This window comes from Leuresthes tenuis, unplaced genomic scaffold, assembly GCF_036924035.1.
Source record: "Leuresthes tenuis unplaced genomic scaffold, fLeuTen1.0.hap1 SCAF_18, whole genome shotgun sequence".
NCBI lineage: Eukaryota > Metazoa > Chordata > Actinopteri > Atheriniformes > Atherinopsidae > Leuresthes > Leuresthes tenuis.
In genome coordinates this window covers 26,060,562-26,122,053 of record NW_027325372.1, presented here as the reverse complement: position 1 = coordinate 26,122,053, position 61,492 = coordinate 26,060,562, and the positions used below count along the sequence as shown (strand labels likewise).

Below are 61,492 nucleotides of genomic sequence, written 5' to 3'. Positions count from 1 at the left end.
AAAGAGGGAAAAGAGGGGGGAAAAACACCATAACGCCATTCAAAGGATATCTGTTGGAACAGGGAAACATAGGTTAATAACCACAATAATGTCACATGTACATAAAATCAATTTTGAAATTAAACAGGGGGAAAAAGAGAGCAAAGTGAGGAAAGGTGTGACAGATGAGGTCCCCCAGCAGTCTAAGCCTATAGCAGCTTAACTATGGGATGTTTCAGGATTACCTGAGCCATCCCTAACTATAAGCTTTATCGAAAAGAAAAGTTTTAAGCCTAATCTTAAAAGTGGAAAGGGTGTCTGCTTCCCGGACATTTACTGGCAGCTTATTCCACAAGAGAGGGGCCTGATAACTGAAGGCTCTACCTCCCATTCTACTTTTAGAAACTCTGGGAACAACAAGTAAACCTGCAGTTTGGGAGCGAAGTGCTCTGTTAGGAAAATATTGTACAATGAGATCTTTAAGATATGATGGAGTTCGGTCAGTAAGAGCTTTATATGTGAGGAGAAGAATCTTAAATTCTATTCTGAATTTAACAGGGAGCCAATGAAGAGAAGCTAAAACTGGAGAAACATGATCTCTCCTGTTAGTTCTCATCAGAACTCTGGCTGCAGCATTTTGGATCAGCTGGAGGCTTTTCAGAGAATATGTGGGACAGCCCAATAATAAGGAATTACAGTAGTCCAATCTTGAAGTAACAAATGCATGAACTAGTTTCTCTGCATCACCTTGAGACAGGATGTTCCTGATTTTGGCAATATTACGAAGGTGAAAGAAGGCAGTCCTAGAAACCAGTTTTATATGTGCGTCAAATGATAAATTCTGGTCAAAAATAACTCCAAGGTTCCTCACTGTAGAACTAGAAGCCAAGGAAATACCATCTAGAGTAACTATATAACTAGACAATTTCTCCCTGAAGCGCTCAGGTCCAAAGAGAACAACTTCAGTTTTGTCTGAATTTAAAAGCAGACAGTTCTGAGTCATCCAGGTCTTTATGTCTTTAAGACAGGCTTGTAGCCTGACCAACCTGTAGGTTTCATCTGGTTTCATAGATAAGTACAGCTGAGTATCATCAGCATAACAATGGAAATTTATGCCATGCTGTCTGATAATGTTACCTAATGGAAGCATGTATAAAGTAAAAAGAATCGGTCCAAGCACAGAACCCTGAGGAACTCCATGACTTACTCCAACGTGTGAGGAAGATTCCTCATTTACAAGAACAAACTGGAATCTATCAGATAAATATGACTTAAACCAGCCTAATGCAGTTCCTTTAATCCCAATAACATGTTCAAGTCTCTGTAACAGAATGCTGTGATCGATCGTATCAAATGCAGCACTGAGATCCAACAGGACAAGCACAGAAACAAGTCCGCTATCAGAAGCTAACAGGAGATCATTGGTAACTTTCACCAGTGCCGTTTCTGTGCTATGATGCACTCTGAATCCTGACTGAAACTCTTCAAACAGATTATTTCTATGTAAATGATCACAAAGTTGAACTGCAACTATTTTTTCAAGAACTTTGGACAAAAAAGGGAGATTGGATATAGGTCGATAATTAGCCAACACTTCTGAATCAAGAGTAGGTTTTTTAAGTAAAGGTTTAATTACAGCAACCTTAAAAGTCTGAGGTACATATCCTATCAACAAAGACCGATTGATCAAATCCAATATGGAAGTGTCAATTAAGGGGAAAACCTCCTTGAACAGTCTGGTTGGGATTGGGTCTAACATACAAGTTGATGGTTTAGAAGAGACTATTGCTGTTGTTAGCTCAGAAAGATCAACTGGACAGAAGCTGTCTAAATACAATTCAGGTTCGAAAGATACTTCTAAAGCTGCTCTACTTGATGATACATCAGTGATAATAATGGGAAGGATTCCATTAATCTTCTCTCTGATAGAAACTATTTTATTGATGAAGAATCTCATGAAATCATCACTGCTGAGAGTTAAAGGAATACATGGCTCAACAGAGCTCGGAGTCTTTGTCAGTCTGGCAACAGTGCTGAAAAGAAACCTGGGATTATTCTTATTCTCTTCTATCAATAATGAATAATACGCAGTTCTAGCTTTACGAAGTGCTTTCTTATACGTTATTAAACTATCTTTCCAGACTAATTGAGACTCTTCTAAATTAGAGGAACGCCACTGTCTCTCCAGCTTTCTTGCAGTCTGCTTTAACGCACGCAGCTGTGAATTATACCAAGGAGCCAACCTCTTCTGACTGATTACCTTCCTTTTCAGAGGGGCAACATTGTCCAGTGTTGTACGCATTGAAGCTGTAGTGCTGTCAACAAGAGAGTCAAGTTCTACTGGAGTAAAATTTAGGTAGCCATCCTGTGTCATATCAGCACATGGCAGTGAAGAAAAGGATGATGAAATCAACTCTTTAAATCTGGTTACAGCATTCTCTGACAGACACCTTCTATATGTAGAATTCTTCTCAGAAACCGTGTAGTCAAGTAATGTAAATTCAAAAGTTATTAAAAAATGGTCAGACAAGACAGGGTTATGAGGGAACACTGTTAACTGTTCACTCTCAATGCCATAAGTCAGCACAAGGTCAAGGGTATGATTAAGGCAGTGAGTAGGTCTGTGAACACTTTGAGAAAATCCAATAGAGTCTAATATAGAATTAAAGTTAATATTTAGGCTGTCATTTTCAACATCTACATGAATATTAAAGTCACCCACTACAATGACTTTATCTGTACTCAGCACTAACTGGGATAAAAACTCTGAGAATTCAGACAGAAACTCAGAATAAGGGCCAGGTGGACGATACACAACAACAAACACAAGAGGTTTTTGTGATTTCCACTTTGGGTGGGAAAAACTGAGAATCAGAGATTCAAAAGAGCTAAAACTAATCTTGGGTCTAGGACTGATTAGTAACCCTGATCTGAAGATAGCTGCCACTCCTCCTCCTCTACCTGTGGTTCTAGGAACATGAACATTTAAATAGTCAGAGGGAGTTGATTCATTAATGCTAACATGATCCTCCTGCTGCAGCCAGGTTTCTGTAAGACAAAATATATCAATATGATGATCACAAATCAAATCATTCACTAACAGAGACTTCAAAGGGAGAGATCTAATATTCAGCAAACCACATTTAATAGTTTGATGTTTTTGTTCAGTTAAAGTTTTTGTTTTAAATTTTTTTTGCACAAGAGGATTTGCTCCTTTTGTGTTTTTTGATTGAGGGGGGGGCAGCATCAGGTGGGAAGCCGCAGAGAAGTGTGTAAGACTACAACTCTGCATCCTGGTCTCAACCCTGGGATGTCATGTTTTTGGATGACTAATAAATTCGTCCATATTTCTAGAAATGAGAGCCGCTCCTTCCAAAGTGGGATGGATGCCGTCTCTCCTCATCAGACCAGGTTTTCTCCAGAAAGATTGCCAATTATCTATGTAGCCCACGTTGTTTGCTGGACACCATCTAGACAACCAGCGATTGAATGAGGACATGCGGCTAAACATGTCATCACTGGTCAGATTTGGCAGGGGTCCAGAGAAAACTACGGAGTCCGACATTGTTTTGGCAAAATTACACACCGATGCAACATTAATTTTAGTGACCTCCGATTGGCGTAACCGGGTGTCATTACCGCCGACGTGAATAACTATTTTACCGTATTTACGTTTATCCTTAGCCAGCAGTTTTAAATAGGATTCTATGTCGCCCGCTCTGGCCCCTGGAATGCATTTGACTATGGTCGCTGGTGTCTCTAATGCCACGTTTCTGACTATAGAGCTGCCAATTACCAGGGTTTTCTCCTCAGCGGGTGTGTCGCTGAGTGGGGAAAATCTATTAGAAACGTGGACAGGTTGATGGTGAACCACGGGCTTGACTTTAGGACTATGACTCCTCTTCCTGACAGTCACCCAGCCACTCTTAAGTCCCGGCTGCTCGGGATCTGCTCGGGGACGACTAACAGAGCAAGCTACGCTAGGTGGCTCCGCACTGACTAAAGGGGCCTGGCTCGCTATCGGGTGGTTTTCAACAGTGCAGAGCCGAGTTTCCAATTCAGAAAGCCTTGCCTCCAAAACTACAAAAAGACTACATTTGTTACATGTACCATTACCACTAAAGGAGGCAGAGGAGTAACTAAACATCTGACACACGGAGCAGGTGAAAGCAGGAGATAGAGGAAGAGAACTGGTAGCCATGCTAAGCTAGAGAACCAGATACACCGCTAAAAAGTGAAAAATAAAGACTAAAGATCTGTAAGAGTGAGCGTTAGAATATAACAAGTATGGGATAGAGTTAACTATGCAAGATGTGTAAATTATAGGGAGAAATAAGGTGATTATTAGTAGTTCAAGGAGAGCGAGAACTGTCACAGTGCACACACACAAAGCAACAGGAAGTGATGCAATACGTCTTACCGCAAAGCAAAGCCGTCAGACCCAGTGCAGCTATCTCATAATAACAAGCCCACCATTGTAAAGAGGAATTTAAGAAAACAGGGCAGGGTGGTACCTTGCAGCTCAGTCATTTGCAGGTTATACACAGTAACACTCAATACAATGCATATAAGAATTATTTTCCATTACATTCCTCCCTTTTGATTATAATAATACCATTATATTAATCAACCCAAAAGAAACAAGGAAAATAATAACTTTATCTGTAAAACATCAGCCTGCATTTGCACACAACGTGAGTTTAAAATGCAGGCATCATAGTGATAAAGGGTCCAATGATAAACAATCAAAACATGAACAATTAAATATGATTATCTTCATGCCTCTCTAAGTCAGCGTCACTAGAGGAAAAATTTTGAAAGCAAAAAAGTTCTTTGAGTCATTTGAATCATTTGGTGAGATACATACAATGAGGCCTTTCACACAGGGAAAAATACAGCAGCCCTGTATTATTGCTTCCTGTGAAATCAAGATACAATGTGCACATGCTGGTTACAAATAAGAAAATACAAACAACAAACAGTTTCTTCCATGGTTCACAGCATGTGTATGATCATCTTCATCGCAGGTCTCAGTAAGGATGTTTCAATCTTCGGTGTCAGAGGTTACTAGCACTTAACACACCGGTGGAGTACAGCTTTTACTGCTGACTCTTATCTTTGTCCTTCCGGGCGTGTTGGTTAGGCTGATGTATGTCAGGGTGGAAGTCATCTACTGGTTCTGGTACCTTCTTACAGTGACTGGCATGAATCCACGTTGCCGAACACAACCTCTCTCGCTTTTGATGATGTATGGACCGGCATTCTTACCTTTTCTAACACATTTTTCAGCAATTATGGTCGGAGATTCACACCTACTCACAGCCGAACAACTCCGCTCCCGCATTTGATGGTGTATAGTCGGGCATTCTCACCCTTTCTCATCAGCTTTTTGCAAATTATGATCTGACATTCACACCTACTTGCAGTCGAACAGCTCTGCTCCCGCTTTTGATTATGTTTGGTTGGATATTCGAACCTTTTCTTAACTTCTTTTTACATATTTTGGTTGGACGTTCACACCTTCTTGTAGCCGAACACTTCCACTCCTGCTTTTGATGATGTATGGTTGGGCATTCACACCTTTTTTTTGCCCATTTTTCAGGAATTATGGGTGGACATTCACACCTTGCAGCTGAACACCTCCTATCCCACTTATGATCATGTGCGGTTTGATTTTCGAAAAGTTTCTTTCATGTTTTCTAGCAATTATTGATGGACATGTAGACCTTCTTGCAGCTGAACACCTCCGCTCCCGCTTTTGATCATACATTGTCAGGCATTCGCACCTTGTCTTACCCACTTTTTACAAACTTTAGTCGAACAGTCACACCTTTTTGCAGCCGAACACCACCTCTCCCGCTTTTGATGATGTATGGTCCAGCATTCTTACCTTTTCTAACACATTCTTCAGCAATTATGGTCGGACATTCACACCTACTCAGAGCCGAACACCTCCGCTCCCGCATTTGATGGTGTATAGTCGGGCATTCTCACCCTTTCTCATCAGCTTTTTACAAATTATGATCTGACATTCACACCTGCTTTTGATAATGTATTGTTAGGCATTCGCACCTTTTTTTACCCATTTTTCATGAATTATGGGTGGACATTCACACCTTCTTGCATCCGAAGACCTCCGCCCCAAATTTTGTTGATATTTAGTCGGACATTCGCACCTTATCCGCTTTTGGAAAACTATGGCCTTCTTGCAGCCAAACACCTCTGATCTCGCTTTTGATGATGTAAGGTTGGGCATTCAGACCTTGCTTCACCTGCTTTTCACCAAATATAGTCGGACATTCACACCTTCTTGCAGCCGAACACTTCCGCTTTTAGTGTTCTATGAGGCATTCACATATTTTTTTTCACCGTATTTTATAGATTATGGTTGGAAATTCTCACCCACTCTCATCCGAAGACCTCTCCTCCCGCTTTTGTTAATATATAGTTGGGCATTCGAACCTTTTCTTACCCGCTTTTTGCAAATTATAGTCGAACATTCACACCTACTTGCAGCTGAATACTTCCGCTCCACCTTTTAGGTATGTATGGTTGGCATTTGCACCTCTTTTTATACTGATTGCTGAAGATTAAGTTTTACTTTCTCAAACTACAACATTTTTTTATTTGTTGAAACTTGATTTGAAGTGGATAAATAAGGAGGACAAACAGTTTTAAGTCAGGCTGATAGAAGGTATTAATTTTATAGCAAAATCTGTACTTCGTCATATGTCGAGAGATGCTTATTGCTGAAGAAGTTCTTTCTCATTCTACAAAGTACAACGTTGTTTATCGTTGAAACTTGATTAGACATGAATAAATATGAAGGACAAAGCAGTCTTAACTTGGTTTGAGTTAAGGAATTCGTTTTATAGGAGAATCCGAATTCGTGCATAACTCATAAAATAGAGCTTATTTTCGGATTCCTGAAGAATGATTCGGGTTCTTTCTCATAATACAAAGTTTGTTGTTTATTGTTGAAACTTCATCAGAAGTGAAGAAATAAATGAATGCCTATCAACAAATTGACCTTCTGTTGACCTTCGGGGAGGTGAGTATCTTCACTAGACTCACCTGTCTGCTCTTCCTCCTCATTTAGCGTAGCTCCACCCTCTGCCTGTGAATTCTCACAGACTTCAACACTGAGTGGTGAGGCCTCTACAGGCCCCTCCCCTTTTTGCTCCTCACTTCCAATCCAAGCTTTTGGCGGGAAGTTTGAATTTATTGGGTCAACCTCTTCACTTTGTTCACCAACTGCCACCTTTGGTCCTTCTCTTTGTTGGCTTGACTGTGGCTTTACCGTCTTTAATTTGTTGGCAAAAGATTTAGGGCAATCTCTGAAGAGGTGATTTAATTCTCCACAGAGATTACATTTCCTGCCATTTGGACACTCTCCAAAAGTTTGCCCAATTTCTCTGCTCTTCCCACATAACACCTTGGTACAAGCCTCAACCAGGTGCCCATGCTCACCACACTTGCGGCAGAACTTGGGCTGCCCCTGGTAGTGGATGTAACCTCGGTTTTCAAGGTGGCCAGAGTGTCGCCCACCCGCTGCACTGAGCACTCTTCAGCCCTTTTAAATGGTATAACTTTGCACTCCCGCACGCTCCAGCAAGCACCATTCAAGCAACAACTTTGCACTCCAGCTTCGAACATCGGCACAGTCGCAACAAGTAAGGCGACTCTACTCAGAGAAGTCACTCTGCACAGTAAGAAGATTTCTTTTGCACAGACAGAAAGGGCTTCACCCGCAAAGGTAAAGCCTGCCAAAAATAGAAACAACTCATTAGTGCTGCTCTCCACAGAAATCTTTAGTAAAAGGCGAAAGACTTGTACGTTATGAAGAGAAACCAGAGTACGATTATCCGTCACTGCGGGAGCAGGGCATCAGGCTTGTTGGCATAGCCACCTTCCCCATGGTGAGCTTTGCTTGGTTGAGCCGCTTGCTCCCCCCCCCTTGCTCCTCGGCTGACCAAGTAGGAACAATCGGGCCCTATTCGATGGCTGCCTTGTCTTTTACTCTGTGCAAAAGACAAGGCAGCAACAAAAACACCACGAGAATCCCGTATTGAGGCTTTGTTCTGACCGCTCATTCGGTGTCGCGTTTCTTTCAAGCAATTCTCCCGGTTAGCCCACACTCGGCTCGCTCCCATAGCCGTGTTAAAGTCTACTTCGCATTCACTCTCTTTTCTCAGCAGACTCTTGGGATTTTATCTATAAAATGAATTCCTTCACTCAAACTATGTGAAAACTGCTTTGTCCTTAATATTTACCATGTCTAGAAAGATTTAAACAAAAAAAACAACGTTGTACTTTGCAGTAAAAGAAAGAGCAAATCTAAAGTTTCAGGAATCCGAGAATAAGCTTACTTTCATGAGTGCTTCACGATTTCGGATTTTGCTATAAAATGAATTCCTTCACTCAAACTAAATTAAAACTGCTAAACCGCTAATCTGTTATATGTAAGGCAGATGTCAAATTCACCGAAATAGGATCAAAGGGTATTCGGCCAATCGAGCTGTAGCAGCTTCGGTAAAAGAGTATAAGTTGAAGAGTTTGTGAATAAAGGTGTGCGCACACATAGTGTGCTGTACGAAAATAGGCAGGGAGCAATGCCGGCTGGGGTATATGTTCTTGTATGTTGTCTGACTGTTTGATTTGAATGTGTTGTGTAAGTGTCCTGTTGAATGTTACATGTTTGGGCTTTGACACGCTTCACTGTGGTTGTTAACTGTGTGGTGTGTCCTGAAATGTTATATGTTTGGGCTGTGTGACATGCTTAATGCTTGTCAGTAGCTACCCAATTATTCATATATAGCAACTGACAACATAAGAAGTCCGGACATACTTTGATAGTAGTTGTAGAAGTATCCTTATTGATAATAGATCACTAATTCATAGTGATAGAACAGTAGATGAACAGGTGCTTGCACATGTCTCACGAAAATAAAATGTGTGTATCATTGCTGACGGCAGAGCAATACTGCCAAACTTATGAGTTCTTGTGGCAAACTTGATTCAGTGTCTTGACGTGTATACGCTGTTTCGCTGACTTGATTGTCACAAGAAACAAAGTGTGTTTGATAAGATCCGACCATTTTATTACGGGAGGATCAGTATGTATGGATTCTGATGTGACTGATAAACCCAGTCGTATCTTAAGCATAATCTAATACGTGAGACAACGCCCTGGCACACGATAAAAAAAAAAAAAGAGAGAGAGCGGTTTTGTGTCCCCACAGTCCATAATGTAGAAAAGAGAGAAAAAAGCCTTTCTGATTTGGTGTGTGTGCTCATAGTGCAGAGTGTAGAGAAAAGAAAGCCGTTTTGGTGTCACGGGTGTTGTGACTTACACACACACATTTCTAAATTGAGAAAGGATATTATTTTAGAGGAAGCACTAGAGTTTAGATCCCACATTTGTTGATAGGCATTCATTTATTTCTTCACTTCTGATGAAGTTTCAACAATAAACAACAAACTTTGTATTATGAGAAAGAACCAGACTCATTCTTCAGGAATCCGAAAATAAGCTCTATTTTATGAGTTATGCACGAATTCGGATTCTCCTATAAAACGAATTCATTAACTCAAACCAAGTTAAGACTGCTTTGTCCTTCATATTTATTCATGTCTAATCAAGTTTCAACGATAAACAACGTTGTACTTTGTAGAATGAGAAAGAACTTCTTCAGCAATAAGCATCTCTCGACATATGACGAAATACAGATTTTGCTATAAAATTAATTCCTTCTATCAGCCTGACTTAAAACTGTTTGTCCTCCTTATTTATCCACTTCAAATCAAGTTTCAACAATTAAAAAAAATTTGTAGTTTGAGAAAGAACAACTTAATCTTCAGCAATCAGTATAAAAAGAGGTGCAAATGCCAACCAAACATACCTAAAAGGTGGAGCGGAAGTATTCAGCTGCAAGTAGGTGTGAATGTTCGACCATAATTTGTAAAAAGCGGGTAAGAAAAGGTTCGAATGCCCGACTATATATTAACAAAAGCGGGAGGAGAGGTCTTCGGATGAGAGTGGGTGAGAATTTCCAACCATAATCTATAAAATACGGTGAAAAAAAATATGTGAATGCCTCATAGAACACTAAAAGCGGAAGTGTTCGGCTGCAAGAAGGTGTGAATATCCGACTATATTTGGTGAAAAGCAGGTGAAGCAAGGTCTGAATGCCCAACCTTACATCATCAAAAGCGAGATCAGAGGTGTTTGGCTGGAAGTAGGTTTGAATGTCAGATCATAATTTGCAAAAAGCTGATGAGAAAGGGTGAGAATGCCCGACTATACACCATCAAATGCGGTAGCGGAGTTGTTCGGTTGTGAGTAGGTGTGAATCTCCAACCATAATTGCTGAAAAATGTGTTAGAAAAGGTAAAAATGCCGGTCCATACATAATCAAAATCGGGAGAGGTGGTGTTCAGCTGAAAGAAGGTCTAAATGTCCATCAATAATTGCTAGAAAACATGAAAGAAAATTTTCGAAAATCAAACCACACATGATCATAAGTGGGAGAGGAGGTGTTCAGCTGCAAGAAGGTGTGAATGTCCACCCATAATACCTGAAAAATGGGTAAAAAAAAGGTGCGAATGCCCAACCATACATCATCAAAAGCAGGAGTGCATGTGTTCGGCTACAAGAAGGTGTGAACGTCCAACCAAAGTTTGTAAAAAGCAGTTAAGAAAAGGTTCGAATATCCAACCATACATAATCAAAAGCGGGAGCAGAGCTGTTCGACTGCAAGTAGGTGTGAATGTCAGATCATAATTTGCAAAAAGCTGATGAGAAAGGGTGAGAATGCCCAACTATACACCATCAAATGCGGTAGCGGAGTTGTTCGGCTGTGAGTAGGTGTGAATCTCCAACCATAATTGCTGAAAAATGTGTTAGAAAAGGTAAAAATGCCGGTCCATACATAATCAAAATCGGGAGAGGTGGTGTTCAGTTGCAAGAAGGTCTAAATGTCCATCAATAATTGCTAGAAAACATGAAAGAAAATTTTCGAAAATCAAACCACACATGATCATAAGTGGGAGCGGAGTTGTTCGGCTGTGAGTAGGTGTGAATGTCCGACCATAATTGCTGAAAAATGTGTTAGAAAAGGTAAGAATGCCGGTCCATGCATCATCAAAAGCGAGAGAGGTTGTGTTCGGCTGCAAGTAGGTGTGAATGTCCAGCCATAATTACTCACAAACGGGTAAGAAAAGGTAGTATTGCCAGACCATATATGATCAAAACAGGGAGCGGAGGTGGTTCAGCTGCAAGAAGGTTTGAATGTCCGACTAAAGTTCAAATATATTAACAAAAGCGGGAGGAGAGGTCTTCGGATGAGAGTGGTTGAAAATTTCCAACCATAATGTATAAAATGCGGTGAAAAAAAGGTGTGATAGAACACTAAAAGGTGGAGCGGAAGTGTTCGGCTGCAAGAAGGTGTGAATGTCCGACTATATTTGGTGAAAAGCAGGTGAAGCAAGGTCTGAATGCCCAACCTTACATCATCAAAAGCGAGAAAAGAGGTGTTTGGCTGCAAGAAGGCCATAGTTTGCCAAAAGCGGGTAAGGTGCGAATGTCCGACTAAATATCAACAAAATTTGGGGCGGAGGTCTTCGGATGCAAGTGGGTGTGAATGTCCGACTATATTTGGTGAAAAGCAGGTGAAGCAAGGTCTGAATGCCCAACCTTACATCATCAAAAGCGAGATCAGAGGTTTTTGGCTGCAAGAAGGCCATAGTTTGCCAAAAGCGGGTAAGGTGCGAATGACCGACTAAATATCAACAAAAGTGGGGGCGGAGGTCTTCGGATGCAAGTGGGTGTGAATATCCCACCATACAAGTATGGTGGAGAGGAAGCTGTGAATGGCCGACCATAGTAAAAGGCGGGTGAGAGAAGGTGCGAATGTCAAACCATACATAATCAAAACAGGGAGCGGAGGTGTTCTGCTGTAAGAAGGTGTGAATGTCCAACCATAGTTGGTAAAAAGCGGGTAAGAAAAGGTTAAAATACCCGACTGTACACAATCAATAGCGGGAGCGGAGTTGTTCGGCTACTAAAAGGTGTGAAAGTCCGACCATGGTTTGTAAAAAGCGGGTAAGAAAAGGTGCGAATGCCCGACAATGTATGATCAAAAGAGGGAGTGGAGGTTTTCGGCTGCAAGAAGGTCTGAATATCCAACCATAATTTGTAAAAACCGGGGAAGAAAAGGCTCGAAAGCCCGACTATACACCATCAAAAGTGGGAGCGGAGGTGTTCAGCTGCAAGACGGTCTGAATGTCCATCAATAATTGCTAGAAAATGTGAAAGAAAATTTTCGAATATCAAACTGCACATGATCATAAGCGGGAGAGGAGGTGTTCAGCTGCAAGAAGGTGTGAATGTCCGACCATAGATGGTAAAAAGCGGGTAAGAAAAGGTTAAATTACCCGACTGTACACAATCAAAAGAGGGAGCGGAGTTGTTCAGCTAAGAGAAGGTGTGAAAGTCCGACCTTGGTTTGTAAAAAGCGGGTAAGAAAAGGTTCGTATGCCCGAATAAACACCATCAAAAGCGGAAGCGGAGATGTTCGGCTGCAAGATATTGTGAACGTCCGACCAAAGTTTGTAAAAAGCAGTTAAGAAAAGGTTCGAATATCTAACCATACATAATCAAAAGCGGGAGCAGAGCTGTTCGACTGCAAGTAGGTGTGAATGTCAGATCATAATTTGCAAAAAGCTGATGAGAAAGGGTGAGAATGCCCGACTATACACCATCAAATGCGATAGCGGAGTTGTTCGGCTGTGAGTAGGTGTGAATCTCCAACCATAATTGCTGAAAAATGTGTTAGAAAAGGTAAAAATGCCGGTCCATACATCATCAAAATCGGGAGAGGTTGTGTTCAGCTGCAAGAAGGTCTAAATGTCCATCAATAATTGCTAGAAAACATGAAAGAAAATTTTCGAAAATCAAACCACACATGATCATAAGTGGGAGAGGAGGTGTTCAGCTGCAAGACGGTGTGAATGTCCACCCATAATACCTGAAAAATGGGTAAAAAAAAGGTGCGAATGCCCAACCATACATCATAAAAAGCAGGAGTGCATGTGTTCGGCTACAAGAAGGTGTGAACGTCCAACCAAAGTTTGTAAAAAGCAGTTAAGAAAAGGTTCGAATATCATACCAAACATAATCAAAAGCAGGAGCAGAGCTGTTCAACTGCAAGTAGGTGTGAATGTCAGATCATAATTTGCAAAAAGCTGATGAGAAAGGGTGAGAATGCCCGACTATACACCATCAAATGCGGGAGCGGAGTTGTTCGGCTGTGAGTAGGTGTGAATCTCCGACCATAATTGCTGAAAAATGTGTTAGAAAAGGTAAGAATGCCGGTCCATACATCATCAAAAGCGAGAGAGGTTGTGTTCGGCTGCAAGTAGGTGTGACTGTTCGACTAAAGTTTGTAAAAAGTGGGTAAGACAAGGTGCGAATGCCTGACAATGTATGATCAAAAGCGGGAGCGGAGGTGTTCAGCTGCAAGAAGGTCTACATGTCCATCAATAATTGCTAGAAAACATGAAAGAAACTTTTCGAAAATCAAACCGCACATGATCATAAGTGGGATAGGAGGTGTTCAGCTGCAAGGTGTGAATGTCCACCCATAATTCCTGAAAAATGGGCAAAAAAAAGGTGTGAATGCCCAACCATACATCATCAAAAGCAGGAGTGGAAGTGTTTGGCTACAAGAAGGTGTGAACGTCCAACCAAAATATGTAAAAAGAAGTTAAGAAAAGGTTCGAATATCCAACCAAACATAATCAAAAGCGGGAGCAGAGCTGTTCGACTGCAAGTAGGTGTGAATGTCAGATCATAATTTGCAAAAAGCTGATGAGAAAGGGTGAGAATGCCCGACTATACACCATCAAATGCGGTAGCGGAGTTGTTCGGCTGTGAGTAGGTGTGAATCTCCAACCATAATTGCTGAAAAATGTGTTAGAAAAGGTAAAAATGCCGGTCCATACATCATCAAAAGCGAGAGAGGTTGTGTTCGGCTGCAAGTAGGTGTGCATGTCCAGCCATAATTACTCACAAACGGGTAAGAAAAGGTAGTATTGCCAGACCATATATGATCAAAACAGGGAGCGGAGGTGGTTCAGCTGCAAGAAGGTTTGAATGTCCGACTAAAGTTCAAATATATTAAAGAAAGCGGGAGGAGAGGTCTTCGGATGAGAGTGGTTGAAAATTTCCGACCATAATGTATAAAATGCGGTGAAAAAAAGGTGTGATAGAACACTAAAAGGTGGAGCGGAAGTGTTCGGCTGCAAGAAGGTGTGAATGTCCGACTATATTTGGTGAAAAGCAGGTGAAGCAAGGTCTGAATGCCAAACCTTACATCATCAAATGCGAGATCAGAGGTGTTTGGCTGCAAGAAGGCCATAGTTTGCCAAAAGCGGGTAAGGTGCGAAATTTGGGGCAGAGGTCTTCGGATGCAAGTGGGTGTGAATATCCAACCATACAAGTATGGTGGAGAGGAAGCTGTGAATAGCCGACCATAGTTGGTAAAAAGCGGGTAAGAAAAGGTTAAAATACCCGACTGTACACAATCAATAGCGGGAGCGGATGTGTTCGGCTACAAGAAGGTGTGAAAGTCCGACCATGGTTTGTAAAAAGCGGGTAAGAAAAGGTGCGAATGTCCGACAATGTATGATCAAAAGAGAGAGCGGAGGTTTTCGGATACAAGAAGGTTTGAATGTCCCAATATAGTTTGTAAAAAGCGGGTAAGAAATGGTTTGAATGCCCGACTATACACCATCAAAAGCGGGAGCAGAGGTGTTCCGCTGTAAGACGGTGTGAATGTCCGACCATAGTTGGCAAAAAGCGGGTAAGAAAAGGTTAAAATACCCGACTGTACACAATCAATAGCAGGAGCGGAGTTGTTCGGCTACAAGAAGGTGTGAAAGTCCGACCATGGTTTGTAAAAAGCGGGAAGAAAAGGCTCGAAAGCCCGACTATACACCATCAAAAAGAAGGTTTGAATGTCCATCAATAATTGCTTTAAAACAAGAAAGTAAATTTTCGAATATCAAACCGTACATGATCATAAGCGGGAGAGGAGGTGTTCCGCTGTAAGACGGTGTGAATGTCCGACCATAGTTGGTAAAAAGCGGGTAAGAAAAGGTTAAAATACCCGACTGTACACAATCAATAGCGGGAGCGGAGTTGTTCGGCTACTAAAAGGTGTGAAAGTCCGACCCTGGTTTGTAAAAAGCGGGTAAGAAAAGGTTCGAATGCCCGAACATACACCATCAAAAGAGGGAGCGGAGGTGTTCCGCTGTAAGACGGTGTGAATGTCCGTTCATAGTTGGTAAAAAGCGGGTAAGAAAAGGTTAAAATACCCGACTGTACACAATCAAAAGAGGGAGCGGAGTTGTTCAGCTAAGAGAAGGTGTGAACGTCCGACCAAAGTTTGTAAAAAAGCAGTTAAGAAAAGGTTCGAATATCTAACCAAACATAATCAAAAGCGGGAGCAGAGCTGTTCGACTGCAAGTAGGTGTGAATGTCAGAGAATAATTTGCAAAAAGCTGATGAGAAAGGGTGAGAAATCCCGACTATACACCATCAAATGCGGTAGCGGAGTTGTTCGGCTGTGAGTAGGTGTGATTCTCCAACCATAATTGCTGAAAAATGTGTTAGAAAAGGTAAGAATGCCGGTCCATACATCATCAAAAGCGGGAGAGGTGGTGTTCGGCTGCAAGTAGGTGTGAATGTCCATTAATAATTGCTTTAAAACATGAAAGAAATTTTCGAATATCAAACCTTACATGATCATTAGCGGGAGAGGAGGTGTTCAGCTGCAAGAAGATGTGAATATCCACCTATAATTACTGAAAAATGGGTAGGAAAAGATGCGAATGTCCAACCATAAATCATCAAAAGCAGGAGTGGAGTTGTTCAGCTACAAGAAGGTATGAAAGTCCAACCATGGTTTGTAAAAAGCGGGTAAGAGAAGGTTCGAATACCCGAATATATACCATCAAAAGCGGAAGCGGGGGTGTTCAGCTGCAAGAAGGTGTGAACGTCCGACCAAAGTTTGTAAAAAGCAGTTAAGAAAAGGTTTGAATATCCAACCGAACATAATCAAAAGCGGGAGCAGAGCTGTTCGACTGCAAGTAGGTGTAAATGTCAGATCATAATTGCTGAAAAATGTGATAGAAAAGACTAGAATAACGGACAATACATCATCAAAAGCGGGAGAGGTGGTTTTTCGCTTGCAAGTAGGTGTGAATGTCCAGCCATAATTACTCACAAACGGGGGAAGAAAAGGTAGTATTTCCAGACCACACATGATCAAAACAGGGAATGGAGGTGGTTCAGCTGCAAGGTGTGAATGTCTGACTAAAGTTTGTAAAAACCGTGTAAGACAAGGGGCGAATGCCCGACAATGTATGATCAAAAGAGGGAACGGAGGTTTTCGGCTGCAAGGTCTGAATGTCCAACCATAATTTGTAAAAATCGGGGAAGAAAAGGCTCGAAAGCCCGACTATACACCATCAAAAGCGGGAGCAGAGGTGTTCAGGTGCAAGAAGGTCTGAATGTCCGACCAATAATTACTGAAAAATGGGTAAGAAAAGGTGCGAATGCCAAATCATACATCATCAAAAGCAGGAGCGGATGTGTTCGGCTACAAGAAGGTTTGAATGTCCACCCATAGTAAGTAATAGGTGGGTAAGAAAAGGCTCGAATGCCCGACTATACACCATCAAAAGCGGAAGCGGAGGTGTTCTGCTGGAAGACGGTGTGAACGTCCGACCAAAGTTTATAAAAAGCATTAAGAAAATGTTCGAATATCCAACCAAACATAATCAAAAGCGGGAGCAGAGCTGCTCGACTTCAAGTAGGTGTGAATATCAGATCATAACTTGCAAAAAGCTGATGAGAAAGGGTGAGAATGCCCGACTATACACTATCAAATGTGGGAGCGGAGGTGTTCGTCTGTGAGTAGGTGTGAATGTCCGACCATAATTGCTGAAAAATGTGTTAGAAAAGGTAAGAAGGCCGGACCATATATCATCAAAAGCGGGAGAGGTTGTGTTCGGCTGCAAGAAGGTGTGAATGTCCAGCCAAATATTACTCACAAACGGGTAAGAAAAGGTACTATTGCCAGACCATATATGATCAAAACAGGGAGCGGAGGTGGTTCAGCTGCAAGAAGGTTTGAATGTCCGACTAAAGTTTGTAAAAAGCGGGTAAGACAAGGTGTGAATGCCCGACAATGTATGATCAAAAGAGGAGCGGAGGTTTTCGGCTGCAAGAAGGTCTGAATGTCCACCCATAATTACTGAAAAATGGGTAAGAAAAGGTGCGAAAGCCCAACCGCACATGATCATAAGTGGATGAGAAGGTGTTCGACTGCAAGTAGGTGTGAATGTAATCAATGTCTAGATAGATTTCAACAAAAAACAACGTTGTACTTTGCAGTAAAAGAAAGTGCAAATCAAAAGTTTTAGGAATCCGAGAATAAGCTTATTTTCATGAGTTCTGCACGATTTCGGATTTTATGTATAAAATAAATTCATTCACTCAAACCAAGTTAAAACTGCTTTTTCCTTCATATTTATCAATGTCTAGATCGACTTCAACAAAGAACAACATTGTATTTTGCAGTAGAAGAAAGAGCAAAACTGAAGGATCAGGAATCCGAGAATAAGCTTCTTTTCATACGTTCTGCATGATTTGGGATTTTATGTATAAAATGAATTCCTTCACTCAAACTAAGTTAACACTGCTTTGTCCTTCATATGTACCCATTTCTACATATATTTCAAGCATAAACTTCCTCATACTACCCTGAATGAGAAAGAACCACACTTGTGATTAAGCCATACGCCCCTTTTGAGGAGTTCTGCATGATTTGGGATTTTATCTATAAAATCAATTCCTTCACTCAAACTATGTTAAAATGGCTTTTACCTTCATATTTATCAATGTCTCGATAGATTTAAACAAAAAAAAACAACGTTGTACTTTGCAGTAAAAGAAAGAGCCAATCAAAAGTTTTAGGAATCCGAGAATAAGCTTATTTATATGAGTTCTGCACGATTTCGGATTTTATGTATAAAATGAATTAATTCACTCAAACCAAGTTAAAACTGCTTTTTCCTTCATATTTATCAATGTCTAGATCGACTTCAACAAAGAACAACATTGTATTTTGCAGTAGAAGAAAGAGCAACACTGAAAGATCAGGAATCCGAAAATAAGCTTATTTTCTTATGGGCAAGTGGGAACTGCTTTGTCCTTCATATTTATCAATGTGTAGATGGATTTCAACTTCTTCTACTGCAAAGTCCAATGTTTTTCTTTGTTGAAGTCGATCTAGACATTGATGAATATGGAAGGACAAAGCAGTTTTAACTTGGTTTGAGCAAAGCAATTCATTTTATAGCAAAATCCGAAATCGTGCAGAACTCATGAAAGCAGGCTTATACTCGGATTCCTGAAACTTTAGATTTGCTCTTTCTTTTACTGCAAAGTACAACGTTGTTTTTTTTGTTTAAATATTTCTAGACATGGAAAATATGAAGGACAAATCAGTTTTAACATAGTTTGAGTGAAGTAATGCATTTTATAAGCAAAATCCCAAATCATGCAGAACTCACGAAATGCTTTTTCTCGCTTTTCACTGCTTTTTACAAACTTTGGTCGGACGTTCACACCTTCTTGCATCCGAACACCTCCGCTTCCGCTTTTGATGATGTATATTCGGGCATTTGAACCTTTTTTTACCCGCTTTTTACAAACCATTGTCGGACTTTCACACCTTCTTGCAGCCGAACACCACCTCTCCCGCTTTTGATGATGTATGGTCCAGTATTCTTACCTTTTCTAACACATTTTTCAGCAATTATGGTCGGACATTCACATCTACTCACAGCTGGACACCTCCGCTCCCGCTTTTGATCATACAATGTCGGGACATCGCTCCTTGTCTTACCAGCTTTTTACAAACTTTAGTCGAACATTCACACCTTCTTGCAGCTGAACACCTCCGCTCCCGCTTTTGATGATGTATAGTCGGGCTTTCGAGCCTTTTCTTACCCGGTTTTTACAAATTATGGTTGGACATTCAGACCTTGCAGCCGAACACCTCCGCTCTCTCTTTTGATCATACATTGTTGGGCATTCGCACCTTGTCTTACCCGCTTTTTACAAACTATAGTCAGACATTAACACCTTGCAGCTGAACCTCCGCTCCCTGTTTTGATCATGTATGGTCTGGCAATACTACCTTTTCTTCCCCCGTTTGTGAGTAATTATGGCTGGACATTCACACCTACTTGCAGTCGAACAGCTCTGCTCCCGCTTTTGATCATGTTTGGTTGGATATTCGAACCTTTTCTTAACTGCTTTTTACAAACCATGGTCGGACTTTCACACCTTCTTGTAGCCGAACAACTCCGCTCCCGCTATTGATTGTGTACAGTCGGGTATTTTAACCTTTTCTTACCCGCTTTTTACCAACTATGGTCGGACATTCACACCGTCTTACAGCGGAACACCTCCGCTCCCGCTTTTTATGGTGTATAGTCGGGCATTCGAACCTTTTCTTACCCGCTATTTACAAACTATGGTAGGACATTCAAACCTTCGTGTATCCGAAAACCTCCGCTCTCTCTTTTGATCATACATTGTCGGACATTCGCACCTTTTCTTACCCGCTTTTTACAAAACATGGTCGGACTGTCACACCTTCTTGTAGCCGAACACATCCGCTCCCGCTATTGATTGTGTACAGTCGGGTATTTTAACCTTTTCTTACCCGCTTTTTACCAAGTATGGTCGGACATTCACACCTTCGTACAGCGGAACACCTCCGCTCCCTCTTTTGATGGTGTATGTTCGGGCATTCAAACCTTTTCTTACCCGCTTTTTCCAAACTATGGTCAGCTATTCACAGCTTCCTCTCCACCATACTTGTATGGTGGGATATTCACACCCACTTGCATCCGAAAACCTCCGCCCCAAATTTTGTTGATATTTAGTCGGACATTCGCACCTTACCCGCTTTTGGCAAACTATGGCCTTCTTGCAGCCTAACAACTCTGATCTTGCTTTTGATGATGTAAGGTTGGGCATTCAGACCTTGCTTCACCTGCTTTTCACCAAATATAGTCGGACATTCACACCTTCTTGCAGCCGAACACTTCCGCTCCACCTTTTAGTGTTCTATCACACCTTTTTTTTCACCGCATTTTATACATTATGGTTGGAAATTTTCAACCACTTTCATCCGAAGACCTCTCCTCCCGCTTTTGTTAATATATTTGAACTTTAGTTTGACATTCAAACCTTCTTGCAGCTGAACCACCTCCGCTCCCTGTTTTGATCATATATGGTCTGGCAATACTACCTTTTCTTACCCGTTTGTGAGTAATTATAGCTGGACATTCACACCTACTTGCAGCCGAACACAACCTCTCTCGCTTTTGATGATGTATGGACCGGCATTTTTACCTTTTCTAACACATTTTTCAGCAATTATGGTCGGAGATTCACACCTACTCACAGCCGAACAACTCCGCTCCCGCATTTGATGATGTATAGTCGGGCATTCTCACCCTTTCTCATCAGCTTTTTGCAAATTATGATCTGACATTCACACCTACTTGCAGTCGAACAGCTCTGCTCCCGCTTTTGATTATGTTTGGTTGGATATTCGAACCTTTTCTTAACTTCTTTTTACATATTTTGGTTGGACGTTCACACCTTCTTGTAGCCAAACACTTCCACTCCTGCTTTTGATGATGTATGGTTGGGCATTCACACCTTTTTTTTGCCCATTTTTCAGGAATTATGGGTGGACATTCACACCTTGCAGCTGAACACCTCCTATCCCACTTATGATCATGTGCGGTTTGATTTTCGAAAAGTTTCTTTCATGTTTTCTAGCAATTATTAATGGACATGTAGACCTTCTTGCAGCTGAACACCTCCGCTCCCGCTTTTGATCATACATTGTCAGGCATTCGCACCTTGTCTTACCCACTTTTTACAAACTTTAGTCGAACAGTCACACCTTTTTGCAGCCGAACACCACCTCTACCGCTTTTGATGATGTATGGTCCAGCATTCTTACTTTTTCTAACACATTCTTCAGCAATTATGGTCGGATATTCACACCTACTCAGAGCCGAACACCTCCGCTCCCGCATTTGATGGTCTATAGTCGGGCATTCTACAGCGGAAAAGACTCATTCTTATGTTTGGTTAGATATTCAAACCTTTTCTTAACTGCTTTTTACAAACTTTGGTCGGACGTTCACAGTATCTTGCAGCCGAACACCTCCGCTTCCGCTTTTGATGGTGTATATTCGGGCATACGAACCTTTTCTTACCCGCTTTTTACAAACCAAGGTCGGACTTTCACACCTTCTCTTAGCTGAACAACTCCGCTCCCTCTTTTGATTGTGTACAGTCGGGTAATTTAACCTTTTCTTACCCGCTTTTTACCATCTATGGTCGGACATTCACACCGTCTTACAGCGGAACAACTCCGCTCCCTCTTTTGATGATGTATGGTTAGGCATTCGCACCTTTTCTTACCCATTTTTCAGTAATTATGGGTAGACATTCACACCTTCTTGCAGCTGAAATCCTCCTCTCCTGCTTATGATCATGTGCAGTTTGATATTTGAAAATTTTCTTTCATGTTTTCTAGCAATTATTGATGGACATTCAGACCGTCTTGAAGCTGAACACCTCCGCTCCCACTTTTGATGGTGTATAGTCGGGCTTTCGAGCCTTTTCTTCCCCGGTTTTTACAAATTATGGTTGGACATTCAGACCTTCTTGCAGCCGAAAACCTCCACTCCCTCTTTTGATCATACATTGTCGGGCATTCGCACCTTTTCTTACCCGCTTTTTACAAACCGTGGTCGGACTTTCACACCTTCTTGTAGCCGAACAACTCCGCTCCCGCTATTGATTGTGTACAGTCGGGTATTTTAACCTTTTCTTACCCGCTTTTTACCAACTATTGTTGGACATTCACACCGTCTTACAGCGGAACACCTCCGCTCCCTCTTTTGATGGTGTATGTTCGGGCACTCAAACCTTTTCTTACCCGCTTTTTACAAACTATGGTCAGACATTCAAACCTTCTTGTAGCCGAACACATCCACTCCTGCTTTTGATGATGGGTATTCAAACCTACTTGTTGCCCGCTTTTCATTAATTATGGGTTGACATACACACCTTGTCGCAGCCAAACACCTCCGCTCCCTGTTTTGATCATGTATGATTGGACATTCGCACCTTTTCTCACCCGCTTTTTACTATGGTCGGCCATTCACAGCTTCCTCTCCACCATACTTGTATGGTGGGATATTCACACCCACTTGCATCCGAAGACATCCGCCCCCACTTTTGTTGATATTTAGTCGGTCATTCGCAGCTTACCCGCTTTTGGCAAACTATGGCCTTCTTGCAGCCAAACACCTCTGATCTCGTTTTTGATGATGTAAGGTTGGGCATTCAGACCTTGCTTCACCTGCTTTTCACCAAATATAGTCGAACAGTCACACCTTCTTGCAGCCGAACACTTCTGCTCCACCTTTTAGTGTTCTATGGGGTATTCACACCTTTTTTTTCACCGCATTTTATTGATTATGGTTGGAAATTCTCACCCACTCTTATCCGAAGACCTCTCCTCCTGCTTTTGTTAATATATAGTCGAGCATTCAAACCTTTTCTTACCCGCTTTTTACAAATTATGGTCGAACATTCACACCTACTTGCAGCCGAACACCTCCGCTCCCGCTTTTGATGGTGTATAGTCGGGCTTTCGAGCCTTTTCTTCCCCGGTTTTTACAAATTATGGTTGTACATTCAGACCTTGCAGCCGAAAACCTCCGCTCCCTCATTTGATCATACATTGTCAGGCATTCGCACCTTGTCTTACCCGCTTTTTATAAACTTTAGTCAGACATTCACACCTTGCAGCTGAACCACCTCCGCTCCCTGTTTTGATAATGTATGGTCTGGCAATACTACCTTTTCTTACCGGTTTGTGAGTAGTTATGGCTGGACATTCACACCTACTTGCAGCCGAACACCACTTTTCCCGCTTTTGATGATGTATGGTCCGGCATTCTTGTCTTTTCTAACACATTTTTCAGCAATTATGGTTTGACATTCACACCTACTCACAGCCGAACACTTCCGCTCCCGCATTTGATGGTGTATAGTCGGGCATTCTCACCCTTTCTCATCAGCTTTTTGCAAATTATGATCTGACATTCACACCTACTTGCAGTCGAACAGCTCTGCTCCCGCTTTTGATTATGTTTGGTTGGATATTCGAAACTTTTCTTCACTGCTTTTTACAAACTTTGGTCGGACGTTCACACCTTCTCTCAGCCGAACACCTCCGCTTCCGCTTTTGATGGTATATATTCGGGCATTCGAACCTTTTCTTACCCGCTTTTTACAAACCATGGTCGGACTTTCACACCTTCTTGTAGCCGAACAACTCCGCTCCCGCTATTGATTGTGTACAGTCGGGTATTTTAACCTTTTCTTACCCGCTTTTTACCAACTATTGTTGGACATTCACACCGTCTTACAGCGGAACACCTCCGCTCCCTCTTTTGATGGTGTATGTTCGGGCATTCGAACCTTTTCTTACCGGCATTTTACGAACTATGGTCGGACATTCAAACCTTCTTTTAGCCGAACACATCCACTCCTGCTTTTGATGATGTATGGTTGAGCATTCGCACCTTTTCTTACCCATTTTTTACAAACTATGGTCGGACATTCACACCTTCTTGCAGCTGAACACCTCCTCTCCCGCTTATGATGATGTGTGGTTTGATATTCGAAAATTTTCTTTCATGTTTTCTAGCAATTATTGATGGACATTCAGACCTTCTTGCAGCTGAACACCTCCGCTCCCGCTTTTGATGATGTATAGTCGGGCTTTCGAGCCTTTTCTTCCCCGGTTTTTACAAAATTATTGTTGGACATTCAGACCTTCTTGCAGCCGAAAACCTCCGCTCCCTCTTTTGATCATACATTGTCGGGCATTCGCACCTTCTCTTACCCGTTTTTTACAAACCAGGGTCGGACTTTCACACCTTTTAGTAGCCGAACAACTCCGCTCCCGCTATTTATTGTGTACAGTCGGGTATTTTCACCTTTTTTTACCCGCTTTTTACCAACTATGGTCAGACATTCACACCTTCTTACAGTGGAACACCTCCGCTCCCTCTTTTGATGGTGTATGTTCGGGCATTCGAACCTTTTCTTACCCGCTTTTTACAAACTATGGTCGGACATTAAAACCTTCTTGTAGCCGAACACATCCACTCCTGCTTTTGATGATGTATGGTTGGGCATTCGTACCTTTTCTTACCCATTTTGCAGTAATTATGGGTGGACATTCACACCTTTTTGCATTTTAACACCTCCTCTCCCGCTTATGATCATGTGCGGTTTGATATTCGAAAATTCTCTTCCATGTTTTCTAGCGATTATTGATGGACATTCAGACCTTCTTGCAGCTGAACACCTCCGCTCTAGCTGTTGATGGTGTATAGTCGGGCTTTCGAGCCTTTTCTTCCCCGATTTTTACAAATTATGGATGGACATTCAGACCTTCTTTCAGCCGAAAACCTCCACTCCCTCTTTTGATCATACATTGTCGGGCATTCGCACCTTTTCTTACCCGCTTTTTACAATTCATGGTCGGACTTTCACACCTTTTAGTAGCGGAACAACTCTGCTCCCGCTATTGATTGTGTACAATAGGGTATTTTAACCTTTTCTTACCTGCTTTTTGCCAATTATGGTTGGACATTCACACCTTCTTACAGCGGAACACCTCCGCTCCCTCCTTTGATGGTGTATGTTCGGGCATTCAAACCTTTTCTTACCCGCTTTTTACAAACTATGGTCAGACATTCAAACCTTCTTGTAGCCGAACACATCCACTCCTGCTTTTGATGATGGGTATTCAAACCTACTTGTTGCCCGCTTTTCATTAATTATGGGTGGACATACACACCTTGTCGCAGCCAAACACCTCCGCTCCCTGTTAGGATCATGTATGGTTGGGCATTCATACCTTTTCTTACCCATTTTGCAGTAATTATGGGTGGACATTCACACCTTCTTGCATTTGAACACCTCCTCTCCCGCTTATGATCATGTGCGGTTTGATATTCGAAAATTCTCTTCCATGTTTTCTAGCAATTATTGATGGACATTCAGACCTTCTTGCAGCTGAACACCTCCGCTCCAGCTGTTGATGGTGTATAGTCGGGCTTTCGAGCCTTTTCTTCCCAGATTTTTACAAAATATGGATGGACATTCAGACCTTGTTTCAGCCGAAAACCTCCGCTCCCTCTTTTGATCATACATTGTCGGGCATTCGCACCTTTTCTTACCCGCTTTTTACAAACCATGGTCGGACTTTCACACCTTTTAGTAGCGGAACAACTCTGCTCCCGCTATTGATTGTGTACAATCGGGTATTTTAACCTTTTCTTACCTGCTTTTTGCCAACTATGGTCGGACATTCACACCTTACAGCGGAACACCTCCGCTCCCTCCTTTGATGGTGTATGTTCGGGCATTCGAACCTTTTCTTACCCGCTTTTTATAAACTATGGTCAGACATTCAAACCTTCTTGTAGCCGAACACATCCACTCCTGCTTTTGATGATGGGTATTCAAACCTACTTGTTGCCCGCTTTTCATTAATTATGGGTGGACATACACACCTTGTCGCAGCCAAACACCTCCGCTCCCTGTTTTGATCATGTATGATTGGACATTCGCACCTTTTCTCACCCGCTTTTTACTATGGTCGGCCATTCACAGCTTCCTCTCCACCATACTTGTATGGTGGGATATTCACACCCACTTGCATCCGAAGACATCCGCCCCCACTTTTGTTGATATTTAGTCGGTCATTCGCAGCTTACCCGCTTTTGGCAAACTATGGCCTTCTTGCAGCCAAACACCTCTGATCTCGTTTTTGATGATGTAAGGTTGGGCATTCAGACCTTGCTTCACCTGCTTTTCACCAAATATAGTCGAACAGTCACACCTTCTTGCAGCCGAACACTTCTGCTCCACCTTTTAGTGTTCTATGGGGTATTCACACCTTTTTTTTCACCGCATTTTATTGATTATGGTTGGAAATTCTCACCCACTCTTATCCGAAGACCTCTCCTTCTGCTTTTGTTAATATATAGTCGAGCATTCAAACCTTTTCTTACCCGCTTTTTACAAATTATGGTCGAACATTCACACCTACTTGAAGCCGAACACCTCCGCTCCCGCTTTTGATGGTGTATAGTCGGGCTTTCGAGCCTTTTCTTCCCCGGTTTTTACAAATTATGGTTGTACATTCAGACCTTGCAGCCGAAAACCTCCGCTCCCTCATTTGATCATACATTGTCAGGCATTCGCACCTTGTCTTACCCGCTTTTTATAAACTTTAGTCAGACATTCACACCTTGCAGCTGAACCACCTCCGCTCCCTGTTTTGATAATGTATGGTCTGGCAATACTACCTTTTCTTACCGGTTTGTGAGTAGTTATGGCTGGACATTCACACCTACTTGCAGCCGAACACCACTTTTCCCGCTTTTGATGATGTATGGTTCGGCATTCTTGTCTTTTCTAACACATTTTTCAGCAATTATGGTTTGACATTCACACCTACTCACAGCCGAACACTTCCGCTCCCGCATTTGATGGTGTATAGTCGGGCATTCTCACCCTTTCTCATCAGCTTTTTGCAAATTATGATCTGACATTCACACCTACTTGCAGTCGAACAGCTCTGCTCCCGCTTTTGATTATGTTTGGTTGGATATTCGAAACTTTTCTTCACTGCTTTTTACAAACTTTGGTCGGACGTTCACACCTTCTCTCAGCCGAACACCTCCGCTTCCGCTTTTGATGGTATATATTCGGGCATTCGAACCTTTTCTTACCCGCTTTTTACAAACCATGGTCGGACTTTCACACCTTCTTGTAGCCGAACAACTCCGCTCCCGCTATTGATTGTGTACAGTCGGGTATTTTAACCTTTTCTTACCCGCTTTTTACCAACTATTGTTGGACATTCACACCGTCTTACAGCGGAACACCTCCGCTCCCTCTTTTGATGGTGTATGTTCGGGCATTCGAACCTTTTCTTACCGGCATTTTACGAACTATGGTCGGACATTCAAACCTTCTTTTAGCCGAACACATCCACTCCTGCTTTTGATGATGTATGGTTGAGCATTCGCACCTTTTCTTACCCATTTTTTACAAACTATGGTCGGACATTCACACCTTCTTGCAGCTGAACACCTCCTCTCCCGCTTATGATGATGTGTGGTATGATATTCGAAAATTTTCTTTCATGTTTTCTAGCAATTATTGATGGACATTCAGACCTTCTTGCAGCTGAACACCTCCGCTCCCGCTTTTGATGATGTATAGTCGGGCTTTCGAGCCTTTTCTTCCCCGGTTTTTACAAAATTATTGTTGGACATTCAGACCTTCTTGCAGCCGAAAACCTCCGCTCCCTCTTTTGATCATACATTGTCGGGCATTCGCACCTTCTCTTACCCGCTTTTTACAAACCAGGGTCGGACTTTCACACCTTTTAGTAGCCGAACAACTCCGCTCCCGCTATTTATTGTGTACAGTCGGGTATTTTCACCTTTTCTTACCCGCTTTTTACCAACTATGGTCAGACATTCACACCTTCTTACAGTGGAACACCTCCGCTCCCTCTTTTGATGGTGTATGTTCGGGCATTCGAACCTTTTCTTACCCGCTTTTTACAAACTATGGTCGGACATTAAAACCTTCTTGTAGCCGAACACATCCACTCCTGCTTTTGATGATGTATGGTTGGGCATTCGTACCTTTTCTTACACATTTTGCAGTAATTATGGGTGGACATTCACACCTTTTTGCATTTTAACACCTCCTCTCCCGCTTATGATCATGTGCGGTTTGATATTCGAAAATTCTCTTCCATGTTTTCTAGCGATTATTGATGGACATTCAGACCTTCTTGCAGCTGAACACCTCCGCTCTAGCTGTTGATGGTGTATAGTCGGGCTTTCGAGCCTTTTCTTCCCCGATTTTTACAAATTATGGATGGACATTCAGACCTTCTTTCAGCCGAAAACCTCCACTCCCTCTTTTGATCATACATTGTCGGGCATTCGCACCTTTTCTTACCCGCTTTTTACAATTCATGGTCGGACTTTCACACCTTTTAGTAGCGGAACAACTCTGCTCACCGCTATTGATTGTGTACAATAGGGTATTTTAACCTTTTCTTACCTGCTTTTTGCCAATTATGGTTGGACATTCACACCTTCTTACAGCGGAACACCTCCGCTCCCTCCTTTGATGGTGTATGTTCGGGCATTCAAACCTTTTCTTACCCGCTTTTTATAAACTATGGTCAGACATTCAAACCTTCTTGTAGCCGAACACATCCACTCCTGCTTTTGATGATGGGTATTCAAACCTACTTGTTGCCCGCTTTTCATTAATTATGGGTGGACATACACACCTTGTCGCAGCCAAACACCTCCGCTCCCTGTTAGGATCATGTATGGTTGGGCATTCGTACCTTTTCTTACCCATTTTGCAGTAATTATGGGTGGACATTCACACCTTCTTGCATTTGAACACCTCCTCTCCTGCTTATGATCATGTGCGGTTTGATATTCGAAAATTCTCTTCCATGTTTTCTAGCAATTATTGATGGACATTCAGACCTTCTTGCAGCTGAACACCTCCGCTCCAGCTGTTGATGGTGTATAGTCGGGCTTTCGAGCCTTTTCTTCCCAGATTTTTACAAAATATGGATGGACATTCAGACCTTGTTTCAGCCGAAAACCTCCACTCCCTCTTTTGATCATACATTGTCGGGCATTCGCACCTTTTCTTACCCGCTTTTTACAAACCATGGTCGGACTTTCACACCTTTTAGTAGCGGAACAACTCTGCTCCCGCTATTGATTGTGTACAATCGGGTATTTTAACCTTTTCTTACCTGCTTTTTGCCAACTATGGTCGGACATTCACACCTTCTTACAGCGGAACACCTCCGCTCCCTCCTTTGATGGTGTATGTTCGGGCATTCGAACCTTTTCTTACCCGCTTTTTACAAACTATGGTCAGACATTCACACCTTCTTGCAGCCGAACACTTCCGCTCTACCTTTTAGTGTTCTATGGGGTATTCACACCTTTTTTTTCACCGCATTTTATAGATTATGGTTGTAAATTCTCACCCACTCTTATCCGAAGACCTCTCCTCCTGCTTTGGTTAATATATAGTCGGGCATTCGAACCTTTTCTTACCCGATTTTTACAAATTATGGTCGAACATTCACACCTACTTGCAGCCGAAAACCTCCGCTCCCGCTTTTGATGGTGTATAGTCGGGCTTTCGAGCCTTTTCTTCCCCGGTTTTTACAAATTATGGTTGGACATTCAGACCTTGCAGTCGAAAACCTCCGCTCCCTCTTTTGATCATACATTGTCAGGCATTCGCACCTACTTGCAGCCGAATACTTCCGCTCCACCTTTTAGTGATGTATGGTTGGCATTTGCACCTTTTCTTACCCTTTCTTACCCTACTGATTGCTTAAGATTAAGTTGTTTTTTCTCAAACTACAACATTTTTTTAATTGTTGAAACTTGATTTGAAGTGGATAAATAAGGAGGACAAACAGTTTTAAGTCAGGCTGATAGAAGGAATTAATTTTATAGCAAAATCTGTATTTCGTCATATGTCGAGAGATGCTTATTGCTGAAGAAGTACAAAGTACAACGTTGTTTATCGTTGAAACTTGATTAGACATGAATAAATATGAAGGACAAAGCAGTCTTAACTTGGTTAGAGTTAAGGAATTCGTTTTATAGGAGAATCCGAATTCGTGCATAACTCGTAAAATAGAGCTTATTTTCGGATTCCTGAAGAATGAGTCTGGTTCTTTCTCATAATACAAAGTTTGTTGTTTATTGTTGAAACTTCATCAGAAGTGAAGAAATAAATGAATGCCTATCAACAAATGTGGGATCTAAACTCTAGTGCTTCCTCTAAAATAATTTCCTTTCTCAATTCAGAAATGTGTGTGTGTAAGTCACAACACCCGTGACACCAAAACGGCTTTCTTTTCTCTCTTTTCTCTACACTCTGCACTGTCAGAACAAAGCCTCAATACGGTGTTCCCGTGGTGTTTTTGTTGCTGCCTTGTCGATTGCACAGGGGCAAGCGTTTCAACCAAGCAACGCTCACCATGGGGAAGGTGGCTATGGCAACTAGCCTGATGCCCTGCTCCCGCAGTGACGGATAATCGTACTCTGGTTTCTCTTCATAACATACAAGTCTTTCGCCTTTTACTAAAGACTTTCGTGGAGAGCAGCACTAATGAGTTGTTTCTATTTTTGGCAGGCTTTACCTTTGCGGGTGAAGCCCTTTCTGTCTGTGCAAAAGAAATCTTGTTACTGTGCAGAGTGACTTCTCTGAGTAGAGTCGCCTTACTTGTTGCGATTGTGCCGATGTTCGAAGCTGGAGTGCAAAGTTGTTGCTTGAATGGTGCTTGCTGGAGCATGCGGGAGTGCAAAGTTATACCATTTAAAAGGGCTGAAGAGTGCTCAGTGCAGCGGGTGGGCGGAGGTGCAACGTGACACTCTGGCCACCTATGGCCATAAAAAGAACACTGCTACAAGTGCGCATTGTGCCAGCAAGGGCCCTCGGACCTGAAACAGTGGACAGTTATCGCTTCTCGGCCTTTTGGCTAAGATCAAGTGTAGTATCTGTTCTTATCAGTTTAATATGTCCTCTATACGAGGACTACATATTAAATGGATTTTTAAGAATAGGAGTTGAAAAAGAAGCTTGCTCCGTTCACTCCAAGCATCGACCCGGTACTGCAGTGCCGCTGGGAACGGTGCGCTCTTCTCTGCTCTTGTGAAAAAGCAAACAGCGGTGCAGGATGGAAGTTTCAGGGAGCCCAAGATGAAACTTTCTTTTAATCTGCTGAGAAAAGAGAGTGAATGCGAAGTAGACTTTAACACAGCTCTGGGAGCGAGCCGAGTGTGGGCTAACCGGGAGAATTGCTTGAAAGAAACGCGACACCGAATGAGTGGTCAGAACAAAGCCTCAATACGGTGTTCCCGTGGTGTTTGTGGCTGCCTTGTCTTTTGCACAGAGTAAAAGACAAGGCAGCCATCGAATAGGGCCCGATTGTTCCTACTTGGTCAGCCGAGGAGCAAGGGGGGGGAGCAAGCGTCTCAACCAAGCAAATCTCACCAAGTAGGAACAATCGGGCCCTATTCGATGGCTGCAACACCTGAAAGAGATATTGATGCGAGACCCGATCAAAAGCTTTTTCAAAGTCTAAATTTAAGATGACAAGCCGGGTGTTTCTGTCTCTAGCGTAATCAATGATGTCTCGAATCAGTACGAGGCTGTCGGTGAGTTGTCTCTCTGAGATGGCACAAGCCTGGTCTGGGTGAATTACCTCCTCTAAAACAGAGGACATCCGTGTCGTTAAAACCTTGCTAAAAAGTTTACAGTCAAAGTTTAAAAGTGTGATGGGCCTCCAATTCTTTAGGTCAGTCTTATCATTTTTATCAGAAGTGAAGAAATAAATGAATGCCTATCAACAAATGTGGGATCTAAACTCTAGTGCTTCCTCTAAAATAATTTCCTTTCACAATTTAGAAATGTGACAACACCCGTGACACCAAAACGGCTTTCTTTTCTCTACACTCTGCACTATGAGCACACACACCAAATCAGAAAGGCTTTTTTCTCTCTTTTCTACATTATGGACTGTGGGGACACAAAACCGCTCTCTCTTTTTTTTTTTGATTGTGTGCCAGGGCGTTGTCTCACGTATTAGATTATGCTTACGATACGAATGGGTTTATCAGTCACTTCAGAATCCATACATACTGATCCTCCCGTAATAAAATGGTCGGATCTTATCAAACACACTTTGTTTCTTGTGACAATCAAGTCAGCGAAACAGCGTATACACGTCAAGACACTGAATCAAGTTTGCCACAAAAACTCATAAGTTTGGCAGTATTGCTCTGCCGTCAGCAATCATACACCCATTTTATTTTCGTGAGACATGTGCAGGCACCTGTTCATCTACTGTTCTATCACTATGAATTAGTTTATCTATTATTAATAAGGATACTTCTACAACTACTATCAAAGTATGTCCAGACTTCTTATGTTGTCAGTTGCTATATATGAATAAGTGGGTAGCTACTGACAAGCATTAAGCATGTCACACAGCCCAAACATATAACATTTCAGGACACACCACACAGTTAACAACCACAGTGAAGTGTCAAAGCCCAAACATGTAACATTCAACAGGACACTTACACAACTCATTCAAATCAAACAGTCAGACAACATACAAGAACATATACCCCAGCCGGCATTGCTCCCTGCCTATTTTCCTACAGCTCACTATGTGTGCGCACACCTTTATTCACAAACTCTTCAACTTATACTCTTTTACCAAAGCTGCTACAGCTCGATTGGCCGAATACCCTTAGATCCTATTTCGGTGAATTTGACATCTGCCTTACATGTAACAGATTAGCGGTTTAGCAGTTTTAATTTAGTTTGAGTGAAGGAATTCATTTTATAGCAAAATCCGAAATCGTGAAGAACTCATGAAAGTAAGCTTATTCTCGGATTCCTGAAACTTTAGATTTGCTCTTTCTTTTACTGCAAAGTACAACGTTGTTTTTTTTTTGTTTAAATCTTTCTAGACATGGTAAATATGAAGGACAAAGCAGTTTTAACATAGTTTGAGTGAAGGAATTCATTTTATAGATAAAATCCCAAGAGTCTGCTGAGAAAAGAGAGTGAATGCGAAGTAGACTTTAACACGGCTCTGGGAGCGAGCCGAGTGTGGGCTAACCAGGAGAATTGCTTGAAAGAAACGCGACACCGAATGAGCGGTCAGAACAAAGCCTCAATACGGTGTTCCCGTGGTGTTTTTGTTGCTGCCTTGTCGATTGCACAGGGGCAAGCGTTTCAACCAAGCAACGCTCACCATGGGGAAGGTGGCTATGGCAACTAGCCTGATGCCCTGCTCCCGCAGTGACGGATAATCGTACTCTGGTTTCTCTTCATAACATACAAGTCTTTCGCCTTTTACTAAAGACTTTCGTGGAGAGCAGCACTAATGAGTTGTTTCTATTTTTGGCAGGCTTTACCTTTGCGGGTGAAGCCCTTTCTGTCTGTGCAAAAGAAATCTTGTTACTGTGCAGAGTGACTTCTCTGAGTAGAGTCGCCTTACTTGTTGCGATTGTGCCGATGTTCGAAGCTGGAGTGCAAAGTTGTTGCTTGAATGGTGCTTGCTGGAGCATGCGGGAGTGCAAAGTTATACCATTTAAAAGGGCTGAAGAGTGCTCAGTGCAGCGGGTGGGCGGAGGTGCAACGTGACACTCTGGCCACCTATGGCCATAAAAAGAACACTGCTACAAGTGCGCATTGTGCCAGCAAGGGCCCTCGGACCTGAAACAGTGGACAGTTATCGCTTCTCGGCCTTTTGGCTAAGATCAAGTGTAGTATCTGTTCTTATCAGTTTAATATGTCCTCTATACGAGGACTACATATTAAATGGATTTTTAAGAATAGGAGTTGAAAAAGAAGCTTGCTCCGTTCACTCCAAGCATCGACCCGGTACTGCAGTGCCGCTGGGAACGGTGCGCTCTTCTCTGCTCTTGTGAAAAAGCAAACAGCGGTGCAGGATGGAAGTTTCAGGGAGCCCAAGATGAAACTTTCTTTTAATCTGCTGAGAAAAGAGAGTGAATGCGAAGTAGACTTTAACACAGCTCTGGGAGCGAGCCGAGTGTGGGCTAACCGGGAGAATTGCTTGAAAGAAACGCGACACCGAATGAGTGGTCAGAACAAAGCCTCAATACGGTGTTCCCGTGGTGTTTGTGGCTGCCTTGTCTTTTGCACAGAGTAAAAGACAAGGCAGCCATCGAATAGGGCCCGATTGTTCCTACTTGGTCAGCCGAGGAGCAAGGGGGGGGAGCAAGCGTCTCAACCAAGCAAATCTCACCAAGTAGGAACAATCGGGCCCTATTCGATGGCTGCAACACCTGAAAGAGATATTGATGCGAGACCCGATCAAAAGCTTTTTCAAAGTCTAAATTTAAGATGACAAGCCGGGTGTTTCTGTCTCTAGCGTAATCAATGATGTCTCGAATCAGTACGAGGCTGTCGGTGAGTTGTCTCTCTGAGATGGCACAAGCCTGGTCTGGGTGAATTACCTCCTCTAAAACAGAGGACATCCGTGTCGTTAAAACCTTGCTAAAAAGTTTACAGTCAAAGTTTAAAAGTGTGATGGGCCTCCAATTCTTTAGGTCAGTCTTATCATTTTTATCAGAAGTGAAGAAATAAATGAATGCCTATCAACAAATGTGGGATCTAAACTCTAGTGCTTCCTCTAAAATAATTTCCTTTCACAATTTAGAAATGTGTGTGTGTAAGTCACAACACCTGTGACACCAAAACGGCTTTCTTTTCTCTACACTCTGCACTATGAGCACACACACCAAATCAGAAAGGCTTTTTTCTCTCTTTTCTACATTATGGACTGTGGGGACACAAAACCGCTCTCTCTTTTTTTTTTTATCGTGTGCCAGGGCGTTGTCTCACGTATTAGATTGTGCTTAAGATACGAATGGGTTTATCAGTCACATCAGAATCCATACATACTGATCCTCCCGTAATAAAATGGTCGGATCTTATCAAACACATTTTGTTTCTTGTGACAATCAAGTCAGCGAAACAGCGTATACACGTCAAGACACTGAATCAAGTTTGCCACAAGAACTCATAAGTTTGGCAGTATTGCTCTGCCATCAACAATGATACACCCATTTTATTTTCGTGAGACATGTGCAGGCACCTGTTCATCTACTGTTCTATCACTATGAATTAGTTTATCTATTATCAATAAGGATACTTCTACAACTACTCTATCAAAGTATGTCCGGACTTCTTACGTTGTCAGTTGCTATATATGAATAAGTGGGTAGCTACTGACAAGCATTAAGCATGTCACACAGCCCAAACATATAACATTTCAGGACACACCACACAGTTAACAACCACAGTGAAGCGTGTCAAAGCCCAAACATGTAACATTCAACAGGACACTTACACAACACATTCAAATCAAACAGTCAGACAACATACAAGAACATATACGCCAGCCGGCATTGCTCCCTGCCTATTTTCCTACAGCTCACTATGTGTGCGCACACCTTTATTCACAAACTCTTCAACTTATACTCTTTTACCGAAGCTGCTACAGCTCGATTGGCCGAATACCGAATAATCCTAATTCGGTGAATTTGACATCTGCCTTACATATAACAGATTAGCGGTTTAGCAGTTTTAATTTAGTTTGAGTGAAGGAATTCATTTTATAGCAAAATCCGAAATCGTGAAGAACTCATGAAAGTAAGCTTATTCTCGGATTCCTGAAACTTTAGATTTGCTATTTCTTTTACTGCAAAGTACAACGTTGGTTTTTTTGTTTAAATCTTTCAAGACATGGTAAATATGAAGGACAAAGCAGTTTTAACATAGTTTGAGTGAATTTATTCATTTTATTGATAAAATCCCAAGAGTCTGCTGAGAAAAGAGAGTGAATGCGAAGTAGACTTTAACACGGCTCTGGGAGCGAGCCGAGTGCGGGCTAACCGGGAGAATTGCTTGAAAGAAACGCGACACCGAATGAGCGGTCAGAACAAAGCCTCAATAAAGGATTCTCGTGGTGTTTTTGTTGCTGCCTTGTCTTTTGCACAGAGTAAAAGACAAGGCAGCCATCGAATAGGGCCCGATTGTTCCTACTTGGTCAGCCGAGGAGCAAGGGGGGGAGCAAGCGTCTCAACCAAGCAAAGCTCACCATGGGGAAGGTGGCTATGGCAACTAGCCTGATGCCCTGCTCCCGCAGTGACGGATAATCGTACTCTGGTTTCTCTTCATAACATACAAGTCTTTCGCCTTTTATTAAAGACTTCCGTGGAGAGCAGCACTAATGAGTTGTTTCTATTATTGGCAGGCTTTACCTTTGCGGGTGAAGCCCTTTCTGTCTGTGCAAAAGAAATCTTGCTACTTTGCAGAGTGACTTCTCTGAGTAGAGTCGCCTTACTTGTTGCGACTGTGCCGATGTTCGAAGCTGGAGTGCAAAGTTGTTGCTTGAATGGTGCTTGCTGGAGCATGCGGGAGTGCAAAGTTATACCATTTAAAAGGGCTGAAGAGTGCTCAGTGCAGCGGGTGGGCGGAGGTGCAACGTGACACTCTGGCCACCTATGGCCATAAAAAGAACACTGCTACAAGTGCGCATTGTGCCAGCAAGGGCCCTCGGACCTGAAACAGTGGACAGTTATCGCTTCTCGGCCTTTTGGCTAATATCAAGTGTAGTATCTGTTCTTATCAGTTTAATATGTCCTCTATACGAGGACAACATATTAAATGGATTTTTAAGAATAGGAGTTGAAAAAGAAGCTTGCTCCGTTCACTCCAAGCCTCGACCCGGTACTGCAGTGCCGCTGGGAACAGTGCGCTCTCCTCTGCTCTTGTGAAAAAGCAAACAGCGGTGCAGGATGGAAGTTTCAGGGAGCCCAAGATGAAACTTTCTTTTAATCTGCTGAGAAAAGAGAGTGAATGCGAAGTGGACTTTAACACGGCTCTGGGAGCGAGCCGAGTGCGGGCTAACCGGGAGAATTGCTTGAAAGAAACGCGACACCGAATGAGTGGTCAGAACAAAGCCTCAATACGGTGTTCCCGTGGTGTTTGTGGCTGCCTTGTCTTTTGCACAGAGTAAAAGACAAGGCAGCCATCGAATAGATTGTTTCTACTTGGTCAGCCGAGGAGCAGGGGGGGGGGGCAAGCGTCTCAACCAAGCAAAGCTCACCAAATAGGAACAATCGGGCCCTTTTCGATGGCTGCAACACCTGAAAGAGATATTGATGCGAGACCCGATCAAATGCTTTTTCAAAGTCTAAATTTAAGATGACAAGCCGGGTGTTTCTGTCTCTAGCGTAATCAATGATGTCTCGAATCAGTACGAGGCTGTCGGTGAGTTGTCTCCCTGAGATGGCACAAGCTTGGTCTGGGTGAATTACCTCCTCTAAAACAGAGGACATCCGTGTCGCTAAAACCTTGCTAAAAAGTTTACAGTCAAAGTTTAAAAGTGTGATTGGCCTCCAATTCTTTAGGTCAGTCTTATCATTTTTTTTATAAAGTAGAGTCACTATTCCCACTCTAAAACTGTCAGGCAGTCGGTCGAGTTTTTCAAAATCTTTAAAAACATCTAAAATGTCTGATGATAAAAGGTCCCAATAGGTCAGATAGAATTCTGCAGGAAGCCCGTCTAAACCCGGAGCTCGACTTCTCTTAAAACCTGTTAGGCATTTTTTTAACTCTAAAGCAGTAAAATTCTGTGTCAAGTGTGCATTCTCTTTTACGGTTTTGTCAACGAATTTTAAGATTTCTGCCGATGTTTCCAAGTGCACTGGTTTCTCTTTGTACATGTTACTATAAAAGGTATGTACAGTTTCAATCATCTCTTGTGTGGATTTTGTTAAAAACCCATCTTCTCTTTTTAGATTTTGATTACACTCCTTTTTATTTATAACTTTCTTTCTTTTTCACCTTCCTCAATTTCCTGCTCCCTGCTTCTTACAAAAATTCCTTTACTCTTTATTTCTGCTAAAACTGACATTTCCTTTTTGACATCTTTGATTTCTTCTTTAAAGTCTATGCCACACTGATTTAGTTTAAAGTAGCGCTGTAAGCGTTTATGTAGTCCCATCATACATCTATTCTCTTTCCTTTTTTTACGTTTACCTTGCTGTTTAAAAAAAGTCTGGGTCGTTTCCTTCACCATTTCCCACCATTGTGCATGTGTTTCGTAGAGGTCTTGAAGGGTCTGCCACTCTTTATAACATTCCCTGTACTGACTGACTATGATTTCATCCTCCAACAGGGAACAGTTGAGTTTCCACAGACCACTTCCTACCGTCACACCAGAAGGGGGTGAAAGGGTGCAGGAGAGCATAAGGTGGTCTGAAAAGAAAACAGGGGTTAATCTAACATCAGTGGGTGGGCAATCTCTAGTAAAGAAATAATCAATGCGAGAGGCTCTGGTGCCATCATGACTAAACCAGGTGAAGCCCTCCTCTCTGGGATGCATGGTTTTAAAACAGTCAGTAAGCTTAAAATCCCTGCATATGCCCTGAAGTAAAATCGAAGTCTTATCCACTTTAAAATCTACCCCTGCTCTTTTTCTATCTTTCCTGCTCAAGATACAGTTAAAATCCCCTCCTACAACTAAAGGTACTTGCCCTAGCATGTAAAGCTGTATATCTTCTAAAAGGTCATACCTTTCATTTTTTCCATTGAAACCATAAATATTTAAGAGGTTAAAGTCTTGCCCCATAAAATTCAAGTGTGCTAAAAGTGCCCGTCCGTCTCTCACCACTGTGCTACCTTTCACCAGAACATGCGGATTTTTAATTAGAATGGCCACACCATCATTTTTATTTTGATTTGAGCCACTCCATATCGATAAATGGGGCCACATTTCCTCCCATTGTCTATGGTTTTTTAAAAAAGGTAGTCCACATTCTTGTATTAAAAACACATCTGATTTTATGGAGTCTAAGAAGGATAAAATACTCTGGGCTCTTGTCTTTGATTTCACACTTCTCACATTTAGTGTTGAGAAGGTGAGAACCATTAAAAGCATAAAGGAAAGTAGGTATGTCATTTTCGTTTTTCTAAGTTATCAAAACAAATTACACACAGGTTATTTCTTGGGAAACTAGCTCTTCCTTCATTTCTTTAGGTGAAAGGTGAGTAGGGTGATCTATATTTCCTTTTCGGACTCTCGGTGTTGGCCTCTGACGCAATGTTGCATTTAACTTTGAGTCCCTGGGGGTTGATTGCAGAGCTGAAGTTAAAAAGGAGACCTCATTTCGTGAGTCGGAGGGGAAGACTCTAGGTTCTTCCACTGAAGAACTGTCTGAAAGGGACCTAACCCTTCCCCTCTTCTCTGATACCACTGGGGAATCAGAGGCTCAGATGCCGTCCTCTTCGGCTGTTGACCTTCGGGGAGGTGAGTATCTTCACTAGACTCACCTGTCTGCTCTTCCTCCTCATTTAGCGTAGCTCCACCCTCTGCCTGTGAATTCTCACAGACTTCAACACTGAGTGGTGAGGCCTCTACAGGCCCCTCCCCTTTTTGCTCCTCACTTCCAATCCAAGCTTTTGGCGGGAAGTTTGAATTTATTGGGTCAACCTCTTCACTTTGTTCACCAACTGCCACCTTTGGTCCTTCTCTTTGTTGGCTTGACTGTGGCTTTACCGTCTTTAATTTGTTGGCAAAAGATTTAGGGCAATCTCTGAAGAGGTGATTTAATTCTCCACAGAGATTACATTTCCTGCCATTTGGACACTCTCCAAAAGTTTGCCCAATTTCTCTGCTCTTCCCACATAACACCTTGGTACAAGCCTCAACCAGGTGCCCATGCTCACCACACTTGCGGCAGTACTTGGGCTGCCCCTGGTAGTGGATGTAACCTCGGTTTTCAAGGTGGCCAGAGTGTCGCCCACCCGCTGCACTGAGCACTCTTCAGCCCTTTTAAATGGTATAACTTTGCACTCCCGCACACTCCAGCAAGCACCATTCAAGCAACAACTTTGCACTCCAGCTTCGAACATCGGCACAGTCGCAACAAGTAAGGCGATTCTACTCAGAGAAGTCACTCTGCACAGTAAGAATATTTCTTTTGCACAGACAGAAAGGGCTTCACCCGCAAAGGTAAAGCCTGCCAAAAATAGAAACAACTCATTAGTGCTGCTCTCCACAGAAGTCTTTAGTAAAAGGCGAAAGACTTGTACGTTATGAAGAGAAACCAGAGTACGATTATCCGTCACTGCGGGAGCAGGGCATCAGGCTAGTTGGCATAGCCACCTTCCCCATGGTGAGCTTTGCTTGGTTGAGACGCTTGAGATTTAAACAAAAAAAACAACTCAAACTAAATTAAAACTGCTAAACCGCTAATCTGTTATATGTAAGGCAGATGTCAAATTCACCGAAATAGGATCAAAGGGTATTCGGCCAATCGAGCTGTAGCAGCTTCGGTAAAAGAGTATAAGTTGAAGAGTTTGTGAATAAAGGTGTGCGCACACATAGTGTGCTGTACGAAAATAGGCAGGGAGCAATGCCGGCTGGGGTATATGTTCTTGTATGTTGTCTGACTGTTTGATTTGAATGTGTTGTGTAAGTGTCCTGTTGAATGTTACATGTTTGGGCTTTGACACGCTTCACTGTGGTTGTTAACTGTGTGGTGTGTCCTGAAATGTTATATGTTTGGGCTGTGTGACATGCTTAATGCTTGTCAGTAGCTACCCACTTATTCATATATAGCAACTGACAACATAAGAAGTCCGGACATACTTTGATAGTAGTTGTAGAAGTATCCTTATTGATAATAGATCACTAATTCATAGTGATAGAACAGTAGATGAACAGGTGCTTGCACATGTCTCACGAAAATAAAATGGGTGTATGATTGCTGACGGCAGAGCAATACTGCCAAACTTATGAGTTCTTGTGGCAAACTTGATTCAGTGTCTTGACGTGTATACGCTGTTTCGCTGACTTGATTGTCACAAGAAACAAAGTGTGTTTGATAAGATCCGACCATTTTATTACGGGAGGATCAGTATGTATGGATTCTGATGTGACTGATAAACCCATTCATATCTTAAGCATAATCTAATACGTGAGACAACGCCCTGGCACACGATAAAAAAAAAAAAAGAGAGAGAGCGGTTTTGTGTCCCCACAGTCCATAATGTAGAAAAGAGAGAAAAAAGCCTTTCTGATTTTGTGTGTGTGCTCATAGTGCAGAGTGTAGAGAAAAGAAAGCCGTTTTGGTGTCACGGGTGTTGTGACTTACACACACACATTTCTAAATTGAGAAAGGAAATTATTTTAGAGGAAGCACTAGAGTTTAGATCCCACATTTGTTGATAGGCATTCATTTATTTCTTCACTTCTGATGAAGTTTCAACAATAAACAACAAACTTTGTATTATGAGAAAGAACCAGACTCATTCTTCAGGAATCCGAAAATAAGCTCTATTTTATGGGTTATGAACGAATTCGGATTCTCCTATAAAACAAATTCATTAACTCAAACCAAGTTAAGACTGCTTTGTCCTTCATATTTATTCATGTCTAATCAAGTTTCAACGATAAACAACGTTGTACTTTGTAGAATGAGAAAGAACTTCTTCAGCAATAAGCATCTCTCGACATATGACGAAATACAGATTTTGCTATAAAATTAATTCCTTCTATCAGCCTGACTTAAAACTTTTTGTCCTCCTTATTTATCCACTTCAAATCAAGTTTCAACAATTAAAAAAAATTTGTAGTTTGAGAAAGAACAACTTAATCTTCAGCAATCAGTATAAAAAGAGGTGCAAATGCCAACCATACATAACTAAAAGGTGGAGCGGAAGTATTCAGCTGCAAGTAGGTGTGAATGTTCGACCATAATTTGTAAAAAGCGGGTAAGAAAAGGTTCGAATGCCCGACTATATATTAACAAAAGCGGGAGGAGAGGTCTTCGGATGAGAGTGGGTGAGAATTTCCAACCATAATCTATAAAATACGGTGAAAAAAAATATGTGAATGCCTCATAGAACACTAAAAGCGGAAGTGTTCGGCTGCAAGAAGGTGTGAATGTCCGACTATATTTGGTGAAAAGCAGGTGAAGCAAGGTCTGAATGCCCAACCTTACATCATCAAAAGCGAGATCAGAGGTGTTTGGCTGCAAGAAGGCCATAGTTTGCCAAAAGCGGGTAAGGTGCGAATGACCGACTAAATATCAACAAAAGTGGGGGCGGAGGTCTTCGGATGCAAGTGGGTGTGAATATCCCACCATACAAGTATGGTGGAGAGGAAGCTGTGAATGGCCGACCATAGTAAAAGGCGGGTGAGAGAAGGTGCGAATGTCAAACCATACATAATCAAAACAGGGAGCGGAGGTGTTCTGCTGTAAGAAGGTGTGAATGTCCAACCATAGTTGGTAAAAAGCGGGTAAGAAAAGGTTAAAATACCCGACTGTACACAATCAATAGCGGGAGCGGAGTTGTTCGGCTACTAAAAGGTGTGAAAGTCCGACCATGGTTTGTAAAAAGCGGGTAAGAAAAGGTGCGAATGCCCGACAATGTATGATCAAAAGAGGGAGTGGAGGTTTTCGGCTGCAAGAAGGTCTGAATGTCCAACCATAATTTGTAAAAACCGGGGAAGAAAAGGCTCGAAAGCCCGACTATACACCATCAAAAGTGGGAGCGGAGGTGTTCAGCTGCAAGACGGTCTGAATGTCCATCAATAATTGCTAGAAAACATGAAAGAAAATTTTCGAATATCAAACTGCACATGATCATAAGCGGGAGAGGAGGTGTTCAGCTGCAAGAAGGTGTGAATGTCTACCCATAATTACTGAAAAATGGGTAAGAAAAGGTGCGAATGCCTAACCATACATCATCAAAAGAGGGAGCGGAGGTGTTCCGCTGTAAGACGGTGTGAATGTCCGACCATAGATGGTAAAAAGCGGGTAAGAAAAGGTTAAATTACCCGACTGTACACAATCAAAAGAGGGAGCGGAGTTGTTCAGCTAAGAGAAGGTGTGAAAGTCCGACCTTGGTTTGTAAAAAGCGGGTAAGAAAAGGTTCGTATGCCCGAATATACACCATCAAAAGCGGAAGCGGAGGTGTTCGGCTGCAAGATATTGTGAACGTCCGACCAAAGTTTGTAAAAAGCAGTTAAGAAAAGGTTCGAATATCTAACCAAACATAATCAAAAGCGGGAGCAGAGCTGTTCGACTGGAAGTAGGTGTGAATGTCAGATCATAATTTGCAAAGAGCTGATGAGAAAGGGTGAGAATGCCCGACTATACACCATCAAATGCGGTAGCGGAGTTGTTCGTCTGTGAGTAGGTGTGAATCTCCAACCATAATTGCTGAAAAATGTGTTAGAAAAGGTAAAAATGCCGGTCCATACATCATCAAAATCGGGAGAGGTGGTGTTCAGCTGCAAGAAGGTCTAAATGTCCATCAATAATTGCTAGAAAACATGAAAGAAATTTTTCGAAAATCAAACCACACATGATCATAAGTGGGAGAGGAGGTGTTCAGCTGCAAGAAGGTGTGAATGTCCACCCATAATACCTGAAAAATGGGTAAAAAAAAGGTGCGAATGCCCAACCATACATCATCAAAAGCAGGAGTGCATGTGTTCGGCTACAAGAAGGTGTGAACGTCCAACCAAAGTTTGTAAAAAGCAGTTAAGAAAAGGTTCGAATATCCAACCATACATAATCAAAAGCGGGAGCAGAGCTGTTCGACTGCAAGTAGGTGTGAATGTCAGATCATAATTTGCAAAAAGCTGATGAGAAAGGGTGAGAATGCCCGACTATACACCATCAAATGCGGTAGCGGAGTTGTTCGGCTGTGAGTAGGTGTGAATCTCCAACCATAATTGCTGAAAAATGTGTTAGAAAAGGTAAAAATGCCGGTCCATACATCATCAAAATCGGGAGAGGTGGTGTTCAGCTGCAAGAAGGTCTAAATGTCCATCAATAATTGCTAGAAAACATGAAAGAAAATTTTCGAAAATCAAACCACACATGATCATAAGTGGGAGAGGAGGTGTTCAGCTGCAAGAAGGTGTGAATGTCCACCCATAATACCTGAAAAATGGGTAAAAAAAAGGTGCGAATGCCCAACCATACATCATCAAAAGCAGGAGTGCATGTGTTCGGCTACAAGAAGGTGTGAACGTCCAACCAAAGTTTGTAAAAAGCAGTTAAGAAGAGGTTCGAATATCCAACCATACATAATCAAAAGCGGGAGCAGAGCTGTTCGACTGCAAGTAGGTGTGAATGTCAGATCATAATTTGCATAAAGCTGATGAGAAAGGGTGAGAATGCCCGACTATACACCATCAAATGCGGGAGCGGAGTTGTTCGGCTCTGAGTAGGTGTGAATCTCCGACCATAATTGCTGAAAAATGTGTTAGAAAAGGTAAGAATGCCGGTCCATACATCATCAAAAGCGAGAGAGGTTGTGTTCGGCTGCAAGTAGGTGTGAATGTCCAGCCATAATTACTCACAAACGGGTAAGAAAAGGTAGTATTGCCAGACCATATATGATCAAAACAGGGAGCGGAGGTGGTTCAGCTGCAAGAAGGTTTGAATGTCCGACTAAAGTTCAAATATATTAACAAAAGCGGGAGGAGAGGTCTTCGGATGAGAGTGGTTGAAAATTTCCAACCATAATGTATAAAATGCGGTGAAAAAAAGGTGTGATAGAACACTAAAAGGTGGAGCGGAAGTGTTCGGCTGCAAGAAGGTGTGAATGTCCGACTATATTTGGTGAAAAGCAGGTGAAGCAAGGTCTGAATGCCCAACCTTACATCATCAAAAGCGAGATCAGAGATGTTTGGCTGCAAGAAGGCCATATTTTGCCAAAAGCGGGTAAGGTGCGAATGTCCGACTAAATATCAACAAAATTTGGGGCGGAGGTCTTCGGATGCAAGTGGGTGTGAATGTCCGACTATATTTGGTGAAAAGCAGGTGAAGCAAGGTCTGAATGCCCAACCTTACATCATCAAAAGCGAGATCAGAGGTGTTTGGCTGCAAGAAGGCCATAGTTTGCCAAAAGCGGGTAAGGTGCGAATGTCCGACTAAATATCAACTAAATTTGGGGCGGAGGTCTTCGGATGCAGGTGGGTGTGAATATCCCACCATACAAGTATGGTGGAGAGGAAGCTGTGAATGGCCGACCATAGTAAAAGGCGGGTGAGAGAAGGTGCGAATGTCAAACCATACATAATCAAAACAGGGAGCGGAGGTGTTCTGCTGTAAGAAGGTGTGAATGTCCAACCATAGTTGGTAAAAAGCGGGTAAGAAAAGGTTAAAATACCCGACTGTACACAATCAATAACGGGAGCGGAGTTGTTCGGCTACTAAAATGTGTGAAAGTCCGACCATGGTTTGTAAAAAGCGGGTAAGAAAAGGTGCGAATGCCCGACAATGTATGATCAAAAGAGGGAGTGGAGGTTTTCGGCTGCAAGAAGGTCTGAATGTCCAACCATAATTTGTAAAAACCGGGGAAGAAAAGGCTCGAAAGCCCGACTATACACCATCAAAAGTGGGAGCGGAGGTGTTCAGCTGCAAGACGGTCTGAATGTCCATCAATAATTGCTAGAAAACATGAAAGAAAATTTTCGAATATCAAACTGCACATGATCCTGAGCGGGAGAGGAGGTGTTCAGCTGCAAGAAGGTGTGAATGTCTACCCATAATTACTGAAAAATGGGTAAGAAAAGGTGCGAATGCCTAACCATACATCATCAAAAGAGGGAGCGGAGGTGTTCCGCTGTAAGACGGTGTGAATGTCCGACCATAGATGGTAAAAAGCGGGTAAGAAAAGGTTAAATTACCCGACTGTACACAATCAAAAGAGGGAGCGGAGTTGTTCAGCTAAGAGAAGGTGTGAAGGTCCGACCTTGGTTTGTAAAAAGCGGGTAAGAAAAGGTTCGTATGCCCGAATATACACCATCAAAAGCGGAAGCGGAGGTGTTCGGATGCAAGATATTGTGAACGTCCGACCAAAGTTTGTAAAAAGCAGTTAAGAAAAGGTTCGAATATCTAACCAAACATAATCAAAAGCGGGAGCAGAGCTGTTCGACTGGAAGTAGGTGTGAATGTCAGATCATAATTTGCAAAAAGCTGATGAGAAAGGGTGAGAATGCCCGACTATACACCATCAAATGCGGTAGCGGAGTTGTTCGGCTGTGAGTAGGTGTGAATCTCCAACCATAATTGCTGAAAAATGTGTTAGAAAAGGTAAAAATGCCGGTCCATACATAATCAAAATCGGGAGAGGTGGTGTTCAGCTGCAAGAAGGTCTACATGTCCATCAATAATTGCTAGAAAACATGAAAGAAAATTTTCGAAAATCAAACCACACATGATCATAAGTGGGAGAGGAGGTGTTCAGCTGCAAGAAGGTGTGAATGTCCACCCATAATACCTGAAAAATGGGTAAAAAAAAGGTGCGAATGCCCAACCATACATCATCAAAAGCAGGAGTGCATGTGTTCGGCTACAAGAAGGTGTGAACGTCCACTCAAAGTTTGTAAAAAGCAGTTAGGAAAAGGTTCGAATATCCAACCATACATAATCAAAAGCGGGAGCAGAGCTGTTCGACTGCAAGTAGGTGTGAATGTCAGATCATAATTTGCAAAAAGCTGATGAGAAAGGGTGAGAATGCCCGACTATACACCATCAAATGCGGTAGCGGAGTTGTTCGGCTGTGAGTAGGTGTGAATCTCCAACCATAATTGCTGAAAAATGTGTTAGAAAAGGTAAAAATGCTGGTCCATACATCATCAAAATCGGGAGAGGTGGTGTTCAGCTGCAAGAAGGTCTAAATGTCCATCAATATTTGCTAGAAAACATGAAAGAAAATTTTCGAAAATCAAACCACACATGATCATAAGTGGGAGAGGAGGTGTTCAGCTGCAAGAAGGTGTGAATGTCCACCCATAATACCTGAAAAATGGGTAAAAAAAAGGTGCGAATGCCCAACCATACATCATCAAAAGCAGGAGTGCATGTGTTCGGCTACAAGAAGGTGTGAACGTCCAACCAAAGTTTGTAAAAAGCAGTAAAGAAAAGGTTCGAATATCCAACCATACATAATCAAAAGCGGGAGCAGAGCTGTTCAACTGCAAGTAGGTGTGAATGTCAGATCATAATTTGCAAAAAGCTGATGAGAAAGGGTGAGAATGCCCGACTATACACCATCAAATGCGGGATCGGAGTTGTTCGGCTGTGAGTAGGTGTGAATCTCCGACCATAATTGCTGAAAAATGTGTTAGAAAAGGTAAGAATGCCGGTCCATACATCATCAAAAGCGAGAGAGGTTGTTTTCGGCTGCAAGTAGGTGTGAATGTCCAGCCATAATTACTCACAAACGGGTAAGAAAAGGTAGTATTGCCAGACCATATATGATCAAAACAGGGAGCGGAGGTGGTTCAGCTGCAAGAAGGTTTGAATGTCCGACTAAAGTTCAAATATATTAACAAAAGCGGGAGGAGAGGTCTTCGGATGCAAGTGGGTGTGAATGTCCGACTATATTTGGTGAAAAGCAGGTGAAGCAAGGTCTGAATGCCCAACCTTACATCATCAAAAGCGAGATCAGAGGTGTTGGGCTGCAAGAAGGCCATAGTTTGCCAAAAGCGGGTAAGGTGCGAATGACCGACTAAATATCAACAAAAGTGGGGGCGGAGGTCTTCGGATGCAGGTGGGTGTGAATATCCCACCATACAAGTATGGTGGAGAGGAAGCTGTGAATGGCCGACCATAGTAAAAGGCGGGTGAGAGAAGGTGCGAATGTCAAACCATACATAATCAAAACAGGGAGCAGAGGTGTTCTGCTGTAAGAAGGTGTGAATGTCCAACCATAGTTGGTAAAAAGCGGGTAAGAAAAGGTTAAAATACCCGACTGTACACAATCAATAACGGGAGCGGAGTTGTTCGGCTACTAAAAGGTGTGAAAGTCCGACCATGGTTTGTAAAAAGCGGGTAAGAAAAGTTGCGAATGCCCGACAATGTATGATCAAAAGAGGGAGTGGAGGTTTTCGGCTGCAAGAAGGTCTGAATGTCCAACCATAATTTGTAAAAACCGGGGAAGAAAAGGCTCGAAAGCCCGACTATACACCATCAAAAGTGGGAGCGGAGGTGTTTAGCTGCAAGACGGTCTGAATGTCCATCAATAATTGCTAGAAAACATGAAAGACAATTTTCCAATATCAAACTGCACATGATCATAAGCGGGAGAGGAGGTGTTCAGCTGCAAGAATGTGTGAATGTCTACCCATAATTACTGAAAATGGGTAAGAAAAGGTGCGAATGCCTAACCATACATCATCAAAAGAGGGAGCGGAGGTGTTCCGCTGTAAGACGGTGTGAATGTCCGACCATAGATGGTAAAAAGCGGGTAAGAAAAGGTTAAATTACCCGACTGTACACAATCAAAAGAGGGAGCGGAGTTGTTCAGCTAAGAGAAGGTGTGAAAGTCCGACCTTGGTTTGTAAAAAGCGGGTAAGAAAAGGTTCGTATGCCCGAATATACACCATCAAAAGCGGAAGCGGAGGTGTTCGGCTGCAAGATATTGTGAACGTCCGACCAAAGTTTGTAAAAAGCAGTTAAGAAAAGGTTCGAATATCTAACCAAACATAATCAAAAGCGGGAGCAGAGCTGTTCAACTGGAAGTAGGTGTGAATGTCAGATCATAATTTGCAAAAAGCTGATGAGAAAGGGTGAGAATGCCCGACTATACACCATCAAAAGCGGTAGCGGAGTTATTCGGCTGTGAGTACGTGTGAATCTCCAACCATAATTGCTGAAAAATGTGTTAGAAAAGGTAAAAATGCCGGTCCATACATCATCAAAATCGGGAGAGGTGGTGTTCAGCTGCAAGAAGGTCTAAATGTCCATCAATAATTGCTAGAAAACATGAAAGAAAATTTTCGAAAATCAAACCACACATGATCATAAGTGGGAGAGGAGGTGTTCAGCTGCAAGAAGGTGTGAATGTCCACCCATAATACCTGAAAAATGGGTAAAAAAAAAGGTGCGAATGCCCAACTATACACCATCAAAAGCGGAAGCGGAGGTGTTCGGCTGCAAGACGGTGTGAACGTCCGACCAAAGTTTGTAAAAAGCATTAAGAAAATGTTCGAATATCCAACCAAACATAATCAAAAGCGGGAGCAGAGCTGTTCGACTGCAAGTAGGTGTGAATATCAGATCATAATTTGCAAAAAGCTGATGAGAAAGGGTGAGAATGCCCTACTATACACTATCAAATGTGGGAGCGGAGGTGTTCGTCTGTGAGTAGGTGTGAATGTCCGACCATAATTGCTGAAAAATGTGTTAGAAAAGGTAAGAATGCCGGACCATACATCATCAAAAGCGGGAAAGGTTGTGTTTGGCTGCAAGAAGGTGTGAATGTCCAGCCATAATTACTCCCAAACGGGTAAGAAAAGGTACTATTGCCAGATCATATATGATCAAAACAGGGAGCGGAGGTGGTTCAGCTGCAAGAAGGTTTGAATGTCCGACTAAAGTTTGTAAAAAGCGGGTAAGACAAGGTGTGAATGCCCGACAATGTATGATCAAAAGAGGAGCGGAGGTTTTCGGCTGCAAGAAGGTCTGAATGTCCACCCATAATTACTGAAAAATGGGTAAGAAAAGGTGCGAAAGCCCAACCGCACATGATCATAAGTGGATGAGAAGGTGTTCGACTGCAAGTAGGTGTGAATGTTAGATCATAATTTGTAAAAAGCGGGTAAGAAAAGGTAAGAATGCCCAACCATAAATTATCAAAAGCGGCAGCAGAGTTTCGGCTGGTATTTATCAATGTCTAGATAGATTTCAACAAAAAACAACGTTGTACTTTGCAGTAAAAGAAAGTGCAAATCAAAAGTTTTAGGAATCCGAGAATAAGCTTATTTTCATGAGTTCTGCACGATTTCGGATTTTATGTACAAAATGAATTTCTTCACGCAAACTAAGTTAACACTGCTTTGTCCTTCATATGTACCCATTTCTACATATATTTCAAGCATAAACTTCCTCATATTACCCTGAATGAGAAAGAGCCACACTTGTGATTAAGCCATACCTCCCTTTTGAGGAGTTCTGCATGATTTGGGATTTTATCTATAAAATTAATTCCTTCACTCAAACTATGTTAAAACGGCTTTTACCTTCATATTTATCAATGTCTCGATAGATTTAAACAAAAAAAACAACGTTGTACTTTGCAATAAAAGAAAGAGCAAATCAAAAGTTTTAGGAATCCGAGAATAAGCTTATTTTCATGAGTTCTGCACGATTTCGGATTTTATGTATAAAATAAATTCATTCACTCAAACCAAGTTAAAACTGCTTTTTCCTTCATATTTATCAATGTCTAGATCGACTTCAACAAAGAACAACATTGTATTTTGCAGTAGAAGAAAGAGCAAAACTGAAGGATCAGGAATCCGAGAATAAGCTTCTTTTCATACGTTCTGCATGATTTGGGATTTTATGTATAAAATGAATTCCTTCACTCAAACTAAGTTAACACTGCTTTGTCCTTCATATGTACCCATTTCTACATATATTTCAAGCATAAACTTCCTCATACTACCCTGAATGAGAAAGAACCACACTTGTGATTAAGCCATACGCCCCTTTTGAGGAGTTCTGCATGATTTGGGATTTTATCTATAAAATCAATTCCTTCACTCAAACTATGTTAAAACGGCTTTTACCTTCATATTTATCAATGTCTCGATAGATTTAAACAAAAAAACAACGTTGTACTTTGCAGTAAAAGAAAGAGCCAATCAAAAGTTTTAGGAATCCGAGAATAAGCTTATTTTCATGAGTTCTGCACGATTTCGGATTTTATGTATAAAATGAATTCATTCACTCAAACCAAGTTAAAACTGCTTTTTCCTTCATATTTATCAATGTCTAGATCGACTTCAACAAAGAACAACATTGTATTTTGCAGTAGAAGAAAGAGCAACACTGAAGGATCAGGAATCCGAGAATAAGCTTATTTTCTTATGGGCAAGTGGGAACTGCTTTGTCCTTCATATTTATCAATGTGTAGATGGATTTCAACTTCTTCTACTGCAAAGTCCAATGTTTTTCTTTGTTGAAGTCGATCTAGACATTGATGAATATGGAAGGACAAAGCAGTTTTAACTTGGTTTGAGCAAAGCAATTCATTTTATAGCAAAATCCGAAATCGTGCAGAACTCATGAAAGCAGGCTTATACTCGGATTCCTGAAACTTTAGATTTGCTCTTTCTTTTACTGCAAAGTACAACGTTGTTTTTTTGTTTAAATATTTCTAGACATGGTAAATATGAAGGACAAATCAGTTTTAACATAGTTTGATGAAGTAATGCATTTTATAAGCAAAATCCCAAGTCATGCAGAACTCAAGAAATGCTTTTTCTCGCTTTTCACTGCTTTTTACAAACTTTGGTCGGACGTTCACACCTTCTTGCATCCGAACACCTCCGCTTCCGCTTTTGATGATGTATATTCGGGCATTCGAACCTTTTTTTACCCGCTTTTTAAAAACCATTGTCGGACTTTCACACCTTCTTGCAGCCGAACACCACCTCTCCCGCTTTTGATGATGTATGGTCCAGTATTCTTACCTTTTCTAACACATTCAACAGCAATTATGGTCGGGCATTCACACCTACTCAGAGCCGAACACCTCCGCTCCCGCATTTGATGGTCTATAGTCGGGCATTCTACAGCGGAAAAGACTGATTCTTATGTTTGGTTAGATATTCGAACCTTTTCTTAAATGCTTTTTACAAACTTTGGTCGGACGTTCACAATATCTTGCAGCCGAACACCTCCGCTTCCGCTTTTGATGGTGTATATTCGGGCATACGAACTTTTTCTTACCCGCTTTTTACAAACCAAGGTCGGACTTTCACACCTTCTCTTAGCTGAACAACTCCGCTCCCTCTTTTGATTGTGTACAGTCGGGTAATTTAACCTTTTCTTACCCGCTTTTTACCATCTATGGTCGGACATTCACACCGTCTTACAGCGGAACACCTCCGCTCCCTCTTTTGATGATGTATGGTTAGGCATTCACACCTTTTCTTACCCATTTTTCAGTAATTATGGGTAGACATTCACACCTTCTTGCAGCTGAACACCTCCTCTCCTGCTTATGATCATGTGCAGTTTGATATTCGAAAATTTTCTTTCATGTTTTCTAGCAATCATTGATGGACATTCAGACCGTCTTGAAGCTGAACACCTCCGCTCCCACTTTTGATGGTGTATAGTCGGGCTTTCGAGCCTTTTCTTCCCCGGTTTTTACAAATTATGGTTGGACATTCAGACCTTCTTGCAGCCGAAAACCTCCACTCCCTCTTTTGATCATACATTGTCGGGCATTCGCACCTTTTCTTACCCGCTTTTTACCAACTATTGTTGGACATTCACACCGTCTTACAGCGGAACACCTCCGCTCCCTCTTTTGATGGTGTATGTTCGGGCACTCGAACCTTTTCTTACCCGCTTTTTACAAACTATGGTCAGACATTCAAACCTTCTTGTAGCCGAACACATCCACTCCTGCTTTTGATGATGGGTATTCAAACCTACTTGTTGCCCGCTTTTCATTAATTATGGGTGGACATACACACCTTGTCGCAGCCAAACACCTCCGCTCCCTGTTTTGATCATGTATGATTGGACATTCGCACCTTTTCTCACCCGCTTTTTACTATGGTTGGCCATTCACAGCTTCCTCTCCACCATACTTGTATGGTGGGATATTCACACCCACTTGCATCCGAAGACCTCCGCCCCCACTTTTGTTGATATTTAGTCGGTCATTCGCACCTTACCCGCTTTTGGCAAACTATGGCCTTCTTGCAGCCAAACACCTCTGATCTCGTTTTTGATGATGTAAGGTTGGGCATTCAGACCTTGCTTCACCTGCTTTTCACCAAATATAGTCGAACAGTCACACCTTCTTGCAGCCGAACACTTCTGCTCCACCTTTTAGTGTTCTATGGGGTATTCACACCTTTTTTTTCACCGCATTTTATTGATTATGGTTGGAAATTCTCACCCACTCTTATCCGAAGACCTCTCCTCCTGCTTTTGTTAATATATAGTCGGGCATTCAAACCTTTTCTTACCCGCTTTTTACAAATTATGGTCGAACATTCACACCTACTTGCAGCCGAACACCTCCGCTCCCGCTTTTGATGGTGTATAGTCGGGCTTTCGAGCCTTTTCTTCCCCGGTTTTTACAAATTATGGTTGTACATTCAGACCTTGCAGCTGAAAACCTCCGCTCCCTCATTTGATCATACATTGTCAGGCATTCACACCTTGTCTTACCCGCTTTTTATAAACTTTAGTCAGACATTCACACCTCACAGCTGAACCACCTCCGCTCCCTGTTTTGATAATGTATGGTCTGGCAATACTACCTTTTCTTACGGGTTTGTGAGTAATTATGGCTGCACATTCACACCTACTTGCAGCCGAACACCACTTTTCCCGCTTTTGATGATGTATGGTCCGGCATTCTAGTCTTTTCTAACACATTTTTCAGCAATTATGGTTTGACATTCACACCTACTCACAGCCGAACACTTCCGCTCCCGCATTTGATGGTGTATAGTCGGGCATTCTCACCCTTTCTCATCAGCTTTTTGCAAATTATGATCTGACATTCACACCTACTTGCAGTCGAACAGCTCTGCTCCCGCTTTTGATTATGTTTGGTTGGATATTCGAAACTTTTCTTCACTGCTTTTTACAAACTTTGGTCGGACGTTCACACCTTCTTGCAGCCGAACACCTCCGCTTCCGCTTTTGATGGTATATATTCGGGCATTCGAACCTTTTCTTACCCGCTTTTTACAAACCATGGTCGGACTTTCACACCTTCTTGTGGCCGAACAACTCCGCTCCCGCTATTGATTGTGTACAGTCGGGTATTTTAACCTTTTCTTACCCGCTTTTTACCAACTATTGTTGGACATTCACACCGTCTTACAGCGGAACAACTCCGCTCCCTCTTTTGATGGTGTATGTTCGGGCATTCGAACCTTTTCTTACCCGCATTTTACGAACTATGGTCGGACATTCAAACCTTCTTTTAGCCGAACACATCCACTCCTGCTTTTGATGATGTATGGTTGAGCATTCGCACCTTTTCTTACCCATTTTTTACAAACTATGGTCGGACATTTACACCTTCTTGCAGCTGAACACCTCCTCTCCCGCTTATGATGATGTGTGGTTTGATATTTGAAAATTTTCTTTCATGTTTTCTAGCAATTATTGATGGACATTCAGACCTTCTTGCAGCTGAACACCTCCGCTCCCGCTTTTGATGATGTATAGTCGGGCTTTCGAGCCTTTTCTTCCCCGGTTTTTACAAAATTATTGTTGGACATTCAGACCTTCTTGCAGCCGAAAACCTCCGCTCCCTCTTTTGATCATACATTGTCGGGCATTCGCACCTTTTCTTACCCGCTTAATACAAACCAGGGTCGGACTTTCACACCTTTTAGTAGCCGAACAACTCCGCTCCCGCTATTGATTGTGTACAGTCGGGTATTTTCACCTTTTCTTACCCGCTTTTTACCAACTATGGTCAGACATTCACACCTTCTTACAGTGGAACACCTCCGCTCCCTCTTTTGATGGTGTATGTTCGGGCATTCGAACCTTTTCTTACCCGCTTTTTACAAACTATGGTCGGACATTAAAACCTTCTTGTAGCCGAACACATCCACTCCTGCTTTTGATGATGTATGGTTTGGCATTCGTACCTTTTCTTACCCATTTTGCAGTAATTATGGGTGGACATTCACACCTTTTTGCATTTTAACACCTCCTCTCCCACTTATGATCATGTGCGGTTTGATATTCGAAAATTCTCTTCCATGTTTTCTAGCAATTATTGATGGACATTCAGACCTTCTTGCAGCTGAACACCTCCGCTCCCTCCTTTGATGGTGTATGTTCGGGCACTCGAACCTTTTCTTACCCGCTTTTTACAAACTATGGTCAGACATTCAAACCTTCTTTTAGCCGAACACATCCACTCCTGCTTTTGATGATGGGTATTCAAACCTACTTGTTGCCCGCTTTTCATTAATTATGGGTGGACATACACACCTTGTCGCAGCCAAACACCTCCGCTCCCTGTTAGGATCATGTATGGTTGGGCATTCGTACCTTTTCTTACCCATTTTGCAGTAATTATGGTTGGACATTCACACCTTCTTGCATTTGAACACCTCCTCTCCCGCTTATGATCATGTGCGGTTTGATATTCCAAAATTCTCTTCCATGTTTTCTAGCAATTATTGATGGACATTCAGACCTTCTTGCAGCTGAACACCTCCGCTCCAGCTGTTGATGGTGTCCGACTATACACCATCAACAGCTGGAGCTTTCGAGCCTTTTCTTCCCAGATTTTTACAAAATATGGATGGACATTCAGACCTTGTTTCAGCCGAAAACCTCCGCTCCCTCTTTTGATCATACATTGTCGGGCATTCGCACCTTTTCTTACCCGCTTTTTACAAACCATGGTCGGACTTTCACACCTTTTAGTAGCGGAACAACTCCGCTCCCGCTATTGATTGTGTACAATCGGGTATTTTAACCTTTTCTTACCTGCTTTTTGCAGACTATGGTCGGACATTCACACCTTCTTACAGCGGAACACCTCCGCTCCCTCCTTTGATGGTGTATGTTCGGGCATTCAAACCCTTTCTTACCCGCTTTTTACAAACTATGGTCAGACATTCACACCTTCTTGCAGCCGAACACTTCCGCTCTACCTTTTAGTGTTCTATGGGGTATTCACACCTTTTTTTTCACCGCATTTTATAGATTATGGTTGTAAATTCTCACCCACTCTTATCCGAAGACCTCTCCTCCTGCTTTGGTTAATATATAGTCGGGCATTCGAACCTTTTCTTACCCGCTTTTTACAAATTATGGTCGAACATTCACACCTACTTGCAGCCGAACACCTCCGCTCCCGCTTTTGATGGTGTATAGTCGGGCTTTCGAGCCTTTTCTTCCCCGGTTTTTACAAATTATGGTTGGACATTCAGACCTTGCAGCCGAAAACCTCCGCTCCAGGCCCCCCCAGGCCCCCCCTCAACAGGTGCGCTCTTGTGAAAAAGCAAACAGTGGCAGTAACAAAAACACAACGGGAACACCGTATTGAGGCTTTGTTCTGACCGCTCATTTGGTATGCCGTTTCTTTCAAGCAATTCTCCCGGTTAGCCCGCACTCGGCTCGCTCCCAGAGCCGTGTTTGATAAGATCCGACCATTTTATTACGGGAGGATCAGTATGTATGGATTCTGATGTGACTGATAAACCCATTCGTATCTTAAGCATAATCTAATACATGAGACAACGCCCTGGCACACAATCAAAAAAAAAAAGAGAGAGCGGTTTTGTGTCCCCACAGTCCATAATGTAGAAAAGAGAGAAAAAAGCCTTTCTGATTTGGTGTGTGTGCTCACAGTGCAGAGTGTAGAGAAAAGAGAGAAAAGAAAGCCGTTTTGGTGTCACGGGTGTTGTGACTTACACACACACATTTCTGAATTGAGAAAGGAAATTATTTTAGAGGAAACAGTAGAGTTTAGATCCCACATTTGTTGATAGGCATTCATTTATTTCTTCACTTCTGATGAAGTTTCAACAATAAACAACAAACTTTGTATTATGAGAAAGAACCAGACTCATTCTTCAGGAATCCGAAAATAAGCTCTATTTTACGAGTTATGCACGAATTCGGATTCTCCTATAAAACGAATTCCTTAACTCTAACCAAGTTAAGACTGCTTTGTCCTTCATATTTATTCATGTCTAATCAAGTTTCAACGATAAACAACGTTGTACTTTGTACTTCTTCAGCAATAAGCATCTCTCGACATATGACGAAATACAGATTTTGCTATAAAATTAATTCCTTCTATCAGCCTGACTTAAAACTGTTTGTCCTCCTTATTTATCCACTTCAAATCAAGTTTCAACAATTAAAAAAATGTTGTAGTTTGAAAAAAAACAAATTAATCTTAAGCAATCAGTAGGGTAAGAAAGGGTAAGAAAAGGTGCAAATGCCAACCATACATCACTAAAAGGTGGAGCGGAAGTATTCGGCTGCAAGTAGGTGCGAATGCCTGACAATGTATGATCAAAAGAGGGAGCGGAGGTCTTCGGCTGCAAGGTCTGAATGTCCAACCATAATTTGTAAAAACCGGGGAAGAAAAGGCTCGAAAGCCCGACTATACACCATCAAAAGCGGGAGCGGAGGTGTTCGGCTGCAAGTAGGTGTGAATGTTCGACCATAATTTGTAAAAAGCGGGTAAGAAAAGGTTCGAATGCTCGACTATATATTAACCAAAGCAGGAGGAGAGGTCTTCGGATAATCTATGAAATGCGGTGAAAAAAAAGGTGTGAATACCCCATAGAACACTAAAAGGTAGAGCGGAAGTGTTCGGCTGCAAGAAGGTGTGAATGTCTGACCATTGTTTGTAAAAAGCGGGTAAGAAAAGGTTCGAATGCCCGAACATACACCATCAAAGGAGGTAGCGGAGGTGTTCCGCTGTAAGAAGGTGTGAATGTCCGACCATAGTTGGCAAAAAGCAGGTAAGAAAAGGTTAAAATACCCGATTGTACACAATCAATAGCGGGAGCAGAGTTGTTCCGCTACTAAAAGGTGTGAAAGTCCGACCATGGTTTGTAAAAAGCGGGTAAGAAAAGGTGCGAATGCCCGACAATGTATGATCAAAAGAGGGAGCGGAGGTTTTCGGCTGAAACAAGGTCTGAATGTCCATCCATATTTTGTAAAAATCTGGGAAGAAAAGGCTCGAAAGCCCGACTATACACCATCAACAGCTGGAGCGGAGGTGTTCAGCTGCAAGAAGGTCTGAATGTCCATCAATAATTGCTAGAAAACATGAAAGAAAATTTTCGAATATCAAACCACACATCATCATAAGCGGGAGAGGAGGTGTTCACCTGCAAGAAGGTGTGAATGTCTACCCATAATTACTGAAAAATGGGTAAGAAAAGGTGCGAATGCCTAACCATACATCATCAAAAGAGGGAGTGGAGGTGTTCCGCTGTAAGACGGTGTGAATGTCCGACCATAGATGGTAAAAAGCGGATAAGAAAAGGTTAAATTACCCGACTGTACACAATCAAAAGAGGGAGCGGAGTTGTTCAGCTAAGAGAAGGTGTGAAAGTCCGACCTTGGTTTGTAAAAAGCGGGTGAGAAAAGGTTCGTATGCCCGAATATACACCATCAAAAGCGGAAGCGGAGGTGTTCGGCTGCAAGATATTGTGAACGTCCGACCAAAGTTTGTAAAAAGCAGTTAAGAAAAGGTTCGAATATCTAACCAAACATAAGAATGAGTCTTTTCCGCTGTAGAATGCCCGACTATAGACCATCAAATGCGGGAGCGGAGGTGTTCGGCTCTGAGTAGGTGTGAATGTCCGACCATAATTGCTGTTGAATGTGTTAGAAAAGGTAAGAATGCTGGACCATACATCATCAAAAGCGGTAGAGGTGGTGTTCGGCTGCAAAAAGGTGTGACTGTTCGACTAAAGTTTGTAAAAAGTGGGTAAGACAAGGTGCGAATGCCTGACAATGTATGATCAAAAGCGGGAGCGGAGGTGTTCAGCTGCAAGAAGGTCTACATGTCCATCAATAATTGCTAGAAAACATGAAAGAAACTTTTCGAAAATCAAACCGCACATTATCATAAGTGGGATAGGAGGTGTTCAGCTGCAAGGTGTGAATGTCCACCCATAATTCCTGAAAAATGGGCAAAAAAAAGGTATGAATGCCCAACCATACATCATCAAAAGCAGGAGTGGAAGTGTTCGGCTACAAGAAGGTGTGAACGTCCAACCAAAATACCTGAAAAATGGGTAAAAAAAAAGGTGCGAATGCCCAACCATACATCATCAAAAGCAGGAGTGCATGTGTTCGGCTACAAGAAGGTGTGAACGTCCAACCAAAGTTTGTAAAAAGCAGTTAAGAAAAGGTTCGAATATCCAACCAAACATAATCAAGAGCGGGAGCAGAGCTGTTCGACTGCAAGTAGGTGTGAATGTCAGATCATAATTTGCAAAAAGCTGATGAGAAAGGGTGAGAATGCCCGACTATACATCATCAAATGCGGGAGCGGAGTTGTTCGGCTGTGAGTAGGTGTGAATCTCCGACCATAATTGCTGAAAAATGTGTTAGAAAAGGTAAAAATGCCGGTCCATACATCATCAAAAGCGAGAGAGGTTGTGTTCGGCTGCAAGTAGGTGTGAATGTCCAGCCATAATTACTCACAAACGGGTAAGAAAAGGTAGTATTGCCAGACCATATATGATCAAAACAGGGAGCGGAGGTGGTTCAGCTGCAAGAAGGTTTGAATGTCAAACTAAAGTTCAAATATATTAACAAAAGCGGGAGGAGAGGTCTTCGGATGAAAGTGGTTGAAAATTTCCAACCATAATGTATAAAATGCGGTGAAAAAAAAGGTGTGATAGAACACTAAAAGGTGGAGCAGAAGTGTTCGGCTGCAAGAAGGTGTGAATGTCCGACTATATTTGGTGAAAAGCAGGTGAAGCAAGGTCTGAATGCCCAACCTTACATCATCAAAAGCGAGATCAGAGTTGTTTGGCTGCAAGAAGGCCATAGTTTGCCAAAAGCGGGTAAGGTGCGAATGTCCGACTAAATATCAACAAAAGTGGGGGCGGAGGTTTTCGGATGCAAGTGGGTGTGAATGTCCGACTATATTTGGTGAAAAGCAGGTGAAGCAAGGTCTGAATGCCCAACCTTAAATCATCAAAAGCGAGATCAGAGGTGTTGGGCTGCAAGAAGGCCATAGTTTGCCAAAAGCGGGTAAGGTGCGAATGACCAACTAAATATCAACAGAAGTGGGGGCGGAGGTCTTCGGATGCAGGTGGGTGTGAATATCCCACCATACAAGTATGGTGGAGAGGAAGCTGTGAATGGCCGACCATAGTAAAAGGCGGGTGAGAGAAGGTGCGAATGTCAAACCATACATAATCAAAACAGGGAGCTGAGGTGTTCTGCTGTAAGAAGGTGTGAATGTCCAACCATAGTTGGTAAAAAGCGGGTAAGAAAAGGTTAAAATACCCGACTGTACACAATCAATAGCGGGAGCGGAGTTGTTCGGCTACTAAAAGGTGTGAAAGTCCGACCATGGTTTGTAAAAAGCGGGTAAGAAAAGGTGCAAATGCCCGACAATGTATGATCAAAAGAGGGAGTGGAGGTTTTCGGCTGCAAGAAGGTCTGAATGTCCAACCATAATTTGTAAAAACCGGGGAAGAAAAGGCTCGAAAGCCCGACTATACACCATCAAAAGTGGGAGCGGAGGTGTTCAGCTGCAAGACGGTCTGAATGTCCATCAATAATTGCTAGAAAACATGAAAGAAAATTTTCGAATATCAAACTGCACATGATCATAAGCGGGAGAGGAGGTGTTCACCTGCAAGAAGGTGTGAATGTCTACCCATAATTACTGAAAAATGGGTAAGAAAAGGTGCGAATGCCTAACCATACATCATCAAAAGAGGGAGCGGAGGTGTTCCGTTGTAAGACGGTGTGAATGTCCGACCATAGATGGTAAAAAGCGGGTAAGAAAAGGTTAAATTACCCGACTGTACACAATCAAAAGAGGGAGCGGAGTTGTTCAGCTAAGAGAAGGTGTGAATGTCCGACCTTGGTTTGTAAAAAGCGGGTAAGAAAAGGTTCGTATGCCCGAATATACACCATCAAAAGCGGAAGCGGAGGTGTTCGGCTGCAAGATATTGTGAACGTCCGACCAAAGTTTGTAAAAAGCAGTTAAGAAAAGGTTCGAATATCCAACCAAACATAATCAAGAGCGGGAGCAGAGCTGTTCGACTGCAAGTAGGTGTGAATGTCAGATCATAATTTGCAAAAAGCTGATGAGAAAGGGTGAGAATGCCCGACTATACACCATCAAATGCGGTAGCGGAGTTGTTCGGCTGTGAGTAGGTGTGAATCTCCAACCATAATTGCTGAAAAATGTGTTAGAAAAGGTAAAAATGCCGGTCCATACATAATCAAAATCGGGAGAGGTGGTGTTCAGCTGCAAGAAGGTCTACATGTCCATCAATAATTGCTAGAAAACATGAAAGAAAATTTTCGAAAATCAAACCACACATGATCATAAGTGGGAGAGGAGGTGTTCAGCTGCAAGAAGGTGTGAATGTCCACCCATAATACCTGAAAAATGGGTAAAAAAAAAGGTGCGAATGCCCAACCATACATCATCAAAAGCAGGAGTGCATGTGTTCGGCTACAAGAAGGTGTGAACGTCCAACCAAAGTTTGTAAAAAGCAGTTAAGAAAAGGTTCGAATATCCAACCATACATAATCAAAAGCGGGAGCAGAGCTGTTCAACTGCAAGTAGGTGTGAATGTCAGATCATAATTTGCAAAAAGCTGATGAGAAAGGGTGAGAATGCCCGACTATACACCATCAAATGCGGGAGCGGAGTTGTTCAGCTGTGAGTAGGTGTGAATCTCCGACCATAATTGCTGAAAAATGTGTTAGAAAAGGTAAGAATGCCGGTCCATACATCATCAAAAGCGAGAGAGGTTGTGTTCGGCTGCAAGTAGGTGTGAATGTCCAGCCATAATTACTCACAAACGGGTAAGAAAAGGTAGTATTGCCTGACCATATATGATCAAAACAGGGAGCG

The 61,492-nt window shown here is 42.3% G+C and overlaps 8 non-coding genes across 8 annotated transcripts; 6 read left to right on the top strand and 2 right to left on the bottom strand.

Moving 5' to 3' along the window:
• Positions 1 to 7,724: 7,724 nt before the first annotated feature.
• Positions 7,725 to 7,838, bottom strand: LOC140276350 (U5 spliceosomal RNA). Its single transcript, XR_011908951.1, has one exon. It is a non-coding gene; the product is annotated as a U5 spliceosomal RNA (small nuclear RNA).
• Positions 7,839 to 30,355: 22,517 nt separating this feature from the next.
• LOC140276432 (U5 spliceosomal RNA) lies at positions 30,356 to 30,469 on the top strand. Its single transcript, XR_011909025.1, has one exon. It is a non-coding gene; the product is annotated as a U5 spliceosomal RNA (small nuclear RNA).
• A 308-nt stretch (positions 30,470 to 30,777) lies between these two features.
• Positions 30,778 to 30,961, top strand: LOC140276017 (U2 spliceosomal RNA). Its single transcript, XR_011908710.1, has one exon. It is a non-coding gene; the product is annotated as a U2 spliceosomal RNA (small nuclear RNA).
• A 2,185-nt stretch (positions 30,962 to 33,146) lies between these two features.
• Positions 33,147 to 33,260, top strand: LOC140276429 (U5 spliceosomal RNA). The gene has a single exon (XR_011909024.1). It is a non-coding gene; the product is annotated as a U5 spliceosomal RNA (small nuclear RNA).
• A 308-nt stretch (positions 33,261 to 33,568) lies between these two features.
• On the top strand, positions 33,569 to 33,752 carry LOC140276016 (U2 spliceosomal RNA). The gene has a single exon (XR_011908709.1). It is a non-coding gene; the product is annotated as a U2 spliceosomal RNA (small nuclear RNA).
• A 2,268-nt stretch (positions 33,753 to 36,020) lies between these two features.
• LOC140275833 (U5 spliceosomal RNA) lies at positions 36,021 to 36,134 on the top strand. The gene has a single exon (XR_011908544.1). It is a non-coding gene; the product is annotated as a U5 spliceosomal RNA (small nuclear RNA).
• Positions 36,135 to 36,442: 308 nt separating this feature from the next.
• Positions 36,443 to 36,626, top strand: LOC140276189 (U2 spliceosomal RNA). Its single transcript, XR_011908863.1, has one exon. It is a non-coding gene; the product is annotated as a U2 spliceosomal RNA (small nuclear RNA).
• A 3,244-nt stretch (positions 36,627 to 39,870) lies between these two features.
• On the bottom strand, positions 39,871 to 39,984 carry LOC140276290 (U5 spliceosomal RNA). The gene has a single exon (XR_011908897.1). It is a non-coding gene; the product is annotated as a U5 spliceosomal RNA (small nuclear RNA).
• Between the last annotated feature and the right edge of the window lie 21,508 nt (positions 39,985 to 61,492).